Source organism: Gossypium arboreum, chromosome 10 (assembly GCF_025698485.1).
Source record: "Gossypium arboreum isolate Shixiya-1 chromosome 10, ASM2569848v2, whole genome shotgun sequence".
NCBI classification, from domain to species: Eukaryota; Viridiplantae; Streptophyta; class Magnoliopsida; order Malvales; family Malvaceae; genus Gossypium; species Gossypium arboreum.
The window spans coordinates 14566262-14638350 of record NC_069079.1 but is presented as its reverse complement, the minus strand read 5'-3'; the positions used below and the strand labels follow the sequence as shown (position 1 = coordinate 14638350).

At 34.3% G+C, this 72089-nt stretch overlaps 3 protein-coding genes across 8 annotated transcripts; 2 read left to right on the top strand and 1 right to left on the bottom strand.

Moving 5' to 3' along the window:
* Nucleotides 1–11730: 11730 nt before the first annotated feature.
* LOC108474518 (ethylene-responsive transcription factor ABR1-like) lies at nucleotides 11731–14401 on the top strand. The gene is made up of 2 exons (XM_017776469.2): nucleotides 11731–12302; nucleotides 13723–14401. The coding sequence occupies exons 1-2, from the start codon at nucleotides 11999–12001 to the stop codon at nucleotides 14217–14219; spliced, it is 801 nt and encodes a 266-aa protein (XP_017631958.1). The 5' UTR covers nucleotides 11731–11998; the 3' UTR covers nucleotides 14220–14401.
* Nucleotides 14402–19416: 5015 nt separating this feature from the next.
* LOC108466311 (exosome complex component RRP4 homolog) lies at nucleotides 19417–37135 on the bottom strand. 5 transcript variants are annotated; one of them, XR_008272933.1, is made up of 9 exons: nucleotides 36809–37135; nucleotides 36610–36711; nucleotides 36480–36525; nucleotides 36251–36340; nucleotides 35195–35260; nucleotides 35001–35069; nucleotides 33880–34351; nucleotides 28572–28607; nucleotides 19617–19630 (listed from the first exon to the last, which is right to left on the bottom strand). XR_008272933.1 is itself a non-coding variant. In XM_053020744.1 (8 exons), the coding sequence occupies exons 1-7, from the start codon at nucleotides 36961–36963 to the stop codon at nucleotides 33914–33916; spliced, it is 966 nt and encodes a 321-aa protein (XP_052876704.1). In that variant the 5' UTR covers nucleotides 36964–37135; the 3' UTR covers nucleotides 19417–19630; nucleotides 33880–33913. The 5 variants fall into 5 exon arrangements, 4 of the variants coding, with proteins under 4 accessions (XP_052876704.1, XP_017622146.1, XP_017622138.1 ...); XM_053020744.1 differs by lacking the exon at nucleotides 28572–28607 and having other exon boundaries at nucleotides 19417–19630; XM_017766657.2 differs by lacking the exon at nucleotides 19617–19630 and having other exon boundaries at nucleotides 28355–28607.
* Nucleotides 37136–57451: 20316 nt separating this feature from the next.
* LOC108474934 (crossover junction endonuclease EME1B-like) lies at nucleotides 57452–66052 on the top strand. 2 transcript variants are annotated; one of them, XM_017776993.2, is made up of 12 exons: nucleotides 57452–57899; nucleotides 58590–58745; nucleotides 58898–58983; nucleotides 60188–60370; nucleotides 60454–60607; nucleotides 60693–60802; nucleotides 61574–61749; nucleotides 62316–62379; nucleotides 62499–62617; nucleotides 64274–64363; nucleotides 64690–64804; nucleotides 65677–66052. In XM_017776993.2, exons 1-12 carry the CDS (start codon nucleotides 57614–57616, stop codon nucleotides 65848–65850), a joined length of 1713 nt encoding a protein of 570 aa, XP_017632482.1. In that variant the 5' UTR covers nucleotides 57452–57613; the 3' UTR covers nucleotides 65851–66052. The 2 variants fall into 2 exon arrangements, with proteins under 2 accessions (XP_017632482.1, XP_052875598.1); XM_053019638.1 differs by lacking the exon at nucleotides 58590–58745 and having other exon boundaries at nucleotides 57454–57899.
* Nucleotides 66053–72089: the final 6037 nt, after the last annotated feature.

Sequence of the window (72089 nt, the reverse complement as noted above, 5' to 3'; positions counted from 1 at the left end):
GAGCGTGAAACAACGGTAAAGGTCAATAAAGATTATATATATATATATATACATTTTAAAAAAAAAAATCAAAAGTTGATTTTGAGCATTGACCAAACACATGTAGCCTTTTTAATTCACGATTCTTTAGCTTGCTTCATACCTATGGAAAAACAAAGCTTTTAATTTCTTTTTGCCCACAAATGCCTAAAATGATAAATTCATTACAAAATTTAATTATCTCTATAAACTAGGTAATATTATTGAAAGTCTAAAATATTAATTTTCATAAATACTAAAATAAATATAAAAGATATTTACTTCAAAAATAATTTTTTCGGTGAAACTAAATCAATAAAGTTAAAATTAGTTTAATTGAGTTCTATAGACAATTAATGGTTATATCTATTTAATATATTTCATAAAAGTTTTTGCATTTAATATATTACTTTGACCGAAGTAATTGTACTTTTCTTTTATATGTATATTTGTAGTAACATTTAAAAGTTCATTGAATTTTGTCTCACAAATATTGTTTAGATATACGTTAAGTTGTAATTAAACAAAATGCAAGTGTAAAAAAAAGAAATAAAGATAGACATGACCACTTCTCGATGTATTAATGTTTGGAAGTGAGAATAATACTATAAAATAAAGGAATTTAGATAGTGTCCACAAGTATACAGATCAGGTTGTAATATAATTTGTACAACGAAATACTGAAATTATTTCGCGGATCATACTCAAAGGAGGCCTAATTAAACTAAAGCTAATTCCTACGCTAACAAGTCTAACTAGTACTCTAACCAAATTATATTACGACAATCCATAACTTGATAAGAAAAAGGAATTTTAAAGAAGAAATAAAACAACAACAAAAACAAATTGTAAATTTATTAGATCTAAAAGCAGAAGACTAACTCGTTTCAGTGTTCATAGTTAACTCTTATTTCGGGTTTTATCCAATTAACTAGTCATTAACCTAGCAGGGCCTCTCAGCCCTACACTAACCTAATAAGTTGGCAAGCACTACTTATCTCTTGATGTCACAAGTCAAACCAGGTTAGGGTAAGGTTTTCATGGTAGACCATACTCATTTTGGGTTAATTTCTACCTACATGGCTTCCTAGGGTTGTCAATCCTAAGGTTTAAGTTCTTCCTTTCCCAACTAAATGATCCATTAAGAAACCCTACATAGGCATCAACTACTCTCATATCCACTCGTTAATCTCCCTAACTAATTAGTTGTGGATCTAACTCATACAATAGATTTGAATTGAAATATAGACATTTGCAAAATCAAAGGTAAAGATGAGAAAGATTCTTATATATATTGAAGCGTAACAGCAATCCATAGCAAATATGAAGAATTTACAATCCGGATCTCCCGAAGAACAAAACCATAAAAGAAATAAAAAAACTACAAGTAAAAACCTAAACTAATAATGAAAGTGAAATTAAACGGGAGGCAAAAGGTCTTTTAAATTGTTCTGAGCAATCGTACTCATAGGCCTAGGGTTAGCAGCTCATCCTTGACCTAAAACAACAGACTAATCTTCCTTAACATACGTTGTGCGGACGAAAACTCCCTTGCTTCATTAAGTGGCGACGTCGCTTTGATGTCGCGACATCCTATGGTCTGTGTCGTGACACTGATGGAAATATACTTTTTTGGGCATGTCTTCAGGGATGTGTCATGAAACGCTCTAGTCTATGTCACGACATCCTTGGGAGATTGCTCCTTGGGTATTCTGCTTACTATGTTGCTACATCCCAGCTCCGTATTGAAACATCAGGAGCAGTTCACTGTCTTTCTACCCTTAAGTAATGTCATGCATGCTCACCAAACATATTAGTCTACCTGTAGGCCAACTTTGGTCGACAATGTCATATAAAATGCCTAAATTTCTTATTTTATTACATAAGTGATAAAGATGAAAACTAAATAAAAACATAACATAATTTCTTACTAACGAGCTCTTTAAGTACAAAAAGAGGTTTAGTCTTATTGATATAAGGTATCAACAAAATTCAAGATAGAGATCAAGAATGAGAGAGGATGGTGTTCTGGTCTAGATGATTATACAAAAGAAAAAGAAGAAGAAAAAGTAATAGTAGTAGCAGAAGAAGCCCCCTTTAGGACGTTTGTCACTTTTTATTATACCGGGTCGAACTTGAGTCAAATCTCGAGTCGGGTCATTTTAATTATAATTACATAACAATTTGTCTCCCACCTGGTCAAAGAAGAGTTATAAAGTGAATCTTTCCAAACAATCTGACATTTGTGAAGTATGTGTAATTTGAGGCTTACTATATGGGTTTTAACTCGAAGCTTTATTGAGCAAGTTTTATTGGTTGATTGTGTGACACATGAGTCAAGAATTTTTATTACAGAATATTGCAAACTATATTTCTCAAAAGAAAAATTTTTATGACTCAGTGGATTCAGAGAGAACTGTTCGATATCAACTTGCAATCTTAAATCAGTGAGCTGTGTGGAGTTGCGATATTCAATCAGCTAACTCAAATAATTGGAGGTTGCAATCTTAAATCAGTGAGCCCAAATAATTAGAGGTTACGAGCTCAACTCAACTAACGTTTAATCAGTAGTTAGGAACGTAGGTCTGCGAGCTATTTCAGAGGCTGCGATCTTAAATCAATGAGCATTTACAATATCAACTAGGAGCGTAGGTTAGCGAGCTATTTTCGAGGCTGTTACCTTATATCAACAAGCCTTTACAATATCAACTGGAAGTGTAGGTCCACGAGCTATTTCGGAGGTTGCAATCTTAAATCAACGAGCCTTTACAATATCAGCTGAGAGCATAGGTCCGCGAGCTATTTTTGAAGCTGTAATCTTAAATCAGCGAGCCTTTGCAATATCAGTCAGGAGCATAGGTCCGTGAGCTGTTTTGGAGTTGCGACACCAATTGTTGACTGAAAATGTCTATACATGAAACCCTAAGTGCCTTTTTTGTCTTTCACCAAGTTGTCTTCCGATAATCTAAACAAGAAGAAGGAAGATGTATCCAAATGATATATAGTTGGGTGTCTCTCTGAAAACTGTAGAAGAATAATCAGCAAAGAGATGTAGGTTCCACATGCTCGATATATTGATAAAAATTTCTGCCCAATTCCACTAAGGAGTGATGTTATCATTCTCTATAAGAAGGATTATCATAGTAGAAGGATGTGTTCGGGGATACATATACTAACAAGAGGGCAGATTTGTTTAGACTATCTTTCAAGATGCTGAACCCAACAGGAGGACAAGGGGTGTGTTGCATAATTACTGAGAATGAAAAAATCACCTCAAACCCATGGTTATGTATTGTACAGAAGCAACCAAGCAAAACCATCTCTAAAAAGTTCCATGAGTTGTGATGTTCAAGGACATCTAACTGCAACATGATTTCAAAAATTAAGGAGCAAACATTAGAGATCAAATTAATCTAAAGAAGGTACAATAATGCGAAGTGAGCTTTAAAATCAAAGACCAACGTATTTTTCTACTGATGTTGTGGCTCAAAAGATAGATAAAAAAGAAATAAATATTTTGTAACTAAAAACAGTTTAGAACATAACATCATTTATTTGCTTCACCTATACAAGGCGGGTCAGGAACTACATTTATTCAACACTTCAGGTGCTGCAAAAAATAAACTAAATATAACCACAAATTATAATACCCTAAAAAAATACTAACAAAGCCTATATCACTCGATGAAATTCACTACAATTCCACAAGCAACTCAAAGTCCAATTATTCTACTACTTCTGGAAAAAGGAGTAAGGACAAAATAAACACGGTATATATTATAATAATCATTTGTCAATTTCATATAGCATTTGTAGAAGAAAGCAACAAACTCAGTTTAATAAATTGTTTATTTTCAATTTTTCGAAATGAAAAAGAGTTTGAAATCAAAACTTTTTAAAATAAATTTAAGATCTAAACTGTAGAAAACACTCACATTTCAACCTTAAAACGACTAAAAGAAATTAACTTTACTGAAATCTTTAAAGAAATTAAGAAGATTATATCCCCTTAGAAGAATGTCAAAGAATAGTGTGCTTGAATATATGTATATACATACAAAAGGTTTACCCAAACACCAAGGCTGAGCAAATTCTTTCTTAATATAAGTTGAGTTGACAAATGCTCACTATTGCAAACAAAGCTCTAAAAAAGCAAGATTGTGGTACAAAAAATGGTGAGCCGCATATTTGTTCACTTTCACTACATCTATACCGACACCATTATTCTTCAAACCCAATAATCTAAAGGTTTCCTCTATAAAGCTTAAGACACCTAAAATAGAAACCAAACCTGAAATCTAGGCCAAACTGATTTTTCAACTAACATGAAAGTTTTAACAACATAATATCACTTAGAAATATCACAATTATACTTACACCAACAATAATCCAGCTGAGTCTCAAATTATTGCCTAATAGAAAAATTAACAATTCTTCAAGCTCACTATTGTAAAATAGAAATACTCTGTAAATGCACGACTTCAAAATTACATCACTACTGAGAGATTCTAAAGATATACTCAGATTTCTGGAGCCAACTGTAACACCCCAACATACCTGTATATGTATCTGTATTAATTTGACACAACTGTGTATCTACTTCAGTGGTTGTTTAGTGTTCTAGGTGTGTGTGTGAGGTCCCAAGTTCAAGCCATAACTTGGGTAAATTTTGGTATTTTAATGAATAAATCCTGAACTTGGTCCATTAGGCTTATATTTTATTGTTTGTAATATATGTTAGAATGGGCCTGCTGGTCTGGTGGTTAAAGTGTGTGTTGTTAAGTTGGAGGTCTTATTTTCGAATCTCTATAGTCGCAAGGGGATTATTTTTTACTGCGAATTTAGCCTAAGAGTTTATGTTTTACCGGAAGTCTAAGTTGAAGGGTTAGTGGAGAGAATTAAGGGATGTGGATTAAGGGGTTATTAGTTTTGCTGGCATTATGCTTTTTTTTTCTGCAAGTTTTAGTTAGCCTCCTCCCTTTTCCCTCTTTTGCTATCGATTTCCCTTCTTCTATTTTTGTTGCTACCAAAATTTCCCTTGCTTTCCTCTTGTCTGTTTTATTTTCATAATAGCCAGCTTTGGCGACTCTTAGACGTGGTAATCATTGGTAAGTGTTTGTTTATTGTTATGGAACGCTGCTCTAATTAAGTGATTAATTGGTGTTTTACTACTGTTTAGGAGTCATTTAGGAGGCTGGAATCAACGTTTCGTCGAGTTAATTCGAAATGGTGATCATTTTGAAGCGGTAAGTTGATCCTTCGTTTTGGGGATTTATTGTTGGAGACTGGTTTTAGAATTTCTAAAGGTTGAATATCTTGATTATAGGTATCGGCAGTCTCGGGGTTGCGAAAAGTGCAAATACAAACCAGGTGTGTACCCGATAACACAGAAAATGAGAAACAGCGAAAGTCAAAAAATGATTATGTCGACTCCACACGAGTGTGTGGTCGCCCGTATGGTAAGCCGTGTGAATGATGAGGCCAGGCCGTGTGAATGATGAGGCCAGGCCGTGCGTGAAGGACACGGTGGTATGATGGCAGGGTGAGGCCACACGGGCGAACCACACGGGTGTGTGGGATTCTGGGCCAGGCCATGTGATCCACACGACCAAGGCCAAATTGGGTTGTGTTGGCCCACACGCCCAGGCCACATTGGCGTGTGAGCCCATTTTTCTAAAATGATCTGTAAGGTTGCACGGGTCGCCCAAGTCAACTATAGACCTACTGTAGGGTCGGTAAGCATTACTTAGACCCTAAACGAGTATTCTGACTGTCTGATCTCGGTACTGAGTATGAACTGTGATATCTGAATTGATTGTATGATCTGATAAATTGCAAATTAGCATGTCATATTTGTATGTTGCATTGCATCGGAGTTAGGCTGATGTTTTGGAGGAAGTATTCTGAAAGGTTCTTAAGCCTGATATCTGGCAGCTCAGCTGCAATTATCTGATTATGTGCCGTGTTCGGTACAGCATGGTGTGTAGGGATGGGTGGGTCGATTTTATCCCCACATAGTGTGCAGGGTTGGACGAAGTTGATGTGTAGAGGCTGGTGGGTAAGACTCTATTATTCTATACTATTTTACATGTTATATCTAAGATGGGTTAAGGCCCTAATTCGTATCTGATTCTGTATCTAAGTGGGCTAAGGTCCACACCGATTCTATAAAGGGCTCAAGCCCGAACTATATGTAAATATATAACTGATTTCGGATATTGTGCTGTGTGTACATCTTTCTGTGGGGATTACACACTGAGTTTTCAGCAACTCACCTTTTTCTATTTAATCTGTTCAGGTAATCCCCAGCATTAGACGGATCAGTGCAGCGAAGGACTTGACAGTGACCACTGCTTCTGCCTCACGATAAATTTACGGTTTTATGCTTATCATGGTTTTAAGTTTTATTTGGGGAAATTTGATGTAATTATAGTCATTACGGGTTTTTGTTTAAATTTGGGTTTTGCAACATTTTATGGTTTTACTACTAGTAAGAGGAAGACTCGGGTTTTCAAAGTAAACAAACTTTTTATCAAAATATTCATGATCACTCAACAGTTTCGAAAGCTTCCGCGTAGGTTAACGTTTTGATGATGATAAACTAAATAGGTGACTCAGTTTGAAACCCAGTGTTAAGATAATATAGTGTTTTAAAACGGGAAATGAGGTGATAGCAACGATACGATTTCAAAAGCACTATCATGTGACATCGCCAAATTCGTCCATAACGTCCAGGCCGGGTTTCGGGTGTTACACCAACCTTATAATGGTCCTCTCATGCAAATGTTGAAAGAGAAGTCAATAGCACTTAGAATATGGATCTTCATACCTTCCCTAAGAAAGTTGCTTGATAATAATGCATCCTTATCAGATAAGTAGACGAAAATAGAGTTATTTACAACATTCAATGAACCAAAAAGCATTTTTTTTATAAATACCTGGGTGACAATAAGGCCTTCAGGTTATAAATACCACAAATAAGAATGATTTTTATTTGAAAAAAAATGCCATTTTATTTCTTCAAATAAATTTCTATATGTATTGACAAGTTAGCCTTTTACTCATGGTGATGAATAGTCTAATGGTTTTGGTTTCTACCAATTAAGGGTCCACAACTTAATGTTGTTTTAATTTTTTTTTTTAAATATTTCTCTTCTAAATATCTAATAATCATATTGAGTCTCGATTATTTCAAAATAAATTCAAGTTTGAATCCTAAATAAAATAAAATTCCTAGACAAAAATATGAGTAAATATGGGAACAATTTGAGAATGTTAAGCTACGATTCTACAATATTGATAACCAAGCATTTGATGCTTTTCAAAGAAAAAAATTAGTCACTAACTCACAACACAAAAGCAGTACAAATGATTACATGCTACTCAAATAAAAAAATCATTTTTCAAGAAATCACTCAAATGCATATACATTTATGTATAATGACTATGCTCATGAGCAAAAAAGGGATAGGTTAAAAAAACTCATCAATAAATCTAACATGTTCAGGTACTAATTTTCTTTCACTAGAAACTAAATAATCTGGCATACATAAAAGCCATATCAACTAACACCACAAAGTGGTAGCAACTATTGAAATAAACAAAATTCCTAGAGAAAAAAAAGTTTAAGCAAGAAAACTATGGTATGAGATAATGCCAAAATCCAACCATCTCCCAAATTCACATATCCAGCATGTGTCCAAATATTGACGAAATTCTACAAGCGAAAATCAAAAACCCATCAATTCCTTTAAAAAATCATTTATCAACATGCTTAATTTCTCTGCAATTCTACATTCAAAACTAGTTGGAAAAAAAAGGAAAATAAAGAGATTCGGGATGTAAGGGCATAAAAGAGATTAGAAATGGAAAACCATAAACTCAAGAAACTGCAAATAATGTATGTTTCTTCTGCCGATGTCACTCGCCTCCTCGACATGCTTCATCGCCATTGAGTACTATTGCTTCTCATCTACTGTTTTTGTACCGAAACTGTAGAATCCAAAAATTTTTTAAGGAGAAAACAATGACAAGAACCTCAGCATCACAAAGAATGCTGAACTCTTTGTCAGGTTTGATCCACACTTACCTCAAAAATTGTTGATACAATGTATCAACAGAAATTAAGATGGAGGTCAAGAATGAGAGAGTATGGTGTTTTGGTCCAGGTAAATATAGAGAAGGAGAAGAAAAAGCAGTAGAAGAAGCCCCATTTAAGACATCTATTGTCTTTTATTATACCGGGTCGAATCTCGGGTTGGGTCATTTCAGTTATAATTACATAACAAATCTACTACAACGAATTATAACAGATCAAACTTCCCCCACACTTAAGTCATTGTTTTTCCTTAAGCAAGACAAACATATAAAAAGAAAAACATAACATAATTGATGATCCTCGAGAAATCAGGATACAAGAATTAGTTCAGGAGTAAAATAGAAAGGTATAATCATAATTACACGTAATTCTAATATGATATGTAAATGACTTACCACTATCAATTTCAAAAACCTAAGTTCAGTACATTACAAAGCATATAAGCAAAAAGATTATCAAATGTATTGCTTCATCGAGGGGATTACACAAAGGCTTCAATTATGCTAGCAGGATATAGACAACTATTATTACATTCACTTAATATAACGTCCATCCATGAATAGATTTACCTAAGTCGCATAAGACTTTTTGGCTTGTAACGTTCTGAAGCTTAAGATTGGTATGAATTTTAAGAATAAAGCACTTGAAAATGGTTCAAGAACGAAATTAGTTTGCCACCTCGTGTTATACCTTATTCACCCCTTTTAGCATCCATTTCTCATTCATCATCTTATATCTCCTTCTCTCACCTTCCTTATCTCACAATTTAGGAAGTCACAACATAACAATAGCAATTATGGTAAGCTTAACAAGTTTTGGTCCACTAAATAAATGGCACCGAACTTAGTGGAGGCTGCCAACTTATGGCTTCTTTCAATTTAACCCCTCAATGATTTCTTAATTTTTGGACTTAGTGGAAACCGGGTATTACATCTCCTTTTAAATAGATGGCACCAGTTGACCTAAAATACACATTTCATAATTATTGAGTTATCATTGTTTTTCCAAAAAGTAGTGAGATTTTATTATCTAAGAATTAATTATATTTTCTAGGAATTATGATTTTTTTTATTTCTATTGAGGGAGATTACTTTCCTACTGAAAGTAATTATATTTTTTATTTTCTATGATTTGGTTCATGTTGCTTGAGTCCAGACTCAACACAATTTTTGGTACAAAGATAGCAAAAAAGGTCGTTCGATTAAAAGTTTGGATTGACTTGATTCCATCTCGCACAAAGCACAGGTAATATTAGGTTAAAGTTTACTACTATAAATATCATAAACAGACTCGATTTTAAAACTTTTTAATCTTCCGCTATAATTGTAAAACCATTTTTAACTGGATTTTTTCAACAACAAGTTCATTGTAAGTCCCCTTCAACTCAACATTATCAATGCATTGATGATATAGGAAAAACTTTACCATGATGGAAAGTAAAATAGTGACTACACACAAAAACCTTCATATAATGCTTGTGACATGAACCCTTCATGGGCTTATGCAAGTTAGCATAAATTCTAAAACAACATTTCTCACATAAGGTTTTATATACCCAATAGGGTATAGCAACGAGTTCTTTTCCAAGAAAACATCAACCCCATTGCTATTGAAGCCTTTTTCTTCAATGTTTCTATTAGAAATTAGTCCTTTCTGAGTCACTATCTTCTTTTGTTTTGCACACTCCAATTTGAAATTTTTCTCTTCAACCAAACAGGATCATCTATAATTTTGAGAATTATCCAAATTTTATTTTCAAAGTTTAGGGTATTTAGCCTACCCAACCGCCGTTAAAATCCACCCAGCTCTGCTTCTTTGCCGGACATCCAAATATTCCATTAGGAAAACCACCAAACCGAAATGTCGTGTAGGTGCGGAAGTCATTCGACCATTCACGACGACCAGACGGGCGACCTCGTCTGCTCCAATTGAATTATGTTTATAAACCATGAAAAATAGTTATATGAAATAAATTAAAATATTATATGAAAACAACATAGAAAAATACAATGTAAAATGAGATGAATAATACACAAAAACCAGATGCATTAACATACACAAAATTATAAAGTACACACGATTTAAGTGAAAAACTATATAATAAATATATTTCATATAATTTTATTTAAGCCTTGGGCTTACTGTTTTGTCCTTTTTTGAGCGTTATTGTATATCTGATCCTATTGGGGCTTAATGAACAAACTGAGTACACCTTCTTCTTCAAAGAATGAAAGAAACAAATGTTTCAAAGATGTTGTAGGCAACAAGTTCATTATGAGTCTCCTTTAACTCAATATTATTGATACATTGATGATGTAAGAAAACATTAATTTTACCATGACTGAAGGTAAAATAGTGACCACACACAAAAACCTTCGTATGATGCTCATGAGATAAATTCTTTATAGACTTCTACAAGTTAGCATAAAATTCTAAAACATTTTGTGCTAAGTTTTATAAGATATCAATTTCTTGAGTATTTATTTCAAGAAAAATTAAAATTAAAAAGATAAACACGTGTCAATTATTTTTTGGAACATGCAATGAAATTTTCCACCTAAACAAAAAAAAACTCAACCTTAGCCATAGCTAGTGAACCTCGTTACAAATCCCATCAGAAACCCCAACCACTTATAGAAAATCTAAAATTTGTCATCCTTATCGAAACCAAGTGGTACCATCGTTGCAAGTGAGTGAGCTATAAGCCTCAGGTTGGTGGTTCGAGTCACCCCGCGCTCAGGTTGCTTAATAATTATTCACACACCCAATACTACTACCTTTCTTGAGTCTTGTAGTAACCATCAACCAAAGCGCTCCCTCTCTGTGAACCGTACATGGCTTTTTGCGAAAGCTAAGGACAAAACCTCGACACAAGGACAATAGCTTTGGTTGTTGGGGGTCCGGTCAATTTCCCAATGAATGACACTTTGAAAACTGCTCCCAAAGAAGCCGACTCACCCTCAACAAGTTCTTTGTTGATAATAATATGTACCAGATGTAAATAGTTTAAATGAAAAGAAACAAAATCCCCATGAAAAACGTTAAGTTCTTGCTTGCTTGTGCTCACAAAGAATTGAGAGATGAGGCAATATGAACAAGAAATAGTTCTAACATTATTGCCATCACAGATGATGAAGAAACAAGGTATGGTAGTAAAATATATCATCAAATACGTGCAAAACCAGAAATTTTCCTTAGGCTTTAAAGTTAAATTAAAAATTTTAAAGGAATAAAGTGTAATTTTATAATTGTGTTATATAATATAATTTCATAATTTTAAAGAGACTTTAAAATAAAAAAAAACAAAGGATAAAAGCATGTTTTATTTGCTCACTTTAAAAGAGTATAAACACTTAATTTCGTTTAGAGAGTTGAATTTATTAATTTTCGAAATTCACAAGTATATACGCATTTTACAAATTTCCTAAGTATGTTGTTCACCTTCTCTACCTGGCTAACCGCGTTTTTGGTATAGTTTGCATCGACTTTGGGTCAGCGGTTAACAAAAGGCCACTCTGTACTCTAATCACAAAAGCCACGTCATTCATCACCGAAGGATTGAAATTTTCCTTATTAAAAGAAGAATGTTTTTCTACTCTTTTATTCTCACGTTACCCATTGTTTTAAAGTTTTGCACGTCGAGTCTACTGATATTAAAGACGACCAATTTTGAGACATTGCCTATTTAACCGTCTTCTATTTCTTTGCTGCTGAACTAAAGAGGTAGAAAGTTAGTTAAGTTGTTTAAGAGAGATTTTTGCATGTAATAATTAGTTTTAGATGATTGTTAAAAGGAAAAAAAAAAAAAAAGGTAGCAAAAAAGGAAGAGAGAGCCGGTGACAAGCAAGCAACAGTTGTTGAAGAATCAGGCGCATATATATAATGAAGAGAGAAGAAGGGTCATGGTCGTCGTCGTCGGTTAGAAGGGAAAGGGAGATGCGGGCTGTGGTTTCAGCTTTGACTCATGTGGTAGCTGGTGAGGAGCCTGTAGCAGATAATGAAAACTTAGATGGTTTTGGTTCTTGTATTGGTGATAACGGTGCTGCTTCCTCATGGAGACGTAGTCGGCAAAAGAGAGGAAGGGAACAACTAGAAGTAAAAGAAAAAGAAGGCAGTAGCAGTGGCAGCAGAGGAGGGAATTTCCGACGTCGAGGAGGAGGATACTCATGTTCTGCTGGTGTACAGGGTAAGCAACTTGCAGAATGGAAAATTCATATAATCTGGGTGATATAGATATAAAAATGTTTAATTTTTATGACAAGGTTTAAACCGTTTCCATCTACCTTACTCCAAACAAGTTTAGATTAAAAGATTATGTTCTTGTATCCCAGGGAAGACACTATTTTTTTCACTAAATAAAATTTACTCATAGGTTTTAGTCGAAAATTATTATCTTTATTTTTAAAAAAAATTAGAGTTACATTTTTACAAAAAAAAAATTGCTAGTATTTAATTTTTATTTATATTTTACCTTTATTTTTCCTTAAAAATAATATAATAATTAACTAATATTTTTCAGCTATAATTATACTAAATAATTTGTATTTATAAAATTATAATTATATGTAAAAAAAGATAATTTTAAGTATTTAACTAATTTTTAAACAAAATATTTTTGTTATTTTATTTTATTTTTAATTTAAAAATAATAAAATAATTAGCTAATATTTTCAGTTATAACTCTACTAAATAATTTTTTAAATATAATTTAATATTTGTTGATGTGATATTAATTTTTGGTGATTTTTTGAGCCATGACATATTTATATAAGTCATAATAATTTATTTGGACCTTTGATTTTATAAAATTGGTTATTTTAGCTCTTTATTTAATTTTTATTTTTATTTAATTTATTTGGATATTTGTTAACTTTGATAACGTGACATACATCCGGATTCTCACGTGGATGCCACAACAACAACTAATTAATTCTTTAAATTTTTAAAATTTAAAATAAATTATAAAAATATTAAAATGATTTTTAAAAATATAAAATTTATAAAAAAATTATTATTTAATTGTAAAAATTAATTAATTGGTGATATGGCATATATGTGACATGTCAGTTAAATTAACAAAGGTTAACATTTTTATCTGTTTTGAGGTATTTTGATAAATAATATAAATTTAAGGACTAAAATAGGTAAATATTTAATTGGAGTGCAAAAGACATCGTGGAGATAAAAACATATGAAAGCTTGTATATGAAACTTGGTTTCACTTATAGACGGATAATGAAGGGGCGATGAAAGGAGTGAAATTTACTTATCTGTGTTTTTCCTATTCCTTTTTTACACAAATATTTATGCTAGATTAGTAAGTTAATAAAGAGTAGTACCTTTTATATAAATTAGTGATTTATTGGAATTAAAGTAAAAGTAAAAGTAAAAATTCAGTTCATTTTTCAAAAAAGACCACCATTTCTTTATTAAGGATAAAACTATTCATTTCGTAATAAATTCAACCTTTGATGTGTGTCAATATAGTAAATAATATCATCTCATTAAATGTTTCCAATTACTTTTAGCCATATTTTTCTTCAAACCATAATTTTTTCTACCTCCATCATCCAAATCCAATTTATGAATATAATTGTTCTACCCAGATACTGAGGCAGAGGCAAACACCAGAGCACAATTGGCTCCAACATACGAATACAAGAGCAATGAGAAGTACAAAGAAGAGGCAGGGAGAAGATATAGGGGAGTGAGAAGGCGGCCATGGGGAAAATGGGCAGCCGAAATAAGGGACCCTTTTAAAGCTGCTAGGGTTTGGTTAGGCACCTTCGACACAGCTGAGGCTGCTGCTATGGCCTACGATGAAGCAGCCCTTGGTTTCAGAGGCAGCAAAGCCAAGCTCAACTTCCCTGAAAATGTCAAACTCCGATCACCTCCTTCCAATCTAACCACAACCTTGTTGCCCATTTTTTATTCTCCCAACACCCTTTTGTCCATCCCGACAATTCTTCACTCCCAATGTCATGATAGCTTGGTCCAAAACCCTCTAGTTTCATCAACTTCAATAGGTTCTCGTGCACAGTCTTGTTCTTCACCATCGACTTCTGTTTTCCCGATTCAAGGTGGCAGTTTTGGAGATTTTTAATTTCACTTACGGATTAAGAAAACGTCTTTGTTAATTACAACGATGGAGATTGTTGTTTTCTGAGGAGTGACATTTTCTATGATACACACTTTGTTTTTCCTTTTGGAATTATTGGCTTATTAGTATTTTCATGACAGTCTGCTGCAAGTCTTCCATTTTCTTAAGATAACAAAAATATGAGTAAACTATATCAACAGTCCTAAGTTTTGTTTAAAATTACATTTTAGTCATCCAACGTTCAATATCTTCTATTTCACATCTGCATTGTCCAGCGATTAGATTTCGTAACGATAATACATAAGGATCATGTGTGTCTAATTGTTTCTCTGTTACCAGTCTTTGTAGAGATTACTACTCATAGAGACTTAAGGTAACTTTGATTTTTGTAATATTTGTAATAAATATTACAAATATTTATAATTTTTTATAATTTATAATGTTGGTAATATTTATGGTTTTTAGAATATTTTTATTTTTATAAATTATAAATTTATTTTTTTATAAATTTTAAATATTTTTATGATATTTTATTAGTTTGATTTATTGTTCAAAAATGTTAAAATATTGAAATAATATTTTAGTTATAGTTCAGATGGTTAGTTAATTATTAACCCATTGAATTAACATGTCATGCTATCCCTTTAACAAAGGTTAACAGAGTAACAAACAAGAGACCAAAATGTAATATCTCGATAACATTAGTAACTATTATGTAACTTTAAAAAATTAAGTATTGCTGATGTAATTTTTCTTAAAAATATTTGGGAAGCATTTGTATTTCAAAATTGATATTATTGTTTATTTTCTATATATTATCCAAATATGCTAATTACATAGGATTTTTAATTATGTAAACGAGTAAAAATATATTTGAATAAAATCTAATCAGGTTCCAAACTTTGAATATTCAAATTCATTATTTATACGTGAAAGCAAAATAAATTAAGATACCTATTCTTTTATTTATTTTCTCAACCAAACAATTTTTTTTGGGGGGGCGAAACAAGTAATAAAATAGAATTGAACTTTTTTTCTCACCACCTTTGGTAACCTGCATCCCCGTCATCGCCAAGGCTTGTAAGCTAGTTGCCAACTTCTGCTCCCTTGGCTTTGAAAGCTTGTTAGCATGGGTTTGTTGGCACTTACGAAAGGCAAGGAACGACTTTGTCTTTATGGACTCTACTACAAATCATCCCACAACAATGGTCTCGATGATTACCGAAATTTCTTTGAAAGCCATGGTTCACCTAGTTAATCCACCTAGGTGGAGATGCATCTGTTGAGGTGGTTAAGATTAACTGTTACACTTCCTTTGACGGCAACAGAGGAGAAGCCGTTATTGCGACCGTTGTTCGTGATCATGATGACAAGAACTTGAATGGAACCAACACATTACTAATAAGGATTAACTCCATATTAGTAGTTCAAGCCTCAGCAATTAAGCTTGGTTCATGTTATTGGGTGGCATAATTGTTGGAAGGAGGTAAAAGAGAAATAGCCTTTAAGAAAGAAATGAACTCACTCTGTATTAAACTTTGTCTTCTTTAATTCTTTTTTGTCATGCTTCATCACGTACAACTATTTATATAGTAGTTGTAAGTTACTATTGGTTTCAACACATTCATGTATCCTATTTAAGTACATGCATGACTACTAGATATATATATATATCTATACTCTAAACACATTCATTAAATACAAGTACATGTAAGTAATGAGCAAGTAGTATATTCTAGAATGTTACAAATTCTAATATCCAACATTTCCCCTTACTTTGAACTTTTCTTGATTACACCAATCTTTGCACCCGTTATTTGAAAACCTTCCATTTTTAGAGGGTTTGTAACAATATTTACCACTTGATCTTGAAAGATTTTGTCACAAGGAACCATATCTCCTATAAATGTGTAATCGTTTATAGTTAAATATAGCACCAAAAAATATAATAAATTAAGAACGGCGGTGTCTGCAAGTGCATGGATCAAATTGTAATATGTACAACAAAATACTGGAACTATTCCATAGATCGTACCCAAAGGAAGATGGAATAAGTAATGAAAATACTTTTACAATAACAAGCCTAAGTGGTAATAATTAATTCCTATATTACGATAAATCATAAAATAGGTTGAGAGATAATAGTAAATAAACAATGAAAAGAAATAAATAAAGAAAAACAAATGAACGAAATAAACCAATCATGAAGGTTAATTCACTTTAGGGTTAGTTACGGTTAATTCACTTTAGGGTTTGTAATTAACTTTGAATTAGGATTTTAGAGTGGATAAGTAATCGATTAATTAATTATTACCTCCCGGCCTCCAATTAACTAATTGATTGGTTGATACTCGCTTATCTCTCGACCTCACTTTTTCAACCTAGATAAATTACGATTTACTCGGTTCGACTTATCTTCCGACCTCGTCTAGCCTATGATAACAATTTAAGAACACATAATTTATACCAACTAATCTCTCTCAGAAAACCCCAAATCTTTCATTAATCACATTCCCGTCCACTCGTTAATCTTTCCTAAGGGATTTATCCACTCATGTTATTCATAATCTCAACTTCAATTAAATAAACCATGTAAAAAAAACACGATCGATTCGGAAAAGAAAAGATATTTGAATAATCGTGGATTGAATATCGAATGGGAAATAGAGTAGCAAGTCGCTCTTTTAGAATAAAGAAATAAAACAAAAGCAAAGGAAAATATAAATTGAATACTTTAATTAGATAAACAAACTCTTGAACCAAAACTAATTCAAGAAGAAAAACAAGAAAGTTATGAAATCTGAAAAGAAAATAAACTGCAACTACTTCTAAACTACAAGGGTTTTTGAAGGCGCCTGGGACGACTTAGTTACATTCAACCCCTAATGTCTTATTTATAAATGTGTTGGCAGCCCAAATTAGGCCTTCGGCACGTCCTAGGTCTTCATATAAGTTTGATTGTGTAAACAAAAATAATCCTGAAATACTTGGGTAGGACATCGGCCTTGTGTTGCGACACACCCCTTACGTAGTGCAACACGACACCCAAATACTAGCTTATCTCTTTCGTTCTGGGCTTTGACGTCCCGGGAAGCTTGTGCATCAACCGGCCTTTGCTTACATGTCAATTGGGTCTTTATATCTCCATCTTATACACTTAATTAAACTAATTAGCACAACCTAAGGCCCGTATCGGCCTATTAAGTCACAACACCTACAAAATGAGTTAAAAACATTTATTTTTATTGACTTGCAATCCTAAGGCCTAATTACTGAAAACATAAATTAAAATCATAAATTTCTTAGAAAACAAGCTCTTTAAGTGCGAAATTGACCCGAATTGACTACTACATTTGACCGCAGGTCAAATACCCACACTTATTTTTTTTGTTTGTCCTCAAGCAAACTACCCAAAAACAAAAACTAAAACTAAGACCGAAACTAAAACTACAAACAAGAAATAAACATGCAAGAAGAAGAAAATATACTTGAGCCAGCTTGATACACGAGATTGGAGCAAACCATCGACACTAAAACAATTTGCCTAAATATATAACCCTAGCTAGAAATTTAAAAAATTTACAATTATTTACATTTAAACAGGCTAATTAAATAAATTACAAAGTAAACAAGTTAAAGAAAATTAAATATATTTCTTCATGAAAATGTATATATGAATATAGTATTTATTTTTGTATAGTTAGTTCGCATATTTTTTTCCTACTCGATTTATTTTTATCCACGCTTTGAACTCTAATACAATAATACTTCCTTAATGACCCTTATGATTTTTTTAATTGTGCCAATATTATAGAGATCTTTTTAGGCACTTTTATAAGGGTTATACTAGTCATACTACATCATTTCAATAACCATGGAATTTACTAAGTATTTTCTATGTACTTCAAACATCCTATATTTCTACAAATATAATTACCTATTTGTATCTACAGTTATCAATTGGTATATTTAATCTCTTTTCATATTTACAATCTAATAAATTGAACTAATTAGTCTGAATATAAACAACTTAAATTATTTAATTTCAAGCTAAATCTATAATTTAAACAAACGATTTAGGCGTATGCTCCAAACCAATCACTTGTCTATAAGCTCAAGCACAACATGCAATTAAAGACTAAAAACTACTAAAAGCCAAGAAGATACACAAACTGAAGAGAATTTTTGTTTTTAAATTTTCCTAAGTCATCCCCTACACTTTATGCGGCTATAACACCCCTTACCCGTACTCGAGACTGGGACAAGGTACAGGGCATTATTGTGCACGAACATGACACTTCCTAAAAATTTTGGGCTATAAAAATTTCGTCCAAATTAAAACCAATCAATCATATTCATAATGTCTCTATTATGGACCTACGAGGCCAAAAACATACATTGAGAATGGTCCGGGACTAAACCGAGAACTTAAGAAAGTTTTTGGAAAATTTCCTGGGTTGAGCCTCACACGCCAGTGTGGAGGCAATGCACACACCCGTGTGCTTTGGGACACGCCCGTGTCCTTTACCCGTGTATAATTAATTGAATTTATTTCTCAATTCAAACCTACAGGGGTTTTCACACAGCCGAGCACACACCTGTATTGTCGTCCGTGCCCAAAAACTCGAGCATTCTTTTTATGACGTCATCATACATTTAGGGACAGACAGCCAAAACACACGCCCGTGTGCTAGGCCGTGTCTTCCACACAGTTAAGACACACGGCCGTGTCTCTACCGTGTGTTTACTACCATGCATTCTAACCTAAAAATTTTAGGTGCAGGGGACACACGGTCTTACCACACGCCCATGGGGCTGACTGTGTGTCACATACGGCCTAGACACACCCCCGTGTGTCTATCCATGTAGACCTTTTTGGAGGCTACAAATCCAAGCCAATGGTCACCCTTTATAACCACTCATATTCCCAAACCTTAAGGATGTTTAACATGGCCTAAATATGTCAGAGTACTACCACAACGGTCTATCGCATGTTAACCTCATTTCATCGATTATGTACACGCTAATTTATCCTCTTTGTATTTAAGATTTCCATCTCATTCCAAAAACACATTTAGACTTGGATCATTGTCATAACTCATTGCCAATTATTACCTAACCATCCCAAGTGATTTGGCCACATTTAATCATCACAAGAACATTTATCCACAACCAAGCATGATTAGTAGGTCACAACCTATATCAAAATGAGCCATGTCTTATGGCCATATGTAAAAAGAATAAGTTAAATATTTTAAGCCTTTACATAGGCCAACCAAAGACACATATCATAAAATAATCAGAACCTATACATGCCATTGAAACAAAATAAAGTATCTATATACCAAAGCAAAACAAGTTAATAGTGTTGACAATACTCCAACAGTCTTCCAATCTTCACGAGTCCACGAGCTCTGTAAAACAAGGAAAGGAAAGGGGGTAAGCATTAACATCTTAATAAGTCTGGATAACGGGAAAGTAAACTTACTGGTTATTTAGCATGCAATCACAAAGACATTCAGGCCAACATTCATAGTAAAATTTCCTATCACATGTACTCAACCATCAAGTTAGTTTCATGCCAGTACAATGTAACATCCTTCATAGATGAGCTCATCAATTCAAACATGTCTATTCCAATTTAACATTTTAATCTAATTGAATTTCTTAGAATCTCGATGGATATCTTCTTTACCATCAAATCATGCAAGTGATCCTTTAAATATGCACTCCCGTGAACATCACTTTTATGGCGAGATTACCAGTCTAGGCTAAATCCCCCACTACGTAACTCACAAAGTAATGTCGGGATTACCAGTCCAGGCTAAATCCCCTACAACGACATATACTCCTACGAGTTTAGGTCTGAATTACTAGTCCAGGCTAAATTCAGATCCTATTCCGATTACCCGTCCGGGCTAAATCCGTCAAAGCACACATATTTTTCAAGATGCTAGATCACTATAGGATCTCCCGTCCGGGCTAGATCTTTATACCATTATTTCATTTTTGAGTAATCCATCAGACATTCCTTTTTATTCAACTGGGACATTTCGTCATAACATTAATAATTCATGAGTTATCATACAATAATTATTACTATTGTAATTCAACTATGTACATACATCTTAAATGTATTTTAAAAATAGTTTACATTCCAGTTACACGAACTTACTTGGTAACTGCTTAGGTTTCATATTTCAGTTATTCTGAAACCTTTCGTTTTCCACGATCGATCTCCGAAATAAGTTCCTCAGCGTCTATATCAGTAAAAATGAATTATTAATACCTCATGCTATTTATTTCAGACCTAAAATTCACCCCCGGACAAATTGACCATTTTGCCCCTAACATTCCAAAATTTTACAACTTAGTCCCTAGGCTCTTAAAATGAAATGCATGAAATTCTTTGGTTACCCAAGCCTAGCCAAATGTATTATAAACTCATACTAGTCCACATTTTTCCTTGTTCCACATTTCTACCGCATATTTTGTTCCTTTTGCAAAAAGGTCCTTTTAGGGATTTTTCATGAAATTCACTTAGGAAAATATGTTTAACACACATTTAACTTTCATATTCCCCCATAAATCATCAAAGAACAAACATGTCACACATGGTTCATTTTGCATACATGAACCCTAGCTTAAAATATGGGTAGAAATGGAGAAAACATGTTACAAGGATCTCAAAAATACAAAGAACATTAAAAACAGGGCTCGGAGCCACTTACTATTGAGCTTGAAAAGTGAAGAAACCCTAGCTATGGTGTCCCTTGAAACTTCGGCAGCAAGAGGGAGAAGAATGGCTGATTTTTTCCTTCATTTTCCCTTTTTATTGATTTTATTACCAAATGACCAAAATACCCTTTCTTACTAAACTTCTAAAATTTTCCATGCATGCCCATTTTTGTCCAAAAACTTAGAAATTGGTAAAATTACTCTTTAAGACCTTATAATTAATAATCTAATACAATTTCATGAAATTTTCTTCTAGAATTCGAGTTTTGCTATTTATTCGATTTGATCCCTAATTTCCAATTAGACACCTTACACTAAGAATATCTTCATGAAACTTTAACATATGCTTACTTTTATATTCTAGGCCCCATAATAATCATAAAATAAATATTTTGACATCGGATTTGTGGTTCCGAAACCACTGTTCTAACTAGGCCCAATTTGGGGATGTTACATTTCTCCCCCTTAGGGACTTTCATCCTCGAACGTCTTACCAGTAAACAAGTTCGGATATTGACTTCTTATGGTTTCTTTAGGTTCCCATGTGGCTTCTTCCACTGCGTATCTATGCCATAGAACTTTTACCAAGGCTATATTCTTGTTCCTTAATTGTTTGACTTCTCGAGCCAAAATTTTGACCGGTTCTTCACCATAGGTCATATCCGGTCTAATCTCAACTTTCGTCTATAAAATCACATGTGAGGGGTCTGACCTATATCTCCGTAACATGGACACATGGAATACATCGTGAATCTTTTCTAATTCGGTTGGTAGTGCTAAGCGGTAGGCTAAAGGCCCTACTCGTTCAGTAATCTCGTATGGCCCAATAAACCACGAGCTCAATTTGCCTTCCTGGCCAAATCTCAAAACCTTTTGGGGAGACACTTTCAAGAATACTTTATCTCTAACTTGAAACTCAATCTCTTTCCTTTTTAAATCGGCATATGACTTTTGCCTATCCGATGCCGCTTTCAAACAATTGCGGATCACTTTAACCTTTTCTTCAGCTTCCTTGATTAAATCAATCCCGTGAATCTGGTGTTCCTTGAGTTCCATCCAATACAATGGAGTCCAACACTTTTGGCCATATAACGCCTCATAACGTGCCATCTTTAAACTCGTCTGGAAATTGTTATTGTAGGCGAACTCCACCAATGGTAAATATTTTTCCCAACTACCCTGAAATTCAAGGACACAGTACCGTAACATATCTTCAAGGGTCTGAATCGTCCTTTCAGACTGACCATCAATCTGTGGGTGGAATGTTGTACTAAAACTCAACTTTGTACCCAAGGCTTCTTGTAGTTTCTTCCAAAATCTCGAAGTAAATCTCGAGTCTCTATTTGATATGATCGACAACAGTACCCAATGTAATCTCACAATCTTGGATATGTATAAGTCGGTCAATCTATCAAGAGAGGAATCTGTCCGTACAGGAATAAAGTGAGCTGACTTCGTTAGCCTATCCACTACAACCCAATCAGCATCTTTCTTTTTCGGGGTTAACGGTAGTCTAGTCACGAAGTCCATGGTGATCTTGTCCTATTTCCATTTGGGAACGATTACAAGTTGTAATAAACCTGAAGGCACTTGGTGTTCAGCCTTGACCTGCTGACATATCAAGCATTTCGACACAAATTCAGAGATATCTCTTTTCATTCCATTCCATTAGCACATGGTCTTTAAATCATTGTACATCTTGGTACTTCCAGGGTGAATTGACAGACGACTATCATGTGCCTCTTGCAAAATCTTTCGAATAAGCTCGTTATCTTTGAGTCATAGACCCTATCTCGAAACATTAAACATCCATTAGAATCAACCCGAAAATCTAATTCAATTCTCGTTTCACATTGTGCTCTTTTGACTTGCAAGTCACTATCATTGATCTGAGTTGCGCAAACCTCTTTGAGAAATGTCAGTCTAGCTCTTAACTCTGCTAAAACCGAATCATCATCGAATAACATCAAAAACGTGTTCATAACCCTCAGAGCAAACAAGGACTTTCTGCTCAACGCGTCAGCGACTACATTTGCCTCACCAGGATGGTAATTGATCACAAGCTCATAATCTTTAATCAACTCTAGCCACCTTCGTTGTCTCAGATTCAATCCCTTTTGAGTCATCAAGTACTTCAGACTCTTGTGATCGGTGAATACATGGCAAGTTTCACCATACAAATGGTGTCTCCAAATTTTTAAGGCAAATACAATAGTAGCTAGCTCCAAGTCATGAGTCAGATAATTTTTCTCGTGCAATTTCAGTTGCCTCGAAGCATAAGTTATCACTTTACCCTCTTGCATTAGTACACAACCCAGTCCATTTAAGGACGCAACACTGTAAATCTCAAATTTTTTTCTTGGTTCAAGTTGTACCAAAACTAGAGCTTCCGTCAGTAATGTCTTCAATTTATCAAAACTCTGCTGACATTTTTTTGACCATTCAAACTTAACATCTTTTTGCAGTAACCTCATCAAAGAAGTTGCAATCATCGAAAATCCTTTCACAAATCATCTATAGTAACCGATTAAGCCCAAAAAGCTTCTAACCTCAATTACATTCTTTAGCAGCTTCCACTCAACAATAGCAGATATCTTATTTGGGTCAACTCAGATGCCATCACCCGACACAATGTGACCGAGGAATCCAACCTCTCGGAGCCAAAACTTACTCTTACTAAATTTAGCATGCAATTTTTTATCCCGTAAGATCTATAAAACAGTTCTCAAATGTTCCGCATGCTCAGTCACGCCCTTGGAATAAATTAGGATATCATCAATAAACACAACGACAAACTTGTCTAAGTATTGTCGAAAAACACAATTCATTAAATCCATAAACGCAGCTGGGGCGTTCATTAGACCAAAAACTCTTTAACTCGCAACTGGTAGGAGCTAGATCTCAGGTCTATCTTAGAAAATACAGTGGCTCCCCTCAATTGATCAAACAGATCATCAATCCTCAGCAACGGATACTTGTTCTTGATAGTTACCTTATTGAATTGCCGATTATGGGTGAGCGTTCTATCGAATCGAATGAAAAAATTTCAAGTTAATCGAGTTGACGATCATATTTTATCATCCTAATTTGATTTGAAATTTTCTCGAATCGAGTTGAGTGAGATGGAATTTGAATCAAATCGAATCGAATATATTTGTTCGAGTTAAATTTTAAAAATAATTTTGAGTCCTTGTAACCATTGTCACCCATCGTAATAAAATTTATCCACCTTAATCAAAATTTTTATTAACTTTCATCACCTCATAATTTATTTATTAATCTTTTATATACGGGTTAGCTTTTTTGCTTACTTAATTGTTTCAATTATCTTGATTCTTGTCACTATGTATTTTAGAATTAAAAATATATTAAATGTAAAATGTAATTTTTAATAAAAGTTATTTTAAAGATAAAATACGAAATTGATACCAATATAAAATTTTAACATGAATATTTAATGGCATAATTAATAATTTAATTTTAATATAAATATTCAATATGACTAAACAATTCAATAATATAAATAATATAAAATGTGAAATTTAATTAATAATATAAATAGTAGATATAAATAAAATTATTACTATTTATGTTTAGTGATTTTTTGGATAATTTTGATTTTTATTTGAGAGTAAAAGGTGAGAAGTAAAAATTTAAGGGAAAATAAAAAGTTTTGGGAAATAAAAGTTTGAGGGAAAGTAAATAGGGGGGAGTAAAATTTTGGAGGGAAAATATTAAAAAAAAATTGGGGGGTGGATTTGGGGTAGATGGGAGGTGGGATTGGAAGGAAGTAAAAATTTTAAGGGGAAAGTAGGAAGGAGTAAAAATTATTGGGGGAAATAAAAAATTTTGAGGGTTTTTGAGAGTAAAATTTTGAGAAAAAGTAAATGGGAGAGTAAAATTTTGGTAGGAAATGGATTTTGGGTAGATTGAAGGATTGGGATGGAAGGGAAGTAAAAGTTTTGGGGGGAAAGTGAGAAAGAGTAAAAGTTTTAAGGGAAAAGTAAAAAGGTTTGGGAGTTTGGGATAAAAATGTAAAATATTATAGTTTGATATTCGAATTATTCGAATTATTCGAGTTATTCGAATTCGAAAACTCAACTCGATTCGAACTCGAAATTCGAAAAATTTAAGTTGACTAGAATAACTCTATTCGTTTAACTCGAAATTCAAACTTTTTTATTTTTTCGAGTCGAATCGAATTTTTCTCACCCCTATTACCGGTAGTCTATACATAGCCTCATTGAACCATTTTTCTTCTTTACAAATAATACCGGAGCATCCCAAGGCGAGAAACTCAGTCTTGTAAAACCTTTATCCATCAGTTCTTGCAATTGTGCTTTTAATTCTTTCAACTTGGTTGGTGCCATTCTATAGGGAGCAATAGAAATAGGAGTTGTCCCAGGCACCAGTACAATACTAAACTCTACTCCTCTACCGGAAGGTAATCCAGGTAACTCTTTCGTAAACACATCCGGATACTCGCATACTATCATTACCGATTCCAATTTCAACTCAGATTCTTTAGTATTCAACACAAAAGCAAGGTAGGCTTCATATCATTTTCTTATATACCTTTGAGCCATCATTGAGGTAATCACAACCGGCAGAGTATCTAACTCGCTTGAATCAATCCGGAGAATCTCACCATCTGAGCATTTCAATTCAATATACTTGCTACCACAATTTACAATCACATCATGCACAGCTAACCAACCCATGCCAAGTATTACATCGAACGGATCGAACGGCAATAGTATAAGGTTAGCCGGAAAACAATGACCTTGAATCGTCAAGGGACAATTCTTACAGACTTTATCAACTAGGACTGACTTGCCTAGAGGGTTTGACACCTTAATCAAAAATTTTGTAGGTTCCACAGGCATATCCATACTAGACACCAATTTCATGCAAATATACGAATGGGTTGACCCTGGGTCAATTAAGGCAATGACACGAGTATTATAAATAGAAAATGTACCCATGATGACATCGAGAGCAGAGGCTTCCTCTCAAGCGCGTCTTGCATAAGTTCTTGTCGAGGCTCGAGCCTCTAATTTTGCAGTAGCATCCTTGGCAATAGTTTGACTGACACTTGCACTTCCAAGATGTCTCGGAGGTCTACCTCGAGAAATAGGAGCATTAGACTTTGGGGCTAAATCCACCTCTTTATTTACTCATTCTGGGTAGTCTTTAAGGAAGTGGTCAAGGGAACCACATCTAAAATATGCCCCACTATTCATTCGACATTCCCCGAAATGAAACTTGTTACAGCCCTTACATCTCAACTTTTGATCATCTACACTCCCCACACTAGTTACTTTAGGGGAAGAAGACTTTGGGTTGTGTCGTTTAGAGCTTCTTGTTTTGCCCAAATATCCCACCGATGCAGTGGAGTGTTTTTGTTGACTCTTCGATTTCTTCATGGGAAAGGACTGCGTTCTACGCTAGATCTCTTACTTGAAGCTCTAGCTTCTCTCTTTGCTCATTTTCTTTCATTATTCAGTTCCTCAGCCTTCTTGGCTCGATTAGCTAACGTAGCCAACTTCCTTATTTCAAGAATTCTGATTAATAGTTTGATTTCTTCATTCAAACCCTCTTCGAAGCGCTTACACATTTCCGCCTCCAATTGGACCCATTCACTTGCATACTGACTTAGTTTCACAAACTTAGTTTCACAAACTCTCTTTCGTATTCTAACATGGTTCTGGTTCCTTGTTTGAGTTCCAGGAACTCCTTCCGCTTCTGGTCCAAGAACCTTTGGCTGATATACTACTTTCTATATTCCGCTTGGAAGAATTCCTATGTAATACTCTCTCTCGGTGCTACTGAGGATACGGTCTTCCACCAATGGTATGCAGTGTCCTTCAATAGCGACACCACACATTTCAAACTTTCCTCAAGAGTACATGATAGTTCATCGAGAACTCTCATGGTATTCTCAAGCCAAAATTTGACATATTCCGGGTCGTTATCAATTGTGGCCCTAAACTCTTCGGCTCCATATTTCCTAAGTTTGTCCATAGGGGCCTTACCAATTCTCACGGGTACCACACCTTGTGGCACTTCTCCTTCAGGTCGAGCAAAGGGTGGAAGAAATCGTGGTATATTGGGGCGATTTCTTGAATAATCCCAAACCATTCATCCATCATCTCAAAGAAGGCAGCTCTTACCTCTTCTCGGCCTTCAGACACATGCCTTATACTACTACTAGCAGTAGCTTGTTGAACAGAAGCTAGAGCATGGCTCGGCTCCCTCAGTCTCATCTTAAGCTTGATTGGAAGATATTCACTATATTCAAATACAATTAAGAATGGTTAGGAGATGTCACACTATCATAACTTGTATAATGGCATGTACAGATATACTCGACATATGCTACGTTAGTACTAAAAACGACTAAATCGTAGCTCTGATATCACTAAATATAAAACCCCTTACCCGTACCCAAGACTGGGACAAGGTACAAGGCATTACTATGCACGAACATGACATTTTCGGAAAATTTTGGGCTATAAAAATTTCGTCCAAATTAAAACCAATCAATTATATTCATAATGTCTCTATTATGGACCTACGAGGCCTAAAACATACATTGAGAATGGTCCAAGACTAAACCGAAAACTTAAAAAAGTTTTTGGAAAATTTCCTAGGTTGAGCCTCACAAGCCCGTGTGGAGCTAATGCACACGCCCGTGTGCTTTAGGACACGCCCGTGTATTTTACCCTGTATAATTAATTGAATTTATTTCTCAATTCGAACCTATAGGGGTTTTCACACAGTTGAGCACATGCCCGAGTCCCTGGCCCGTGTACTTCACACGACTTAGACACACCGATGTTATCGTCCGTGCCCAAAAACTCGAGCATTCTATTTATGACATCATCATGCATTTAGGAACACATGGCTAGAACACACGCCCATGTGATAGGCCGTGTCTTCCACACGGTTGAGACACACTACCGTGTCTCTACCAGTGGATTTACTGCCATGCATTCTGACCTAAAAAATATTAGGTGCAGGGGACACACGGTCTTACCACATGCCTATGGGGCTGACCGTGTGTTACACACGGCCTAGACAAACGCCCGTAAGTCTATCCGTGTGAACCTTTCTGGAGGCTACAAATCCAAGCCAATGTTCACCCTTTATAACCACTCATATTCGCAAACCTCAAGGATGTTTAACATGGCCTAAATATATCTGAGTACTACCATAACGGTCTATCGCATGTTAACCTCATCTCATCGATTATGTACACGCTAATTTATCCTCTTTGTATTTAGGATTTTTGTCTCATTCGAAAAACACATTTAGACTTGGCTCATTGTCATAACTCATTGCCAATTATTACCTAACCATCCCAAGTGATTTGGCCACATTTAATCATCACAAGAACATTTATCCACAACCAAGCATGATTAGTAGGTCACAACCTACATCAAAATGAGTCATGTCTTATGGCCATATGCAAAAAGAATAAGTTAAATATTTTAAGCCTTTACATAGGCCAACCAAAGACACATATCACAAAATAACCAGAACCTATACATGCCATTGAAACAAAATAAAGTATCTATATACCAAAGCAAAACAAGTTGATAGTGTTGACAATACTCCAACCGTCTTTCAATCTTAACGAGTCCACGAGCTCTGTAAAACAGAGAAAGGAAAGGGGGTAAGCATTAACATGCTTAGTAAGTCTGGATAACGGGAAAGTAAACTTACCGGTTATTTAGCATACAATCACAAAGACATTCAGGCCAACACTCATAGTAAAATTTCCTATCACATGTACTCAACCATCAAGTTAGTTTCATGCCAGTACAATGTAACATCCTTCATAGATGAGCTCATCAATTCAAACATGTCTATTCCAATTTAACATTTTAATCCCGTCGAATTTCTTAGAATCTCGATGGATATCTAGTTTACCATCAAATCATGCAAGTGATCCTTTAGATACGCACTCCCGTGAACCTCACTTTTATGGCGGGATTACCAGTCCAGGCAAAATCCCCTACAATAACATATACTCCTACGAGTTCAGGTCTGAATTACCAGTCCAGGCTAAATTTAGATTCTATTCGAATTACCCGTACGGGCTAAATCCGTCAAAGCACATATTTTTCGGGATGCTAAATCACTATAGGATTTCTTGTCCAGGCTAGATCCTTTATACCATTATTTTGTTTTCGAGTAATCCATTAGACATTCCTTTTTATTCAACCGGGAGATTTCGTCATAACATTAATAATTCATGAGTTATCATACAATAATTATTACTATTTAATTCAACTATGTACATACATCTTAAATGTATTTTAAAAATAGTTTACATTCGAGTTACACAAACTTACTTGGTAAATGCTTAGGCTTCGTATTTCAGTTATTCCGAAACCTTTCGTTTTACACGATCGATCTCCGAAATCAGTTCCTCAGGGTCTATATCAGTAAAAATAAATTATTAATACCTCATGCTATTTATTTCGGACCTAAAATTCACCCTCGAACAAATTGACCATTTTGCCCCTAACATTCCAAAATTTTACAACTTAGTCCCTGGGCTCGTAAAATGAAATGCATGAAATTACTTGGTTACCCAAGCCTAGCCAAATGTATTATAAACTCATACTAGTCCACATTTTCCCTTGTTCCACATTTCTACCACATATTTTGTTCCTTTTGCAAAAAGGTCCTTTTAAGGGTTTTTCATGAAAATCACTTAAGAAAATATGTTTAACACACATCTAACTTTCATATTCCCCCATAAATCATCAAAGAAAAAACATGTCACACAAATGGTTCATTTTGCATACATGAACCCTAGCTTAAAATATGGGTAGAAATGGAGAGAACATGTTACAAGGATCTCAAAAATACAAAGAACATTAAAAACGGGACTAAGAGTCATTTACTATTAAGCTTGGAAAGTGAAGAAACCCTAGCTATGGTGTCCTTGAAATTTTGGCAGCAAGTGGGAAAAGAATGGCTAATTTTTGCCTTCATTTTCCCTTTTTAATGATTTTATTACCAAATGACCAAAATGTCCTTCTTTACTAAACTTCTAAAATTTTCCATGCATGCCCATTTTTGTCCAAAAATTTAGAAATTGAGAAAATTACTGTTTAAGACCTTCTAATTAATAATCTAAAATAATTTCATGCAAAATTTCTTCTAGAATCTAAGTTTTACAATTTATTCGATTTGGTCCCTAATTTCCAATTAGACACCTTACACTAAGAATTTCTTCATGAAACTTTAACATATGCTTACTTTCATATTCTAGGCCCCATAATAATCATAAAATAAACATTTTGACATTGAATTTGTGGTCTCGAAACTAATGTTCTAACAAGGCCCAATTTAGGGATGTTATAGCGGCACATTGTCCCTAATGTGCAATAAAAGATATAGGGGAAAGAGATTACCAAATTTTCTTGATTCGTGCAATACAATTGGTGGGACTATTCCTCTTCTTGATTTTGACTCTATATTGTTGTGTTGTCAGGAGTTCCTACTAGGAAAAACTAAACACACTATATATGTATATAATATTAAAGTCTAAAATACTTAAAAGACTAAATTTAAAACATTACAAATAAAAATATTAAGTCCAAATTCAAATAAAAACTAAAATGAAATTGTTTAAAATTAGTCAGAGCCAAGATTCGACGCTTCATCCGCTTTGCATTGTTTTCCTTTTGACTCTTCTTCCGGCTCTTTCTCTAGATTTTCTTCAGGATCTTTCTCTTTCTCCAATTCCCTCTCTTTCTTCACATTGCTCGATTTGGGAATAATGACAGCTTTAGCCCACTTTTCCTTGCATAGTCTTCAAAGATTGGTCCAACTTTTTGCATCCATCGCATAATCCATTTTGAATCAGGGTAATAGATTGTTTCCTTGATGTGGTTTGGTTTTTATCGCCTTCTTTCATTTTCGATTTCCTATAAAGTATTCCACATTTAGTTCCAAGATTGGAAACTTGCTTAGTTGAAGGACACGACCTAGCTGTCCCAACGGCACCTTTGCTTGTCAGCATATGAATCTTACTAAGTGTGGGAACAATAATTCTACATCATTTTTTCACACAAATTGTAGCATGCTCTGATATATCCATGTTCCCACACAAATATGTTCCTTTGTTAGAATTGCATACAACAAGGTTGCTTGGAATGTATCGATATTGGATATGTCCATCGTTGGGTAGATTCAAATACTAATGAATTTCAACCACATCCATGCCTTCGGAGTTAACTTCGCTTGACAAAACGATATGGGATAGTCTGTGCCTAAGTGGCACTTCCACTCACTCTTCCTGTCCATTAGGAGTTTGATTATGTCGTTCATATTCTCTCATGAAAAACATGAGGTTAGTTTGTTGAACAGAATTACAGATATATAGTGGAACGTCATAATACATCACTATCTCGGCTGGCAAGATAGTTATCTCTTTTCCTCAGGAGGAGAACCTCATTCATAGTACCTCCATTGGTCTACTTGTATCCACCTCTTTCAATGCAGAGTAGAATTTTAGTACTATCGAAAGGTACACCGACTTGGTCAAGGTTGTAGAGAACTTCTAACATCGATGATATTAGATTAACTCATGTGTTTCGCTCTTCAATGTATTTATAGATTTGAAACCACGTTCTTGCAATGGAATTTTTCTTTCAGTTGCAAAAAGGTTGCTTTCGAGTTCCCTTTCCTGAAGGTAAGCGTGGCTATCAACTATGGATTCGCTATTAGAAAGGTTGTTAAGCATGGCTTTGTTAGAGTATGCCCAATAACCAATCATGAAATGATTGTAATTACATATTTATTTTACCTTGGTTGTTGATATAAGGCATTATCATTGTTATTTCTACTGCTCTTCGAGGGTCTCTAGCTAGCGAACCCTTTCCTCCAACTCCTTTTTTTGAGTTTCCAAAGACTGGTACTTGGTCTTCCAAGCGGAGACAGAATTCGCAAGCTCGATAGTTTGTTGGACAGAGGCTTCATACGATTGGCAAAGTTGGTTAAGTGCTCACCAAAAAGAAGGGCCCTCTCAGATTCTGCCTAATTAGCCTCAGTTTTAGCACAAGCCTTTTGGAGGGCCCAACTTGCGAGACCGCATTCTGCTGACAACATGGAAAAGAAACCCGCCAACTTGGTAATAGTGGGTTTGTAAATGCTAAAGGAAGGGGAAGAAGGATAAAAGAACTCCTTTAACTCCTAAGGACAGCTTATTATCCTACCTTTTTAAAACAACAAAGGGAGAAAAAGAATATTCGCCTGCATCGATATGTTTCCACCAAGAGAAGAAGGTTTGGACCTCACCCGAATGAGGAGTATAGTATAGGGCACCAATTGGGGAAGTATGGGGAATGTTTAAATTTGAGTCCGCAAGAGGAGAAGCCAAAGTGGATGTGGAAAGGTCTTTTGCATTGGCGGACTCAATAGGAGGTTCAAGAATGACTAAAGGAAGGAACAGAGGGCATGTTGTCGAGGTCGATGTTGGGAATCTTGTCATGCTCACTAGAGGAGGAGCAGGGATTCACTATCTAGAAGGATTGGTTGCTTGTCAGGCCTGTGGCAGGACCTGTTGTCGCTGTTATCCCCTGTGCTAGAGAACCCTCTTTCGAGTCTCAACCTCTTGTGACTACGACTGCAAGCTCGTGCTCTAGAATCAATCGCATTCATGACCTATTGTGCACTCTTAAACAATGCCTCTACATCCATGACTTTAGGCTAAAATAGAGGTGATGAGGGCAAGAGAGAAATAAGACCTAATATATGAACATCGGGGTCAGCAACATTCTCAATTAAGTCTCTACCCGATGACTCACCCATGAATCTCAAAGTTGAGGAAATCCAGTGGCAAAAAGGAATATTGTAGACAGTATAGAAGAAATCAGTGGGCTCCCTCCATTTCCCAGTTAAAGCCTAATCTAGCTTATTATTGACCCCAAATAGTCACGCTTATTCAACAGATTAAACCATCTTGGAACTCATGCCAAAATAAAGGTTTGATGCCCGCCAACCATTTGGGTTCCTTCCCTTCAAATAGAAAAAAAAACACTTCTAAAGGTGAAGAGTTTTCTTAACTCCAAAGTGCGCTCGGGATTTAGCCTTTCAACTTGTACCATGCGATCCATTGGCATCATTGTACAAATCTACATCATAGTACTCGGCCTTTCCATTTTTGTAAGACTTAAAACCCTTTATGCCTAATAATTGATAAATTTTAACTTATATATTATTTAATCGTGACAATTAATGGACGATAATTGTATCTTAATAATTCAAAAATTACTTGAACATAGATAACCCAGGAATACTATCTCCTTTTTGATGGTTTCACTTTCTTATTCTACAAGGAAGGAGTTACTTGTTCAAGTAAAACTGTAAAATGAGCAGCATCAAGAATAGCAATGATAGGTATAGCAGCAGACTACCAGTTAGGTAGTAAAGATAGCGCAAACTTGGCTCATTCAAGCTGTTCGATTCGAATCAATAATGACTGAAGTGAATTTGAACTTTTTTGAGCTACACTCAAATAGATAGATTATGAAGGCAAGTGTTTAATTTACATCCTAAATCTCATTATTCAATTGCCATTACAAAGAAATTGTCTTGCCTTGTGTTCCTCGGATTCATCATGGACATTCACTAATTCTTTCATAATTTAAAAATGTAAAGCTCATATTTGTTTCTTCTTTCCCAGCCTACTGGAACCTTCATTCTAGATGCTATTAACAGTCTCAGCTCTACATTTTAATGTAGTTTTTCCTTGCATATATAAACCTCTAAATTCCATGGCGTTTCTTCCATCTCTGCCGGAACCATTAAAATTCTATAAAATAAATTATAATGGTTATGAACGGGAACAATTTTGCACTAGGTTCACCATTTTCCTCGCATTGTAGCAAATTAACGATGTTACCTTGAAAGATAACTGCTGACAGCTGAATATCACATCATCTTTTCCGCTTTCCCACCAAGCTTCTCCGCTCAGCTTCCCTTTCCGCAACCAAAACATGAAACTCTGAGCCTAGCATGTCATGTATGTCAATTTTCACTGTGCTGCTCAACTCAACTGTCTCCAAGATCAAATCTGCATCGATACTGAAACCTAAAGTTGACAGCACACGTACGGCATTCGCAATTCTGCATATGTTCTGCCTCATCTCTAGAGGGGTATGAGTTTTGTTTTTTTCTTCAGGAACCATGGATTGTTCAGAACTATTAGCTTGATCCACTACCATACTGTCTCTGGCTTCAACATGTTCACCAACCCATATGAATCCATTACGTCCAAGTACCAGGTCAATTCCAAACTGTTCAAGGTGATGGAAATGCTGTTTGCTTTTCTTCACTAGGTAAGGATCAACTATGAGCAATTGACCCTTTTCAAGCTGTGTACATGTCAACTCCATCAGCAAAAGCATAATCAAAAAAGACAATGCAAGCAAATAGAGTATTGTATGAAAAAAATCTAATTGAAGCAACAAAACTTTATGGCAAGGCTTACAAAATGCATAGGATGCATCAGTACAAAGGATTCACAGAAACACAATTGGATTATGTCTTCATGTCGCAAAGAAAAAGAAAAAATAAATAAAGTTCCTAATAACCTAAATACTTCTCTCCTGGTTTTGATTCACAGAAATGCTTCATGGAGTAAATTGATTTGGGGACTTGTTGAGCACCCTATTTCCCTTCTTTTTTGGGTGATATCCAAGTTTACCGCCCAATTTCATAACTAAGTTAAAGTAACTAGCAACATTGCAAGTTGCAACATAAAGATTTGGCTTGCAGCACTATAAATTCAGAAAGTTCCAACTTTCTCTAAACATAAACCGGGAAAGAAAACAAACAAACAGACAACAGCTAATGCTTTATTCTCTCCATTTGATTCTATTCATAATTGTTTTCAAGACCTGTTGCATAAAAAAGCTTATACTTTTGTTCTTTTGTCACATATTGCTTAATAAAGAGATAAACACACAGAAACCAAGCAAGAAAAAAGCACGAGGAATAAACAAAAGCCTTCTAATTAGATACCTTCCCATACTTTTGACTTCTTGCTTGGAGTTGCAAGCTGCCATCATGCTGGAAATTACGAACCTCCGCCTGAGAAAAGAAAAAGAATGTTATATAACATTGATGTTTATCATTTTTATTGCATTTGTTGTCACATAGCATGTTTACATGGGAACTATATAAAACAATAAACAAAAGTTTGCCACTACACTTACACAGACAACATCGTTCTCTTCAAAAATACCACGCATGTTGAGTTCATCCAAAGCAGTACGCCGCCTCTAACAATCAATAGTGAAATTTAAAACAAGAAAATTTGTAAGCAACAGAGCAAAATCTAATAAGACAATTATGGTTAGTCAACACATCACATCGAATAAGCAGCCAGTATAAGCATCCCCCCCCCCCCCAAACTGGACATATGGTTAATTAGAACTGTTGGACTCAGTGGGATAAGCCATCCATCAGAGTCAATCTTCTAGCATGTCACTTAAAAATATAGACTTTCTTTTCTCTTGGCAATTTAACTTCAGCTAATCACAATTATTATCTAAAGAGACAATAAAAGAACTCCAATCCTTACTAAGATAAATAAATACAAACCGACACTCTAACTATCAGATAATTAAAGAGTAGAGACAGAAGAGCAACAAGTGAAAGAAACCTCTTCCCTCTAGAAGAAAAAGGTCTCTTTTTTCACTAGAAAAGGGGAAAAGCTCCTTCTGCTTCCATTGTCAAGTATGAGATTTTTGCACTAGGGATTATTGTGAATTCTGCCCATGTAGCTTCCCACTGCAAGATGATCGGGCCAGAAATTTATGAAAGGTCAAGGGAAACTCCTAGGGTCATTTGCAACTATTTTTTTAAAAAAAAAAGAACATAACAAGTAGGGAATCAAGTTAAATCAAGAGTGTGGTTTTCATTTATCCAGTTAATTTAAATTATCCAACAATAACTAATGCAGAGAACATATTATTAATCTTTAAACTAATTTGAACAAATTAAAATAAACAAACGATCAGAAACTAAAAACTATTATTAAGATCAAATTCTAAGAACACTATGAAGCAATATAAAAAACAATGGAAGGCCAAATAAAACAGTTTTACTAATCTAGGATATAGGACTGCTGAACTCTTAATACAGCATCCTACCTTGATACAATTTCAGCAAATATTCTCAATGCTTTCTACTGAATATTTTAAGAGATCCATCAAACTCTTGGTTCTGTGTCAAAGGGTAGTACAAGTTACAATTGATATACTAGTTACCTGAATACCATCAGGCATGTTCATGGAGGAAAGCATTAAAATGGCGTCTAGGCTGAAATTTATCTCCAATCTCCATCGCTTTTGAGAAACCTAAAAAATCCAAAAGAAAGCTACAAAAACTGTATAAAAATGCAGAATCAATTAAGTTTGTTTCCATAAAATACATATAAAGAAACTTCCTGCAATCTAGAAATGGTGAAAGTATTTTTCTCGCATTTTTAGACATTACCTCAACTACACGTCCCACTACGATATCCCCAACCTCTGGCTTGTACCTAAATGATTTAACATTTGAAATCAATCAAATTACCACAAAAAAAAAAGGCATTTGAACTGAACAGTAAAATTTTCAAGAATACCTAGCACGTAAGGCGCGTACATAGACCAGTTTGTTGATGCGCTCCACCACGCCACACACAGTTGCCACCAAATCGCCATTTAGGTCCGTTGTCCCATGCCCTCTTAAACAATTTCAAAAAGAAAAAAGAGTTAATCAATTTATATACAAATTCAGGTAAAGATATAGCTTAACTGAGTAATTTTGGGGGATGGGGATACTTGAGTAAAGCGGCTTCATAGTTGACGGGAATGGTATCGGCGACGGTAACGGAAGCGTCGGAATTCGCTTTACAAGAAAGAGACTGAAGCTTTTCCAATGCTCTTTGAAGTCTTATTCTTTGCGTTTGGCTCAAGGGCAGCTGTAATCCTCTCATTTTTTTATTTGCAAATCAGCAAAAGCTTGATGTTGGAGTGAGTATTTCGATCTCTGGCTGTAAAACAGAAAAACCCTAAACCCTGTGCATCAATTATTCCCCCAAATTTTGCTCTGCACTAATTGGGCTTTCAATGTGCTATTAATGGATAGGTTAAGGGCTTGTTTAGGGCTAGTTTAGTTTTTTTCTTGAAAATTGATTTTGAAAAAATTAATTTTGAAAAGTGTTATGAATAAGTGTTTTTCAAAATATCTTTTAAAAGTATTGTTAAATTAGCCTTAAGTTACTTTAGATCAGCTGTATTAAAATTATAAAATAACTATCAATAAATTTCTTTTTATTATACATGGCAACTTATAACATTTTCATACTAAAATTTTAACTTTTAATATTTGACATTTTAATATTTTTAATAATTTAACTACAATGTCTACATATTATTTAATTTTATCATATTTTTTACATGAAAATATAATTTACATAGAAATAAAAACAAAAATAATTTTTAAAATATATTTATTATTAAGCTAGATAGTTCTTAAATACATTGCTTTCCTTATACTTTAAATGTAACGACCCGATAGTTAGAGTGTCAGAAAGTGTATTTCCGAGACTTTGTATCTATAAATCGGACTCCTAAATATTTTTATTAAATATTTATGAGGCTAGCTTAGTAGCTAATAAATTTTTGAATTAGTAAATTTTATGCAATTAGGAGTTATTAAGGTACAAAAATTAAATCGCGTTAAAGTTAAAAATTAAATTATAAATTGAAATAAATTAAAAGGGCTAAAGTAGCAATTGTGTGACTTAATTAATGTGTGTATAGGTGGGCCGATCATGGGCTAAGTTAAATGCATGAATATATATTATATATGTTAACTCTAATGTATGTTTTATATTAAGTAATAATAAAAATAGTTATAATAATATCAAAAGAAAAGAAAGAGAATGTTTTGATTCTTTGTTACATGCAAACGGAAAAAGAAAAAGGAAAGAAGAAAAGAAGAAGAGTCACGCACGGCCAAGGGGGTTTGAGATTCAAATTTAAATTGGTTAGTGTAAATTTAGTCTATTTTTTTATAATTTTTACATTTTTGAATCTTGATACTTAGGGTTACCTAATTCATATTGTAATTTTAGTATTATTCAAGATTTTAGATGCTAACATTGTTAAATAGTTTAAGTATTAGGGATTAAATAGATAGATTTTTAAGTTAGAAATGGAAAAGGATTAAATTGTGGAATTAATTGTTGATTTTGAACAATAGGGACTAAATTGTGAATAATTCAAAATTAAGGGATTGAATTGGAAAAGAGGAAGTTAAATGTGGTCTAGAGTGAAATTAGTATAAAAGTATAAAAATATGAAGTTAATTGTGAAGGTTAAAATTAGTCTCGGTTTAGGGACTAAATTGAAGAATAAGCAAAATATAGTGTGAAAATATTAATGTGATTTAATTGTTTTATTCCATAGCTAACGTCGTACCGGAATCCTCGAATAAAAAAAGGAAGGATAAAATCGACGTCTAATAGCTCGAAATTCACGATTTGTATTTCTATAATCTAAATTAAATAGTAGATTATTACATATATAGTTGTTTGCATATGGTAAGCATTAAGGCGAGTACTTTGATACTTTGGGATTGAATTAAATTCATAATTGATAATGAAATGGATTAATTTTGTATATTATGAAATATATTAATTATGAATATATGTGTATTGAGAAAAATGTGATTATTATCAAATTGAATATGTGCTTATATGTGATGATATACATTCATGAAATTGAGATATTGGTTGCATTGAAAAATGAAATGAAACACTATTAATTGTATCGGGCTGAGTCAGATATAAATGACATGCCATAGGATAGAAAGAGTTTAGGGATTTTTTCAACCTCGAGTCGATGAGGCACTGGATGCCAATTTGCTTTGGTTTAACCGATGAGACACTGGGTGTCAATTTATATAACACTGGACACAGTTATTACTTCAGATTTATCCAATGAGGCACTGGGTGCCAAACAGGTTTGTTGGTTGGTTTTTGTCTGAGTCTGAGTCGTGTTAATAGGGGAAATTAAATAATAAGTTTATGTGATTATTATTGAAATGGCAAATATGGGAAATGAATATGAGATGAGAAAATATTGAAATGGCAAAGATGAGAAATGAATATGAAATGAGAAATGAGAAATGAAATATGAAATGATGAAATGAGATGTGAAACTTAAAATGAATTCAAGTAGTGATCAAAGAGATGAGTCATGCCATTGCATGAGTTGATATATTCAAATGTTATATAAAATGTCATTGATATATATAATTGAATATGTGAAATCTTAGTAGATGTGAAAAAGGAATAAGCAAAAAATTATATTATTGAATTGAAACTTTTGGACATAGCTTGCTTATTGCATGTTGCATTTTAAATACATATATTAAGTTTATATTATTCGGATTATAGAATCCATTGAGTTTTATTCAGGGTACGGTTTTGTTTTTCGTGCGTAGGCTAGGTACTGTTTGAATTATTGCCGACTAGCATCAAATCACAAATCTTAAGCTCAAGTGTGGTGATATTTCATTTTGTAATGGCATGTACCTAGGAAGTCTTTTGTTGATATTGTTTATAAGGTGTTGTTATCTTAGTTGCTAGTGAAATGATGGTTAAATATGTATATGGTTTGTGGTTGAGGCTATGTTGGTATGTTAGCCTAGTTATATTTTGGTATGTGATAGTTTAAAGTTTGGTAGCTTAGAATAATGATTGGTAGGTGTTTATCTTCAAATTTGGTAACTTTAGAAGTTGAAAGTTAGTTCAATTATGGTAAATGTGATATAAATGGAGGTCTTGAATGTTTGATGTGTTGTTGATGTATTTGAACATATAAAATGTGGTACCAATGATGGTATATTGGTTAGGCACCTAGGATGATTGTTTTGGCATATTTTGAGTATGTTTGATCGTATTTTGAATAGGTTAAATGATTGGTTTTTAAGTTGCTTAATGCCGAAGCAAGTAGGAAATGGTAAACTTGTTGTTTAAGGTACACTTTGGGTCCACACGGGCGTGTGACTTGGCCGTGTGAGACACACGGCTTGGTGACACAGCCGTGTGTCATTTGTTGAGTGCTTAGGGTGCAAGTCATTTAGCACACGGCCTGATACACAGACGTGTGGGGCCATTTCAAGAATTACATTGCCTAGCACACGGACATGTGACACTGCCATGTGACCCAAGTCAATGAGTTACACGGGTAAGGACACAGGCTGGGACACGATCATGTGTCCCTAGTTTGAAGGTTGCACGGCCTGAGACACGAGCGTGTGTCTCAGCTGTGTGAGGCACACAGCTTAGACACACGGCCGTGTGACCCATTTATCAGAATTTTTGTAATTATTTCCTAAACTTCCACAATTGTTTTAAATTAGTCACTGCCTATTTTTAAACTACTTTTAGGGTCCCATAGACTCGTAATATGGGTTGTAAGAGTAACTTTTGCTCTGAATTGGAATGGATTAGCAAACCTATATTAGGTGCATTCTACTAACATTATCGAAGATAAATTAAAAAGATAATTGTTGTGACATCCCAAAATTGACCCTAGTCGGGATGTGGTTTCGGGACCACAAAACTGAGGCATAAAAATAATTTATAATTTATTTTGATGCCTATAATATGTGTTAATTCATGTGTGACATTTTTGATGTTTCGATTTAGAGTTATAAATGTGAATTTCACTAGAAAGGGCCTAGTAGTAAACATTGAAAGTATGATGGGGAAATGTGGGATGACTAGTTGATAATGCATGCAAAAATAAGGATTTGCATGTCAAATTTCCCCTAACATGAAGTGGCCGGCCATGACAAGGAATCATGGGCTAAACATGTCATGAAACATGTTTTGTTGGTGCACTAGGAGAAACAATAAACAAATGAGTATGGGTAATAAAGAAAGAAAAAAAAATGTGTGTGTGTGAGTGAAACCCCCCTTGCCGTGCATTGTGGAAGAGAAAAGAAAATTTTGTTCATCCATTTTCTCTTCTTTGGCCGAAAATACTAAGGAAAAAGGAGGATTTTTGCTTCATGCTTGGTTTAGAAGAGAACTAGAAGGAGATTTGGCTATACTTGCATCAAGATTAAGGTATGTTTGAGGTTGTGTCATGAGATTCATGCTTGTTTTGGTTGCTAACTTGATGTGCATGTTAGCCATGGTTCAAATCCTTGTTATGCCATGGAAATGGTATTTGGCCAAGGTGGATTTTGTGTTAATGCCATTGCATGTTAAATATGAAGCTTGTTAATGGTGTATGTGATGGGGATTGATGGCTCTTGGACTTTCTTTTTAGTATTTTTGAGTGAGACATTAAGTTCTTTGCTTAATCATGACCAAAATGATGGTGTTGTGATGTATTCGGTCATGGTATATCCACAAGTATGATTCATGCATGTTGCATGGTAGGTAAGATTTGAGCTTTGAATATGTGTTTGCACATGATGAATTGGTATGACATATATACTATTTCAAGGTATATATTTGCTTGGGATGATGTTTTCGGTTATGTAGTACATGAGAGATGTGTATTGAGCTACAATATGTAATCGTTAGTTAGTAAAATGCATGCTGTTTTGTGTGGTATTAAGTGCATAATCGGCCTCAACATGGACATGCATATTCGGCCACATGAGGGGAAATTGGTGTGCATGCATTCGGTTAGAGGCAAGCATATTGATGCCTATTCTTGGCTTAGAAAATTCGGCTAAGAGGAATACTAACTAAGGTGTTGAGTTCGATTCATGATTTTGTACATATGCGACTTTGATGCCTAATGAGTAGATATTTATATATTGGCTAGGCATCTTGAATTCCTCTTCCGATGCTCAAATGATAAAACCAATTTATTTGTTAGATTAAGCTTAAGAAGCTAGAGGTGGAGAATCAAGCAAAGGCAAAGGAAAGATAATCGAGTAGTCGATTGGAAATCGTTTCATCCAATATAAGGTAAGTCATTAAGCATATATTTGGTGTTGATGTAAATGACCATAATATATACACAATTGTGTTTAAATGAATTGATGTGTAAATGGGAATGTATGTGTATGGAATGATGCCATTGTTGAATGTATAAAGGCAGCAAAATGCATAAGGTATTGGTCTCGGCACTAAGTGTGCGGGTATAAATGGACACGGTGACAAGATTGGCACTAAGTGTGCGGGTTTAAAATTGTACAGCACTAAGTGTGCGAGTTTGATTATATAGCACTAAGTGTGCGAGCTGAAAATTATATAGCACTAAGTGTGCGAGCTGAAAATATATAGCACTAAGTGTGCGGATTCACTATATGCTCTTGTATTACAATTGGCACTGAGTGTGCGACATTATCGAGTTAATCCGGACAGCGGATCGGGTAAGTACCTCGAGCTCATGATGAATAGAAAATACGTCCATGCTTGGGGTTGAATTGGTAAGCCTTAAATCTATGTGATGATTGAAATTGTATGGTTGTGCTGGAAAATGAGTTAATGTAAAAAAATGCTTGATTATCTTGTTGTGTAGAATATGAAATGTGGATGTATGACTTGATGCGAGATTGGACCGAAAGGTCCGAGGTATTATGGTATAGATTCGATATGGATGAGTACCTAGCCTCGTTTGTTGTACATGTTGTAGTGACTTTATTAGTGGATTGATGAATGCTTATGACTTCTGAGTTGTAAACTCACTCGGTGTTTTTTCTTGTCACCCATTTTAGGTCTCTCGGATTCGTATTGCTTGCGTGATCGGGACCGTCGTTGAAGTCATCACACCGGCTGAAATCTTGTGGTATTGTTTTCGTTGTTGAAGAACATTTGGCATGTATAGGCTATTATATTTTGTCGAATTGTGGGTTGTAAACTTTAAGCCCTGTGAAAATGGCCTATGTGGTCGTCGAGTGGGATGCTAGAACCTATAGCCACGAGTCTTAGAAACTCTAATTTTGATAAGGTGGTCACAATTTGTGTCATGTATGATGGATGATTAAGGCCAAGGAAAGATTCATGAAATTGGCATAGTCTCTGCAGTAACTGTCGCGGACAGCAGCAGTGAGATGAGATTGAAAATCACTAAAAATAGTAGAAGTAGAATTAAATAGTGGGTAAATTATGAAATTGAACCTTGATGAATCTATTTTCATATGGATGAAACGAAACGACCATATGAGCAGTATACTGAGAAATATTAAAGTTCTCGTGAGACAGGGCCAGAACGGTTTCTGGGTCCCCTGACGCGACTTTGAAAATTTACCATAAATTATCCAGAAAGAATTAGGAGTCATGCCTTATATGTACGGATTCCATTTTGAGTCTAGTTTCATTAGAAACAAACGGCACCAGTATTAAAGCCCTGTACAGAGAGATATTCAAGTTGTAACGCGCAAAGGTCAGAGCAGTCGATCCCTGTAACATGGGTGACTTTAACTAATAAACTGTACCAATTGGCCCGACCAAAAATTCTAGAAATAAATCCATGGATGGGTATATGAGTCTAAATTCAGGGAAAATTTACGAAACCAGTTTCCGAGTTTTGAAACTCGAGATATGATTTTTAAGGCGACGGGGACGCAGTTTTCCAGCCTGACTGGTAATGTCAAATTGGTTTGTATCTTGAGAGGGTTTGGCGTTAACCCTCGTGTCCGACACGGCGTCGGCCACGAGTTAGGGTGTTACAATTTTATTGGTATCAGAGCTATGGTTTAGTCGGTTCTAGGACTACCATAGCGCGTGTGAGTCTAGCTATACATGCCAAATTGTTAGTCTTTGAATAATGTGATGACTTGACGGTTGAAATTTTTATTTTAAATAGCAATGGAACCCGGGATAGAGACCCTTGGCGGATGACGTTGAAGGTGTAGCGGCTGCTCCGCACAAGGGACACCGCTGTTGAGCCTCGGTCATCCGCGAATAATCAAAATGAAGGGCGAAACAAGCCTTCTTCACCATGATGAATGAGTGGGTCGCATAATATGCCCGAACCGACCCTATTGTCCAACCATTTCGAATTTAAATACTCCACCCCAAGAGCCCGTAATGCCATCGCCATCGATCCTGTGAGGCTGAGTAAACCACCTGTGGACTTGATTAGGAAGCGTGGGGCGAGGAGTTTAAGGCCATAGTTACCGACGATGCCGAAAGGGCCGAAGTTCGCTTGATAACACCATTAGAGTGTTTGATGAATTGTCATGCACACCGATGAATGTCTTAAGTGTGCTATATCTTTGTTGCGAGACTCACCTACTATTGGTGGAGGACCTTGATTTCCATAGTCCCAAAGGAACAAGTTACTTGGGATTTCTTTCAAACGAATTTCGGAAGAAATATATTAGTCAACGGTTCATTGATCGAAGCGTAAGGAGTTCTTGGAACTCAAGCAAGGCCGTATGATCAGATCTGAATCGAACATGAGTTCGTAAGACTTAATCAGTAGGCTCGGGAGTGTGTGGCTGATGAGGTTGCGATGTGCAAAAGATTTGAAGAAGGATTGAATGAAGAGTTAAAGTTACTAGTGGGAATTTTGGAGATAAAGGAGTTCGTGACACTAGTCTAACGAGCTCGCAAGGCGGAAGAACTTGGGAAGGAGAAGAAGAAGGCTGAATTTGAAGCAAGAGATTACCGTAAAAGATCGACGAGTAAAGCTCCGTTCTCGGCTGTAGAGAGGTTCGTGGAGGACACCAAGAAGTCGAGGACGATGCGGGAATTTCCATTAGAGCCCGACCATTGACGGACTCCGAGCTACTTGATAGCTAGTGTGGGCAATAATCGTCAAGAGAGACTGAATGCCCCCAATGTGGAAGACGACACCTAGGTGAATGTTGGGGTAAGTCATTAATAGGGCCTGTTATGGATGCGGTTCAAGGACCACTTCATTAGAGATTGCACGGAGCTAGATGAGAGGAATAAGACGCAAGGTGCAAGACCTAGTGGAACGACGGTGGAGGTAGGCCCCGAGAATCTCTGGAGGTAGGGGTGGTAATCGAGAGGAGCCTCTAATACGGCTGTCCGATCCGAGACCCGTACTCTGCTAGAGCATATGCCATTCGCAAGACGAGAGGAGGCATCCTCCCCGACGTTATCACTGGTACTTTTACTCTCTTTGATACTAGTGTGATTGCATTGATTGACCCGGCTCTACTCATTCATATGTATGTGAAACCTTAGCATCCGTAAGACTCTACCTGTTGAGTCTCGAGTTCATAATTCGAGTGTCAAACCCTTTGGGTCGACACGTACTCGTTGATAAAGTGTGCAAGAGATGCCCCTAATAATTCGAGAATCTGTTTTCCTACCGATCCGATGCTTCTACCATTTAATGAATTCGATGTTATTCTTGGTATGGATTGGTGACCGTACATGATGCAAGAGTGGATCGCAAAAGGAAAACCATTGATTTGAGGAGTGCAAATAATGAGGTAGTCCGAGTCGAGTCTCTTGATTTAAAAGGAGCGCCAATGATAATATCTTCTATGACCGCCGGAGGTATGTGAAAAGGGTGTGAAACATACCTTGCGTATGTGTTTGGAAGTAAAGAGACGGAAAGGAAACTCGAATCGGTACAGTGGTTTGTGAGTATTCAGATGTTTTTCCGAGGAGTTACCGGATTGCCACCGGTTCGAGAAGTGGAATTCGCATCGAAGTTGTACCGTACTACGCCGATTTCAATAGCCCGTATCGTATGGCATTAACGGAATTAAAGGAATTGAAGGTTCAATTGCAAGAATTGACGGATAGAGGTTTCGCTCGACCGAGTTTTTCTCCATGGGCGCTTTGTATTGTTTGTGAAGAAGAAGGACGGAACCATGAGGTTGTGCATCGACTATCGTCAACTCAATAAAGTGACGATAAAGAATAAATATCCATTGCCACGAATTGACGATTTGTTTGATCAATTAAAGGAGCCTCGGTGTTTTCAAAGATAGATTTGAGGTCGGGTACTATCGGTTGAGGGTCCGAGAATCGGACATACCCAAAACCGCTTTTAGAACGAGGTACGGTCACTCTGAATTCTTGGTGATGCCGTTTGGGCTCACTAATGCCCCTGTGGTGTTTATGGATTTAATGAATAGAATTTTCGTGCCATACTTGGATCGGTTCGTAGTTGTATTTATCGATGACATTTTGGTCTATTCGAGAGATGAAACCGAGCATCTTGAACACCGAGGCTAGTGTTGCAAATCTTACGAGATAAGCGATTATACGCAAAGTTCAATAAATGTGAATTTTGGTTGAAAGAGGTTAGCTTTTGGGGCACGTGGTGTCCGTGACGGTATCGGTGGACCCGAACAAAATTCGCCATAGTCGATTGGAAACCACCAAGGAATGTTACCGAAGTTAGGAGCTTTTTGGGGCTTGCGGTTATTACCGACGATTTGTAAAGGTTTCTCGACGATAGCCACGCCAATGACGGCTACTCCAAAAGGATGTTAAGTTCGAATGGACGGAGAAATGTCAGAAAAGTTTCGATCAACTGAAAGCTTATTTGACTGAAGCCCCAATTCTAGTGCAACCCGAATCGGGCAAAGAGTTTGTCATTTATAGTGACGCATCCCTACTTGGGTTGGGTTGCGTATTGATGCAAGAAGGGCGAGTTGTGGCCTATGCGTCGAGGCAATTAAAGCCACATGAGAAAAATTATCCGACCCATGATCTCGAATTGGCTGCCATCGTATTCGCCTTAAAGATATGGCGACATTACTTATTTGGTGAGAAGTGCCATGTGTGTTCGGATCACAAAAGTCTCAAATATTTGATGACCCAAAGAGACTTAAATCTGCGACAAAGGCGATGGCTCGAGTTGTTAAAAGATTATGAGCTCGTCATTGATTATCACCGGGAAGGGCTAATGTGGTTGCGGATGCCTTAAGCCGAAATCACTATTTGCTTTATGACGATGAATGTACACTTGTCTATCCTACCCGACAATGTGTTAGTAGCTGAATTGAAAGCCAAACCATTATTGATACGTCAAATTCGTGAAGCTCGTAAAGTCGACGATGAGTTGGTTGCAAACGGGATGAGTGTGTTCGAACAAGGACTCGAATTTCAAATCGATGATGACGATTGTTTGAGGTTCGAAGTCGTCTGTGTGTCCCAAAGAATTGAACTTATTCCAATAATTTTGAACGAAGCCCTTTGTAGCCGAATGGCAATCCACCCGGAGTACGAAGATGTACAACGATTTGAAACGTTGGTTTTGGTGGCATGGTATGAAACGGGACATCTCCGACTTTGTTTGAGATGTTTAATATGTCAACAAGTGAAAGCGGAACATCAAGTGCCTTGAGATTGCTTCACCGATCACGATACCCGAGTGGAAATGGGATCGAGTCACAATGGACTTTGTGTCCGGCCGCCATTGTCACTAGTAAGAAGGATGCGATTTGGGTTGTTGTTGATAGACCGACTAAGTCGGCTCACTTTATCCCGTCGCGCACGGATTTTTCATTGGATAAACTAGCCGAATTGTACGTTTCTCGATTGTGAGATTACACGGGTACCGATTTCTATTGTGTCGGATAGAGATCCGAGATTTACCTCGCGATTTTGGAAGAAATTTCAAGAAGCTTTGGGTACCAAGTTGCATTTCAAAGACCGCCTTTCACCCCCAAACCGATGGTCAATCCGAACGGATAATTCAAATACTCGAGGATATGTTGAGATGTTGTATCCTTGAGTTTAGTGGTTCATGGAACAGTATCGCCTTTGATTGAATTCGCACAACAATAGCTTTCAATCAAGTATTAAGATGGCGCCTTACGAGGCTTTATACGGTCGTAAATGCCGTACCCCATTATTCGGGTGAACTTAGTGAAGGTAAATTCTTGAGGTTGATTTGGTGAAGGATGCCGAGCAAAAGTTCGAGTGATTCGTGAAAGTTTGAAGGTCGCTACGGATCGCCAAAAGTCGATGCGGATTTGAAAAGGAAAGACATTGAATATCGGGTTGGAGACAAGGTATTTCTCAAAGTTTCACCGGAAGAAGGTGCTTAGATTTGGCCATAAGGGCAAATTGAGTCCGAGGTTCATCGGTCCGTATGAAGTATCTCGAACGAATTGGGCCATGAGCGCATCGATTAATTTTACCCCCGAGCTCGAAAAGATTCACAACGTTTTCCATGTTTCGATGCTTGACGATATAGGTCGACCCGACGCACGTAATTCCTCCATCCGAGGTCGAGGTTCACCTAATTTGAGTTATGAAGAAGAGCCGGTTCGCATTCTGATGCGTGAAGTAAAAGACCTACGAAACAAGAAAATCCCATTAGTGAAGGTGTTGTGGCATAAACACGGAATTGAAGAAGCCACTTGGGAACTTGAGGACTCTATGAGAGAGCGATACCGAGCCTATTTCTCGGTAAGATTTTTGGGACGAAAATTTCTTAAGTGGGGGAGAGTTGTGACATCCCAAAATTGACCCTAGTCGGGATGTGGTTTCGGGACCACAAAACTGAGGCATAAAAATAATTTATAATTTATTTTGATGCCTATAATATGTGTTAATTCATGTGTGACATTTTGATGTTTCGATTTAGAGTTATAAATGTGAATTTCACTAGAAAGGGCCTAGTAGTAAACATTGAAAGTATGATGGGGAAATGTGGGATGACTAGTTGATAATGCATGCAAAAATAAGGGATTTGCATGTCAAATTTCCCCTAACATGAAGTGGCCGCCATGACAAGGAATCATGGGCTAAACATGTCATGAAACATGTTTTGTTGGTGCACTAGGAGAAACAATAAACAAATGAGTATGGGTAATAAAGAAAAAAAAAAAATGTGTGTGTGTGAGTGAAACCCCCCTTGCCGTGCATTGTGGAAGAGAAAAGAAAAATTTTGTTCATCCATTTTCTCTTCTTTGGCCGAAAATACTAAGGAAAAGGGAGGATTTTTGCTTCATGCTTGGTTTAGAAGAGAACTAGAAGGAGATTTGGCTATACTTGCATCAAGATTAAGGTATGTTTGAGGTTGTGTCATGAGATTCATGCTTGTTTTGGTTGCTAACTTGATGTGCATGTTAGCCATGGTTCAAATCCTTGTTATGCCATGGAAATGGTATTTGGCCAAGGTGGATTTTGTGTTAATGCCATTGCATGTTAAATATGAAGCTTGTTAATGGTGTATGTGATGGGGATTGATGGCTCTTGGACTTTCTTTTTAGTATTTTTGAGTGAGACATTAAGTTCTTTGCTTAATCATGACCAAAATGATGGTGTTGTGATGTATTCGGTCATGGTATATCCACAAGTATGATTCATGCATGTTGCATGGTAGGTAAGATTTGAGCTTTGAATATGTGTTTGCACATGATGAATTGGTATGACATATATACTATTTCAAGGTATATATTTGCTTGGGATGATGTTTTCGGTTATGTAGTACATGAGAGATGTGTATTGAGCTACAATATGTAATGCGTTAGTTAGTAAAATGCATGCTGTTTTGTGTGGTATTAAGTGCATAATCGGCCTCAACATGGACATGCATATTCGGCCACATGAGGGAAATTGGTGTGCATGCATTCGGTTAGAGGCAAGCATATTGATGCCTATTCTTGGCTTAGAAAATTCGCTAAGAGGAATACTAACTAAGGTGTTGAGTTCGATTCATGATTTTGTACATATGCGACTTTGATGCCTAATGAGTAGATATTTATATATTGGCTAGGCATCTTGAATTCCTCTTCCGATGCTCAAATGATAAAACCAATTTATTTGTTAGATTAAGCTTAAGAAGCTAGAGGTGGAGAATCAAGCAAAGGCAAAGGAAAGATAATCGAGTAGTCGATTGGAAATCGTTTCATCCAATATAAGGTAAGTCATTAAGCATATATTTGGTGTTGATGTAAATGACCATAATATATACACAATTGTGTTTAAATGAATTGATGTGTAAATGGGAATGTATGTGTATGGAATGATGCCATTGTTGAATGTATAAAGGCAGCAAAATGCATAAGGTATTGGTCTCGGCACTAAGTGTGCGGGTATAAATGGACACGGTGACAAGATTGGCACTAAGTGTGCGGGTTTAAATTGTACAGCACTAAGTGTGCGAGTTTGATTATATAGCACTAAGTGTGCGAGCTGAAAATTATATAGCACTAAGTGTGCGAGCTGAAAATATATAGCACTAAGTGTGCGGATTCACTATATGCTCTTGTATTACAATTGGCACTGAGTGTGCGACATTATCGAGTTAATCCGGACAGCGGATCGGGTAAGTACCTCGAGCTCATGATGAATAGAAAATACGTCCATGCTTGGGGTTGAATTGGTAAGCCTTAAATCTATGTGATGATTGAAATTGTATGGTTGTGCTGGAAAATGAGTTAATGTAAAAAAAATGCTTCGATTATCTTGTTGTGTAGAATATGAAATGTGGATGTATGACTTGGTGCGAGATTGGACCGAAAGGTCCGAGGTATTATGGTATAGATTCGATATGGATGAGTACCTAGCCTCGTTTCTTTGTACATGTTGTAGTGACTTTATTAGTGGATTGATGAATGCTTATGACTTACTGAGTTGTAAACTCACTCGGTTTTTTTCTTGTCACCCATTTTAGGTCTCTCGGATTCGTATTGCTTGCGTGATCGGGACCGTCGTTGAAGTCATCACACCGGCTGAAATCTTGTGGTATTGTTTTCGTTGTTGAAGAACATTTGGCATGTATAGGCTATTATATTTTGTCGAATTGTGGGTTGTAAACTTTAAGCCCTGTGAAAATGGCCTATGTGGTCGCCGAGTGGGATGCTAGAACCTATAGCCACGAGTCTTAGAAACTCTAATTTTGATAAGGTGGCCACAATTTGTGTCATGTATGATGGATGATTAAGGCCAAGGAAAGATTCATGAAATTGGCATAGTCTACTGCAGTAACTGTCGCGGACAGCAGCAGTGAGATGAGATTGAAAAATCACTAAAAATAGTAGAAGTAGAATTAAATAGTGGGTAAATTATGAAATTGAACCTTGATGAATCTATTTTCATATGGATGAAACGAAACGACCATATGAGCAGTATACTGAGAAATATTAAAGTTCTCGTGAGACAGGGCCAGAACGGTTTCTGGGTCCCCTGACGCGACTTTGAAAATTTACCATAAATTATCCAGAAAGAATTAGGAGTCATGCCTTATATGTACGGATTCCATTTTGAGTCTAGTTTCATTAGAAACAAACGGCACCAGTATTAAAGCCCTGTACAGAGAGATATTCAAGTTGTAACGCGCAAAGGTCAGAGCAGTCGATCCCTGTAACATGGGTGACTTTAACTAATAAACTGTACCAATTGGCCCGACCAAAAATTCTAGAAATAAATCCATGGATGGGTATATGAGTCTAAATTCAGGGAAAATTTACGAAACCAGTTTCCGAGTTTTGAAACTCGAGATATGATTTTTAAGGCGACGGGGACGCAGTTTTCCAGCCTGACTGGTAATGTCAAATTGGTTTGTATCTTGAGAGGGTTTGGCCGTTAACCCCTCGTGTCCGACACCGGCGTCGGCCACGAGTTAGGGGTGTTACAATTGTAGTCGGAGTATGAACCAATACTCTGATGCTAATAATTGGAATAGTCTTGTATGTATCTGAATTCTAACATTCAAGAAGGGATAAATCGTGATAAGAGTGTAAACAGTGGAAGACTAAGTTTATCAATGTATAAATAGTGATAAAAGTGTAGGCAATGAAAGACCAAGTTTATCATTACATAGCATGAATCATTATTCGATTGTATAATATTCTAGTATGATATGATTTGATTTATTTGTGAGATGCCCCTGTATATTATATTGTTAATGGCTAGTATATATGTGTAATTATGATTGATTAATTGTTTGAAGTGTTAATAATTCCCGTGATCCTAATCCGATTACGGAGAGGGGTTAGGGGTGTTACATCAAATGCCTAAGAACTTGATACATCTCAATGACAATTAATTAATTTTTTGTTAGCTTGAACTAATCACCATTGATGAAGTAAATCAAAGCTTGGAAATATATATATATATATATATATATATATATATATTTAAATTTTAGACTTATAATTAGATTGAATTAACGAAACAAATATCTTTTTCAATCAATTGAGTTGGCTATTTCTCAAAATTTGAGGTCATTTTATTTCTTCTTGTTGTTCATTTTTTTATTGAATCAAATGCATGGACAATGTTGGAAAGTGTCATAAAGAAAAGCAAAATTGTAAAAGGATCAAATTGCATAATGTGTAAATGTTGAGGGTTCAACTTTTAGAATCAATATTAATTTTTAGAATCAATACTAAATTGACACAATATATAAGTGTTGAGGGTTAAAATATTATTATGTCAATTTTAAAACTAATAATAAAAGAAATTAAATAATCATTTTGTGAGTAACAAAAAGAAAATGTAAGTTCACTGAAAATTATGACAAGTTTTAATTTTGTTTGTTTTACAAATCTAATAAGCTTGTTTTAAGGGTATGTATTCGTTATTCTATAAATTTATATTAGTTTTTTTAAAGGTAAATTAATTAATCATTCCATGAATGTAACCATACAATTTAAGAGAGAAAAAAATAGCAAACACTCGTCGTAGATAATAAATGATAAGCTTCATCAACTCAACAAAGGTTTTAGCCTCAACATCAATAGAACATTATGACACGTTGACAATTGGTTTTGTCACAACTTAAACATGACATATTTGAAATGATTGCTAGCACTTAATACGATAATAAAATCAGTCCTGGATGGTCCAAAGCGGTGAGCAAAAATAGACAAAAGAACCGATCATTCACCAAACTAGAGAGGACGACAACAAAATCATCCCTAACATCACTTGTAAAACTAAAAGAACATGCATAAGCAAGACTAAAAAACGTTCTACAAGAGTAAACAAAAACTTCTAAAACTGAAGGCTTATTAAACAATGGAAAAACAAACAAAAAAATATAAAACTTAAGACAACACGGGTCTAAATCGACACGTGAAATCATTTATTATTCTGGAATACTCTCAAACCAGAAACAAATTAAGAAGTTGGCAAAAGAGCCACCAACTTTCCAAGAAAAACTACTAGTGGCCAGTGGAGCTTTAGCAAACAACAGGCACCATCATCTGTCCATTACAACTTGTAAAGACAACAAAGATACCCACAAAATAGATATGCAAACTGAAAAGAGAGAAGACATATGTAGTGAATGAGAAGAAGAAAGAAATAAAGGATTGATGGGAGAAAAAAAAGGCAGGTAATAGGCAGCCTGGAGGTTAACACTGTCGCTAAGCAAAACAAAATATAAGAAACAAACTGCTTAGAGAATTTTAATTATGTTGAATAATGATAAATTTATATTGATAGTTAAATGATTATGGTAACTAAATATATAAACCTTTATTATATACTATTGCATAGATTTACAAACTCATAATATATTATATATAAGAAAATTGGTGCTTGTTAATATATATTTTGTAGTGGATTGTGTTAAATAACATCCACGTGGCAAATACATAATAATAATTAAATATTATTATTTATTAGATAAATTACACCATTAGTCATTAAATTATAGGTAAATTTTTGTTTTGACCACTTAACTAAAGTAGTTATAATTTGACTATTGAACTGTTCAAAATTTACAAGTTTTTAAATGCCTTGAATAAATTATCAAAAGATTTTGAGTACTTTCAAATCCTTTCAAAAGTGTTTCTAAGCCTATTCATGCAATTTTTCAGCTAAGTCTCGAGACTTTACAAGTCAGTAACCAAATTTTTCTTTAGAAGAGAAAAATCTCGAGACAAACAAAGTCAATAATCAAAATTTGTTTCAGGGGAGCAAAGTCTCAAGACTTGCTCTAAAAGTTTCGAGACTTGCTTTCATAGCCTTGAGATTCAAGCTTTTTTAGCGTCTATTTTTTAACCAAGTCTTGAGACCACCCTTCTAAATCTTGAGATCGGTCTCAAGACTTGACCTTACAAATTGCATTAAATGCAAAAAATCAATATTCTCAGTAGCTAGAAACTCTCTTCAATTGCTAGATTGCATTTAATTTATCTCTATTAACTTTACCTTAATTATATATAACAAAATTAAAAATCATTATAATATCTAATACAAACTTTTGCATTTTACTTTTTGTTAACGTGGTTTTATATTTTCCTTTTATAATATTAATTAATTTTATGCATGTTAAAAATATAAAACATAAAATTAAGATTGTTAAGTGGAAATTAAGTGTAAATAAAAAAGGTGATGTTTTCATTTGGATACTGATTTTATAAAGGAGTGGCAAAAATCAATTTCATGATAAAATTGAAAATTTTATACTTGGATGACAAAAACAAAAACATGCTAATAATTTACAGATAAAATGTAATTTACCCAAAAAATAGAAGTAAAAATAGGTTTAAATATGTTTAAGGTTCTTGTACTCTTCGAAATTTAAAATTTAGTTCCTATACTTATATCTTGTGAAATTAAGTCCCTATATTTTTTATTAGGTGATGTGGTTGTTTAAAAAGGTAAAGTAACTTTTTAGCCTTTAATATTTACAATTTTATCAATTTAATCATTACTCTTTAAAAGTATATAAACAATTACAAAAAAATGTTTTAAAATTAAAAGTTTTTACATTTTCAATAAAAATATAAAAATTGTGAAAATTAAAAACTCTTTAAAATTTAAAAATATATTTTTAAAAATTATTAAAATATAAAAATTTCTAAATATTTTAAAAAATTGTTATTTACTCCATAAATAGTAATAATGTCTCTTCAAACTTTGAGTTATTTGTCTTATCTATATTAATTCAAAATTGAACAGACTTATTTTAATTTTAAATCAAATTAATTATATATGAAAAATATTTTTATATAAATTTAATTATAAAATATTAATATTAAACAATTTGTAAATAATGATACAAATTCTAAATCGATTCAAATGATTTTAATTAAACTAATCTATAAGATAGCAAGTTTGGATTCAATGTTTCATTAATAATACGTCTAGGACTAAAAATAAGAGGAATATTTTCACAGCACTATCTATATTATTAATAAAACTTTTGATTCAGTTAATTTTACCCTTAATTCTTTCATAATTAAAATAGGTAATATTATTTTAGGTATTTTAGTCTTTTCACTTAAAAATAACCAATAAAAATATACACATAATGAGATTCAAGCCCACACCAATTATATTAGTAAAAATTTAATTTACCACTAAACTAAAGCTTTATTTTAACAATTTTATATATATTTTAATTTTATTATGTATAATTTATTACCTTTATCGATTGTCTATCTATATTTATTATTAAGCTCCTAACTAAGTTGGTGTTACCTTTAACTGGGTCACTAACTCGATTAATAAAATATGAAAATATCCATTCGTAATTAAAAAGTTATATTATTTAAGGATATTTTAATATTTTAATTTTAACAAAGACTAATTAAAATATGTATATAATAGGATTTGAAACCGTGTCAATGGGATTACTAAAACCTTAAATTTATCACTCATTCAAAACTTTTAAAATATTTTATACAATTTTGCTTTCATATACACAATTTATCATCTTCATCAATTTAACAATTAATTTTAAACCATACGTTCAATTGTTTATTGTATGTTACTTTTAAACAATCATCTATGTTTTAAGTATGTGGTTTTCACCCGCGTACACGTTTGATAGAATTTCTGGTATAAATAATGTCACTGATTGCATTGGTGTCACAAGTCAACTCGATATTTAATTTAAAAAAATAGAATTTTAATATTGAATTTCACTAACTTTATAACTTTTGACGTGCTATAAAAAATGACAATACGTGATAAATAATTGGAGTGCATTTAATATTTTTAATATTATGTATTTACCTATTTCAAATTTTTTTACTTACAAGTAAAACTAATTTTTATTTTAATTTTGTATATATTACATATGTGATGTCATTATTTATTAAATATTATTTTCAAACATACTTTTATATTCTAAATAAGTGATTTATAATCGCATAAGCGTATGATCAAATTTCTAATACATATAATTCTTATAATTTATATATAATATATGTACACAAAACTTGGTTCTAATCTAAAATAAACCACGGTACAAAAATTCGCAGAAAATCAAAATTAAGCCCCCAAAAGGAAGAACAAGCACAGTATCATTAAACCTCATCTCCCTTCCTATCTTCAAATGATCATAGTTTGAATGGATTTAGAGTTGCTTCATTATTTTTTTTAAAAAAATTATATTAATATTTTATAGTTAAATTTATATTGAAATCTTTTTAATATACAATCAATTTTATTTAAAATAAAATAATATTGTTTAAATTTGATTTAATATTGACTGAATAAAATAGCTTAAAGTTTAGTGAGACATTATTATCATTTATATGCGTGAGCAAAACTCGATTCGATTCGAAAAAAATCGAAAAATAATTCAAATTTTGAGTTAATCCATTTGAGTTATTCGAGCCAACCCGAATAAGTAATTCAAGTTCGAGTTAAGTTGAATTTTATAATTCAAATAATTTGAATAATAGATTGGTGTAAATACCCTTTTGGTCCCTATCAATTTTGAAAATAAGCAATTTGATCTCTCTTACAACAAAATTACCCAAAAATTTAAAATAATTGTTACAAGTCAACATATTTATGAAAATTCTAAAATTTATATTTTAAAAATATAAAAATTTAAAAATTGTAAAGAATATACAAATAAAGTTAAAATTTTAAATTTTTCTAAAACTATAATTTTGGGATCTAAATAAGTTAATTAATAATTCAAGTTTATCATATTAAATCATTTTTCAAATATATATTGTTTCAAATTTATGTGCTTTAACATGAAATTAGTTATACTGTAACAAAATTTTAATTTGACATGTTTAATTTTTCAATTTAACTCAAACAATTTCACTCGATTCAATTCGACTCGACTCAAATTTCATTTCACTCGACTCAATTCGAAAAAAATTCAAATCGAGTTAGGATGATAAAATAGGATTCGTCAACTCAATTAACTCAAAATATTTTCACTCAATTTAATCGAATACTCACCCTAACCATTCAATAAAAAGTAATACATTTTATTGAAATTTTTAGAAAATGTTTATTTTTCATATATTTTTAAAACATTTAATTTTTATATACTTTTAAAGAGTAAAGACCAAATTGATAAAAAAAAACTATAAATGTTGAAGGCTAAAAAATTATTTTATCTTTTAATAAAATCCACATCTGAAAAAATGATTTAAATAAAAAAGGGACTAAATCACTCAAAATTAAATTATAGGGACTAAAATTTAAAAGAGGATAATGACCTTCTGCATATTTAAACCAAAAGATATACCACTACATATCTAAGAAATCAACCCAATAAAAATATCTGGGCCAACATATGGTACATTAAGATTGGATTACAGTTGAAACTTGGGCTGAGCTTTTTGCGGGAACCCTAAGTGCTAACTAAAGTTAGGATAACTTAATCTTTGTTACCAAACGCGACGTTCTCTTCACTGATCCCGCGCTTATTCGAAGCCGAAAGCAAAACACTCCCAAAGGATAAATCTTTTGATTTTCAGAATCCAATTAGCAGCGCACAGTAGCTTCAATGTCGGATCCAATCATCCTATCCGATGGAGACGACCCAAAGACCCCCCGCCCTTCCATCTCCAAGAAGCCCAGAACCGTACCGGACAGTCATTTACCTCCGGTTTTGATTCTCGACGATGACCCTACCCCGCAAAAACCGTCACTGGCCCCCCCCTTCACCTGCGGCTCCACTCCTTCCTTTGTGGCCGAGACTCCGATGTCAGAGCCTTCGGTCGTCAGGTGCTCCAATGCTGACCCTTCAATTGAGGCTTCGGATCCTCAAATTGGAGATGCCAAGCTCTCTGGTCTATTCCTTTCTCTTTTACATACTCACATTCTTTAGTTGAATTTTGGCTTCATTTTAGGGTTGCAGTTTGGAATTTATTCGTTTTCATTTTAATTTGAAATAGAGATGGTTCAATTTTGGTAATTTTGTCTTATGTTGATGCAAAAGCAAATGGTAACGATGAAAGCTGTGTATGATGAAAATGGGTAAAATAGCTCAAATATAACTGCATTTGAACATATATTTGCTTGCTTTATATAAAAGTAAACTAGTATATTTTGTTGTTAAGAAATGTTAAATATTTAGCTTTTAATCATGCAAAAATGTTACATGCTTTTGTATCCAGAGCCATTCTTTTACTTCATTTTTTCTTGTAGAAGCAAAAAGCAAGCAGCGAAGATAAAACGAAATAAAATTAAAGCTTTTACTAAATCATGACAAGTGTAATTTTTTGACATATTTATTGCAGTTAAAACTTAGGAGGTTCATTCTATTAGCAGTTTTTGGATAAAATAACATGTGATGCTTTTATGTTTCTTTTTGATTTTTTTTTAATTGCTTTTCTATCTGGAGTCATTTCGGAGTGATTCATCTTTCATTCAAATTTTTTTCAAAGTTTTTTGTTGGTTGAAAAGAAACTCTGATGGGTTACCATCCTTCTGCATAATTTTTACTTTTATTTTTCTACCTTTGTTTCCTTACCTAACAGGAATAAGCAGATTGATATGTTTGGAATCTGATAATGATTCTGAAACTGGTTCTAAAAGGGACAATGATCAGGAGAATGGATCAAAGTGCTCCTACATTGATGAGTCCGAAGAGTTAGAATGGCGTTCTAGAGTTTTTGATTATGAATCTCATCTAGGTTTGTTGATGCTGTCTGTTGAATTGTTCTATATGTGGTTGTCTGGTTCTTGAAACCTTGCTACAATTTTGAAAATTGCCAAAGGAAGCATATCCAGTAGTTTGGAATCTGTTTTCTTGTATATTAATGGAAGATAAAGAATCATGTTTCAGGGAGTTCTAATCTAATCCAAATCTGTGAGGACAGTTCTTCTCAGCCATTGTATGAAGAGGATGATGGTGATCCACAACTTCTTGAGGTATGATTACATAAATGATGCATTACTCACCTTCTGAAGTAGCCAAACAGGTTGCTGTCGTGTTGTTTCCAAATTTCAAAGCATAGCCAAACATGTATTTGAAGTGCTGAACAAATATATTGATAACATTTTCAAAAACTTAATATATTTGAATATATATTTTCATAAAAAAGATCACACGAGAAATACACTTAGACAGTTATGCCAACTTAAGCATTAGGAAATTTATTGGTTCTTATTGTATTGGATGATAGTGATCTAAATTCATTTTCTTTTCTTAATTGATCAATTGGACTTTAAATCAAAACCTATGACCCATTTAGGCAAATTTGCTTGGAACTTTGAGTCGGCAACACTTATGAGTATTCCCCTTTTAGTTCAGATTTTTGGAGCGGTGAATGTTGTGATGTTATGAGCCTGGTAGAAACTTGGAACATTGACTTAAAGTTTGTTGTAGAGGGTAGGAGGGTCTAAGAGTGAGGTAGGTCGTTTTCATGCTATATTTTGATAAAAATGAAATGACAATGAAAACATTTTGTTTTTTTCTTGTGTGTGTGGCATGGTTAATTGTTGGTCATCTTTTTAGTTCATTTCTCTATTTCTTCTCAGTTGCATGATTGTTGCTTTTCTCCTTGTTTGGCATTATAAATGTCATGGGAGCAAGCAGTGTAATTGAGCCATTGATGGATTTGAGAGGGAGTATTGTAAGGCTTGGAGTTTAATCTTGAAGAAGTTATGTGTTCCTCTTCTTGAACTCCAAGGATGAAAGAGAATAATAGACAATTGGAAGATTTAGAAGTTTGAACATGCACTTGGTTGGCAAGGTTGAAGACTTTAAGGACCATCTGCATTTTGTTTTACATCTGGTTATTTTTGAGTTTGTTGGTACTTTTAGTTTCAGGTCCTACATGATGCTTCCTCAATTCCTTCTTACTTTACTTTTGTTTTTAATTTATTTTTCTTATTGTTGCTTGCAACATAGCCATTTTGCTATTGTTCCATCTTATTAGCAAATTTTCACCGTCCTCGTCTTCCCCTCCCTCTTCCTCTCTCTCTCATATACACTTGCTTACACACAGACCTAACTTGCTTATCTATTTGAATTCTCTAAGTTTAATAAAATTTTGGAGAACTTTGAGAGAAACTTAGGTTTTAGGTATTGTTGGCTGCTGTATTAAACATATAGTTTGATGAAATGGATCAGGAAAATGATGATCCAGACAAAGAAAATTTTACCTTAGAGCAGATAGGGAACACAATAAAGCAGAATCGAGAAATGAAAGCTGATTCTGATAAGAAAAGTAGCACAAATGGAGCAACGGTAAAAAGAAAGATGACGAAGGAGGAGCGGACTCGTATGTTGGAAGAAAAGAAGCTAAAGAAAGAGGCTAGTACCTTTTTTATTACAAATTATTGTTACCTTTTTTATACTTCTCTTGCATAAATAACTCATCAAAACCTAACATGCAGCAAGAGAAATTGCAAAAAGCTGCTTTGAAAGCTGAAGCTGTTGAGTTAAAAAAATTGCAGAAAGAAAGGCAGAAATGGGAAAAAGGAAAGTTTGCTCTAAAATCTATTGTAGCTGAAATTGATACTAAGGTGGTTGAACTAGGGTCAATAGGAGGTAAGGGCTTCGTTGATGTTCTTAGATTATTCATGATAAAATTTGACTTATGCATATCGTGAGAAATTCCCTAGCTTTTATGTAGGACATTTACTTTCAAGGTTGGCTGATAAAGGCCTTACATATCGCATAACATCAAATCCAATTGAAAAATCAATCGTATGGACCATGACAGTTCCCGAACATATTTCACAGGTAATAAGTTGGATTGAAGTTTTGCAAATTCTGATATCCTGCACAGCCTTTTGTTGTAGTTTACCCTTATATGTATGCCTTTCATACCCTTCATCCGAATCTCTTGGTAATTTTATGCTAGCAGCTTGGATTTAATGAATTTCTTAATTCTATGGTCAGAATTTAATTTATCTTTACACTGGTGGGTTTGAGTTGATTTTTTTTAAATGTCGTCTATAACATATTATATTGTACTAACCATCCATGGCCTCAGGATCACAGTGAGCTTTTAAATTAATTCTGCTTCTTTTCTTCTCTTTTCCTTCTATTTATTTACTTGAAAATTTTGGTTAATTTTTTTGATATGGTGGTGTTAACTGCTTAGTACCATTGGACTCTAGTTTTTGTGTAGCTTATACCTTATTACCTAATCATGTTGGCTGGGCTCACCTTTAAAAATTTAGACATATTATATTTTCCTAGACTTTTCATGCTGAACTTGACTGTCAAATATGTTGCAATTGTTGGTTAGGTTTAGTGCTTCTAAGGTGCAAAGATATGCTTTTAGATGATATTCAGTATAGTGAAGACACATTGTATCGTATGTTACTGATAAATTCTGGCAAAAATAATTTCTCAATAACAGGCTTTCAAAATATTTTTTAATTTGGGAGTTTTGCTTCTTCTATCTATCAGTTGGGTATTTTTCAATTCTTTGCTTGTAAACAAAAAAGAAAAGAAAACCTTTAGTAACTGTTTCTTGACATAGATCATCTGCTTTTCTTTTTGCAGCTTTCTCCTGATGGACTAGAGATTCAGTATGTATTAATTGTATCTGAGGCTGCAGAGTTTTGTGATCTAGTAACTAGTGACACACTTTTGGATCACATTTCTAGAGTTCGAAGTAAATATCCATCGTATACAGTTTGCTATCTTACAAATAGACTATTGGCATACATCAATAAAAGGTCAGAGTTGCTGAACTTTACCTTTATATAGATGTTCAACCCTTGTTGTTTTTGATGATTTTGTAATTCCTCTCTCAAATTCATGCCTTTTGGATGCAGTTTTCTTGCTAGTAATGCTATTGTATTATGTTGTGGTTTTGTTATCTGCCATTTCCATTTGTATTATTTTCTCTTTCCTGGCCCCCTTCTCCCTATGTGATTATTACTTGTGAAGTTGCACCATATCTTTGTAGGAAGATAGTATTTTATTTTTCCTCTTTTGGCTTTTAAGATGAGATAGTGAATAAATTTTATGATATCATTAATGCTGTCTTGATAGACATTTGTTGATAGAGAAAAACATGTTAAAATTCCAGGTTGGATGAAACTGTATTAGACCTAAGAAATGTTCATAAACTTGAGAGACAAATTTTCAATCAAATAGTTTTGTTATTTTTTTCATAAGTGGTTCTGTTGTCTTTTTCTGCTTATAATTGATAATGAAGTGATTTGTAGTTTTTTGTTGGCTACTTCATGATGCTTAAATAATGTGATGAAATTCAATATGGATCTTGGCAATGTTTTAGGGAAAATGAACAATACAAGAACCCTGCAATTGATAGTGGTTGGAGACGTCCGCTGGTTGAGGAGGTCAAACTTCTAACTGCATATGCATTGAATCATGTCTAATGATATTGTCGTTTTAGCTTCTGTATATTGTTTTAATATCATTTTTTTCTCTCATTTTCTGTTTGAATTTTGTTTTATAGGTGTTGGCAAAGCTGACTACATATTATGCAAGGGTACACTCTAGGCAATGTGCAGATGAATCTGAACTGGCCGAACATGTTGTTGGTTTGACATGCAGTCTAGCCTCGTGCCAATTCAGGTACCACTCTAGATTTCAAAATGAATTTTAAGGTCAATAACTCAAGTTCAGTTATAGCATAGAGACAATTGTTAGTCTTGAGGTCACATTACATTATTTTGCCTTAACCTGCTTGTGTGAAATAATGGGAATAGATATTGATTATGTTGCTTCTTATAAAGTAATTCCTAAAGTCCATAAGATGTGCTGGTTGCCTGGTAACTGAATGCACCACGCTCCCTTAAAATGTAGAAATCAATTACCTGCACTTGTTCCTATCACTTTCAGCAGGCAACTTACTACTCATACAGAAATGTTTAAAATTTTGAGTTTAAAGGGGAATGTACTATGCCAATATGCCATTCATTCCCTTAAAGCTATATAGGCAAAGTTATCAATGTTGTAGTGGACTGGTCTATGCCATTTTCATGGATAACTGTTACATTGTGCCTTCTTATACCATCTCAATTTGTGTAGTGTTTTAAGTTTATATCGGCATACTTATTAGATGTAATGTTCTTACAAGTCATAATGGCCATACAATTAGTTACATCTTTGGTGCCCATAAATCTTACAGTACAGTTATTATTCAATGGTGGAATGTTAATCCACCATCCAATAACCAAACTTTATGCCACACTTTTATAGGCATGGCATGACTAATCAACATTCTGAACAGATTACAAGAACTTCTGCTCTTTTTAGTTTTATATATTGGAGGATACATCATGTGGTGACAGATTGCATCAATGACACCTCTATCTTGTTAGATGGAAGGATAAAAATGTTTACCTGTTGTCATTTATGAAAAGTCTATAGATTGATCCACATTTAGGAGGACCTGGGACATAAAATTTATGACTCATTAATGGTAAATTTGCATTATCCTTGAGCTGCTGTATCAGATTGCTTTGATTTTGATTGCAATACTGAATGCAATGTTACCCCAAGTAGTTGCCACTTGCCAGGGTTATATTTCCCAATTGGTTAGTTGACAAAGCTCCACAACTGGCTTCTTTTACTCCCTAGGTTGGTGACATAAATTTGATTGAAATATTTGAGGAAAATGAAAAGAAAAAAAGAAAAGAAAGAAAAACAAAACAAAGGGGCCCTTCTTCAGTGTCACAAGAATTATATTTTTATTGGTGCTGAATATGGACATAAGTGGTATGAATGATGAATCAATGTTATTCTGTGTATAACTTTTAAATTGCTACAAAAGTTATGTGATCACTTTCTTTTTTCTGTTTACATTATCCAATGATTAAAATTAACATGTAATGCATTCAGAATCATGAGAATGTTTGATACTGGTTACTTGTACGGTATTTTACTTGCTAGGCTAGCAACTCTTGGGACTGGTGTTGTTTGTGGTAAATTTGAGCTCATGGTGGGCACTGAGAAAAGAATCCTCAGGCTTCTTAGATGGTTGGAAATAGTTTTAAATAATATTCTAACAAGAAATTGGTAAAATAATTACATTCCTCATACCCTATCACTTTTCTGAATCTAATATGCAGTTTTTGTTTGCATTGAAAAGTTCAGTGGCCTATTTTGTAAAATTGGAAAGCATTATAGATGCATATATTTTAGTGTCATAGTCTGTTCAAATATTATCAATGCCTTCACTGAGCAAACTTCTCTGTCTGCTAAATTAGTTTATGTATTTGTTTGCAGAAAGAAGTTAACGCGACTCTGTGTAAGTGCTAATGGATCCCTTATTCCTAAGGATTCTATTGACAAGAATTTAATAAAGGGGAACTTGTGGTGAGTAAAATCTCCAACACTTGTGTGTTTGATTTGTTTCTATTTTTGCCCTTAATTTGTTCATTCTGGTGATGTGATGCCATAATTGTTCAGAAAGAGAATATGAATTAACTCCCATTTGTTAGTTGAGAAACATCAGATACTGTGAACATAGCATTTAAAGTAGTTATTGGTACTGGTGGCCAAAAAGAAAAAGAGAAAATGGTTCTCCATAATTCTATATATTTTTCTGCAATTATAACCTACTTTTAAACCTGCATTGACTGCAATTATTTCTTTCTTTTTGTGCATTGCATTTTATTGCTGATTTAGCTTTTCACATCCAGGTTAAAAGCTTTGCTCGCCATCCCAAAGGTCCAGCCACGATATGCTCTTGCCATAGGGAGAAAGTACCCTACCATGAAATCCCTTTTGCACGTTTACATGGACCCTACTAAATCAGTAAGTCAAACAGCCCTCTTTATATTATAAAGCGTTTCCACTGATGTCACATTATGAATGGCCAATGGCCATGTTTCCAACTTCAGTTTTGAGCAGCCTTAGATTTTTGAAGCTAAACAGGTGCAACTGTACTTTGCCATAGACAAACTTTTTGTTTATCTCTATTTCAGGATTCTCAGTTTACTTTTGGACCTTTGGTAGCATTTATGGTTTTTAAGGGCCTAAGATTTACTATATGTGGCATATTTTTAGAGCGGGCTAATATATATTGATACAATGCCTACTTCTACCCATAACCCTTCTCAACCCTTAAATCGGAAGAAAAATATGCTTAAGTGCGCTCAAACCCATCCCCTCCTAGTTGTTACAATAACAACGGTGCCAACTGAGCTAAAGCTCAATCAGCGAGGGGGCTAATATCAAAGACATGACTAATGTGATAGAAGAATTAATGCTTCTACCACCAAGAATTAATCCCAAACAGAAATTGGTTTTTAGCAGATTTGATTCTTCATGCAAAATCATGTAATGAACAATATATTTTAAGGCATTTCTTCTAGGGGTTTGACTCTATTTACTTTTCAGTACATTTATGGTTAGGTCATTGCTGTTCACCTATGTAAGGTTCTGGACCGAATGATTAAAAAGACAAAAGGAATTTCAACCTTCCATATGAATCCTTGTCTGAAATGTAACTTATTTCCTTTGTAACAACTTACTAAAAGAATGGAAGACGAAGTTCCATTTCCTCATCTTTGATCCATTCTCTTCATTTCCTTTCTTCCTACCAAGTGAAGTATTACATTTCATTTATCCAATGGGAGCATTACTAAGTTGAGTCATTTGGTTTTGGTATTGTATTGGAATGGCAGGTGCATGACAAGGAATTTCTGCTCAAGGACTTGGTGGTAGAAGGGTTATTAGGTAATGACAGAAGATTAGGTGAGATTTGTTCAAAGAGAGTCTATAGAGTACTCATGGCTCAGAGTGGAAGCGTCAAAACTGATGATATTGAGGATGGTGCTGATTTCTTCACACATTACTGATACTCGAACTTTTATTGTTTGCTTTCCTTATTTTTCTGTCTAGCTTTTAAGATAAATGATTGCATCATGTGGATAAAATGGGTGTCAATATCAAGTATATTGGTAGCCATTATAAGGAGTAAAATTCATTGATAATTCGTGAATTTATATTAATGTTTTATTTTCATTGTAATCTTAGAACTATTATGTTTATCGTCTACAACCTTTAAAATACATCATTGACGTACAGTATTAACGAAAGTTTTCAAATGAGCTTCACTTGTCGGTCCAAATAATAGTTTGTGTACAACAGAAAACAATGGGCGGCATATCCCTTTGGGATTTCGTCCCATCGAAATTCTCAAATTTTCTGAAATTCTCTCAATCAGTAATCTTTTCTTCTTCCGGGACAGTGTTTCGGGCTTCCCTTTTTGATTCCACCTAGATTTGGGAAATGCCTTTTTTTTCCTCTGGTTTTCATTACCTAGGGGCTGGTTTAGGATTGGGGAAGTGCTCTACCTCTGTTTTCCTTTGTTGAGATCGGGTTCTTCTTACAGGTCGTCACTAATGTCTTTATTGGCGCTCTTTTCTGTTTGACAAAAGAGATTGGGTCTTTTCGTTTGGAATTTTGGGTTTTGTCTGGGTTCTTGACGCGGATTGGGTTTTCTCCACTTTTGTATACGGAGCTTCCGAAGGGATCCCGCCCAATAGCTGAATGTACCGTCTCCATGTCATTAAAGATTGTACTTTTGCTTGCCTTGTGACTGGTGTTGGTTGCTACTGTTCTTTCCTTGTTTTGGTTGTTGACCATTTCTGCTTGCCGAGGGTTAGGGAATCCATTAGCAGTTGGCGCACTCAAGGAACTACTTCCGGTGCATAATCCATCTACTGTTTTTCTGATGGAAACTAAGCAAAAGAAATCCATATTGGATAGGCTTTTTTTTCTTATGGAAACTAAGTTAAAGAAGTCTCAGATTGGATAGACTCAGAAACATTCTAGGTTTAAACAAAGCTTCTATAAGGGTCTCCTAGGGAAATCAAGCAGCCACGCACTGCAGTGGGCACAGGATTAGGATACCAAAGTGCTTAAGTTGTCAGCCTACTTTTATTTATTTATTTCTGTTATGAAGATATTACTATGTGATGAACGGTTTGGTACTGATGTACATGGGAACGTTAAAAGAGAGGGAATGCAATGAGTGGAGTTTGGGATCACGTCACTAGATTACATAATCCTTAGGAAATGAAATGGCAGTGTATGGGGATCTTAATGCCATTTGCTACCAACATGAGGATAGAAGGGGAAGATTAAATGACATTAGACAAGTGGCGTTGTTTAATGATTTCATTAATGGCGCAAATCTAATATAAGTGGACTTCGATGGGGTAAGATTCTCGTGGTCCAACAATTGTCGAGGAGTCCAATGCGTTTTTTGAAAAATTGAATAAAATCTCGATTACCTGTGAATGGAGAATGATTTTTCCAAAGGCTTTAGGCTTATGAGAGGTGTCTCTTTCTTCAGATCATAATCCCATATAACCTTGGGAAGGAAGCTTAAACCTAGAAGAGGAATTTTGTTGTTTTTTTGAAAGAATTAAGAGGATTTAAATTTGAATTAAAGTGGTTGGTTAATAGAGGAATGCGGTCCGACAATATAGGAGGCATAGAGTATCGAAACATAGGGTTTGTTGGAACTTAGAAATCAGAATGAAGAAATTTGACAGAAACTTGAGCTTGAAGGCTCGATGCTTGCTGAACAACCAAGAAAATTCAGCTAAGAACTTTTGAGCAAATATACAGAATTGGGCAAGAATTTGAGAAAAGAAGTGCTTGAGTAATGAACTAGAAAATGAAGAAGAAAATGTGTATTTTTCATTAACTTGAAATTGAGGCATAATGCCAATACATATACCAGTCAATAAGCTGGTCAAAACAAACAAATTTCACCTAAACAATTACCTACTACCACTAAGTAACCTTGAAACTTATAAAACATGACTTGCACACATAGGTAAGCTGATTTATCAATCTATCAGCACCTAATTACATCAAAAACAATACCAGCTAAGTTCATTTTCAATTAAGTAACAAAACCAATAGTTGAAGTAACAAAATGAAACAGCAGCTTGAACTTCAGCTGCAACTGCATGGCTCGGGCTGCTTTGCTGTTACTTGTCTGCATGCAGGCCAACTTCATCAGGGTTCCTAGTGTTTGAATTCTCCAAGAAGTTTAGTCAACCAGAAGGGCTTGGAAAGTGAGGAAAAACTTAATTTCGAGCCCAAAGATTGATGAAAAACTCGGTAGGATAAATTTTTTTTCCAAAACCAATCATTAAGAGAAGATTTGCATTGGAAAAGAATAGTCATGAAAAAAGGTGGCTGAATTTTGGCAAATGGAGGGGATTTTTTGGCACTAAAGATTGAGAATCAATTGGCTAAAATGAAATGCTTGATTTTTCCATGTTATGACTATAAACCATAGAAGATGAAATGCTATTATTCAGATTCACAATATGAATGACTTTTGGACTTAGATAAAGGGGAAGTTAAGGACATCATAAATGACTATTCCAAGCCATATACTTTACTAACATGGCCGAGGAACTTCTTAACTCAGTTCAAATGGTAGTCATGGATTAGATTAATGCCGAGCTATGTAAGGAAATATGGGTAGAGGAGATTAAAGAAACGATTTTTGATTTGGGATCCACAAGGCTTTTGTCCCCGATGGGTCTTTGGGCACTTTCTACCATTATTACTAGGACACGAGAGGATCTCAATGCTTGTGTAACAAGTTTTTCGTCAATATTTGAGGACAAGAGCCTATTTTAGATAGCTGTCTCTTGTTTTTATTTTTTGTTTGGCTTTGTCACCTAATCTTGATTATATACATAATGTGTTTCATGTTTCAATGTTATAGAGATATAGGTTAGATCATTTACATGTTATTTCAATGAGATAAATTAGAGTTTGCCCAAGTTTGTTGTACAAGGGAAAACTAGTGGAGATCTTGGTTTGGGAGGTGAAGGAGTTGAGGAACAAGCAAATTCCATTAGTCAAAGTGTTATGAAGAAGCCATAGTGTTGAAGAGGTGATTGGGGAATCGAAAGAGTCCATGTGCTTGTAGTTTTTACATATCATTTTAGGAACATTTCAGGGACGGAATTTCTTAAAAAAGTGGGGAGAGTTGTAGTGCCCTGAATTTTGAGATATTCAATTTTCGATCAATTTGCTTAAACAAGCCATTCCAAGAAGTCTAACCAAGCTGTTTCTGGGAATGAACATGGTAGATGTTTAGAGGTTCGTTAATTAGGAATAGTTTTTAATTAAAATTATTTATCTGGTTAGAATTGGTAATTTAGATACTTAGTGTAGAAGCCCAAATTGCCCGGGCCCTTAAACAACTCATCAGCCAACCTTTACCCAAACCCTAATTACATCAAAACCCAACTAAACCCACCCAACAACCCACTAACCCCCTAAAACCCAAATACAACCCCAATTATCCAAACCCCCTAAAATCCAAATACAACCCAATTACCCAAACCCCCTAAAACCCAAATACAACCCAATACCCATTAAAACCCTAAGCCCAAATCAGAAAAAAAATAAACCCAACAGAAACCCATTTGCCCATTAAGTCAAACTAGGGCTGAAACCCTAGCCACCTACCCCACCGCCAAGGTCACCTCAATGCCGCAACGCCCCATGCCGTCTGCCACATCCACCACCTGCTCCACCTGCAAAACCAAAGGACACGCAACAGCTGAGCAAAAATAAGAAATAAACAGTGTATAAACAGTGTAGCAAAATCGGCTATAAAGCCGAATGGAAACTATTGTAAAAAGGGATCTTTTTTTTGCTATCTTGGCATCAATACAAAAGTGATTTAAATACAAACACGAGCAGTGATCCGAGGGAAATAAAAAAAAACAAGGAATAACACCAAATCGGGCAATCAAAAAACACCAAAATCACAATCGGAAATAGAAGGTGATTTTAAATTTATTTTTGTTTTGTTTATTTTCCCACACATACATATATAAAAAAAAACATATAAAAAAAAGCATAAAAAATAATAATAAAAAAGGAACCTTTTCGATGGCCAGTGACGGCGTCCGACGCGACGGCGACCGGCCAGTTCTTCACCGGATTTCTGAATGGCAAAGAGAAAAAGGGGGAAAGAATTCTTTTTTTTTAGTGAAGAGGAGAAAATGAGATTTTTTGCCAAAATTTTGACTTATATAATGGCCCCATACGACGCCGTTTTGAGGATGGGTTTCAGAGGCCAAAACGACGTTGTTTTAGCCTCTGCCCCGAAACCCGACCCAAGGAAGTCCAAGATCCGCGTGTTTTTGGACCAAGGGTCTATTTGCGCCCTTGGTCCTTCCGCTTTTGAGGAAGTCTCAATGTGGTCCCATTATGTTTTTTTTCCTTTTTTCGATTTTTCTCCAGAATTTAATTTATGTTTCATTTTAATCCCCATGTGAACTGTATCATTTCGAAAATGGGAATATTTTTCCTATTGATCCCTACCCTCTCCTGTGTGTTTGCATTTGGTCCTTTATTATTTTTCAAATTGGCCCTGAACTTTTATTTTTTGTTCGTTTCAATCCCGTTTATTATATTCAATATTGTAATTGAATTAATTGGTTTAGTGTTATTATATTATTCCACTGTTATTACCTAATATGTATCATCATCATTATTCTACTCTATTATTATAAAACGTATTGTTATTATTATATATTAGAGTATATTTATTATATATGTACATGTATATATATAGTATTATTTTTATTGCTTTATTTTAATATCTTTATTATGTATATATATATAGTATGATTTTTAATTACTTTATTATTTTTATTATATTTTATTATTCTTTTTTGTATTTTAATATTATTACCATTATTATTATTATTATCATTGTTAATATAGTGAATACTTTGTTATATGTATATATCTTTAGTATTATTAGTTATATGTTTTATACTATTTCTTGTATATGTTCTTATCAATGTTAGTATGTGTTCTATTTTGTGTATATATCTTTAATATATATATGTATGTAGTTATGTAGTAATATTAAGAGTTGTCTTTTAGCATTATTTTTAATATGTATATACTATGTAAATATTTTAACATTTTTATATATATTGTGTGTATGTATCTTTAAATATTGCATTTTTATATATGTTATGTATATACCTCTAATACCATATTATTTGTATATTTTATTTTTCATATCTTCTTGAATACTATTACATATATATATATATATATCTTTTTAATACCACATCATATATATACTATTATTTTATTTATTTTTATTCCTAGTATATTTATTATTAATATTAGTATATGTATTTTGTTATACGTATATATATATATTTTTATAAATAGTATTATTTTCATATATCCTTATATTTATTATTATACTTATTATTTTATTCTAATATTATTATGTATTTATTTTAAAATATATGTATATATTTGTGTAGTATTGTTAATGTATATAATTTTTATGTTATTAGTATTTATAATGTATCTTGCATATGTTCATTTTATATATTATGTAGGTATATATTACGTATATATTTTAGTATTACTATGTATACACTTTTCACTCTTATCATTACACATACTTTAATATATATATATATATATATATATATATATATATATATATATATATAGCACTATTAGTATTTTTAATATTATGTTTACGTCACTTCATTTATTATTATTATATGTTTATATATATTCATGATTTTATTTTGTGTTTAATGCTATTACTATCATGTTTAATACCATATGCATTATTATTGTTTTATACTATTACTATGGCATGTATATTGTTAATGTTCTATATATTATCATTTAGTATATTATTAATATTTGTCATTCCAAGTTTAGCATTAGTAGTTCATGCCATAGTGTAACATCAATTTTAGTTTTCTTTTACTTTTATTTGTTTTATCTAGAAATATTTTCATTCATGTCTTTAAATTAATTTCAATAAATAAAGCAACGTGCCGATTTAACATTAAGTTGTTGATTTCATCGCTATGTTGGGTGAATATCATCGGCTCGTGTAAAAAAGGAACGTCCTTCTCAAAAGAGATCGAAATTATAAAAAAATTTCTCGTGTTTTGGTTAGATCACGATTAAAATTTAAATTGAACTCGTATTTTTGAAAATTAAGACAACGCGTGTTTTACAAGATACCAATTTTGGGCGTCGCGAGGGTGCTAAT

Excerpts from the sequence above, each read along its gene's own strand:
- LOC108474934 (XM_017776993.2), top strand. The coding sequence starts at position 57,614 with ATGTCGGATCCAATCATCCTATCCGATGGAGACGACCCAAAGACCCCC. Across the intron at positions 58,746-58,897 it reads TGATTATGAATCTCATCTAG|GGAGTTCTAATCTAATCCAA; the intron begins GTTTGTTGATGC and ends ATCATGTTTCAG. Across the intron at positions 62,618-64,273 it reads CTAGCCTCGTGCCAATTCAG|AAAGAAGTTAACGCGACTCT; the intron begins GTACCACTCTAG and ends ATTTGTTTGCAG.
- LOC108466311 (XM_053020744.1), bottom strand. The coding sequence starts at position 36,963 with ATGAGAGGATTACAGCTGCCCTTGAGCCAAACGCAAAGAATAAGACTT. Across the intron at positions 36,341-36,479 it reads TAGTGGGACGTGTAGTTGAG|GTTTCTCAAAAGCGATGGAG; the intron begins GTAATGTCTAAA and ends TGGATTTTTTAG. Across the intron at positions 35,070-35,194 it reads AAGAGAACGATGTTGTCTGT|GCGGAGGTTCGTAATTTCCA; the intron begins GTAAGTGTAGTG and ends TTCTTTTCTCAG.
- LOC108474518 (XM_017776469.2), top strand. The coding sequence starts at position 11,999 with ATGAAGAGAGAAGAAGGGTCATGGTCGTCGTCGTCGGTTAGAAGGGAA. Across the intron at positions 12,303-13,722 it reads ATGTTCTGCTGGTGTACAGG|ATACTGAGGCAGAGGCAAAC; the intron begins GTAAGCAACTTG and ends TGTTCTACCCAG.